The sequence below is a fragment of the Sander vitreus genome, chromosome 13 (genome assembly GCF_031162955.1).
Source record: "Sander vitreus isolate 19-12246 chromosome 13, sanVit1, whole genome shotgun sequence".
In the NCBI taxonomy this organism is placed as follows: Eukaryota; Metazoa; Chordata; class Actinopteri; order Perciformes; family Percidae; genus Sander; species Sander vitreus.
The window spans coordinates 3,441,707-3,504,117 of record NC_135867.1 but is presented as its reverse complement, the minus strand read 5'-3'; the positions used below and the strand labels follow the sequence as shown (position 1 = coordinate 3,504,117).

The following is a 62,411-nucleotide window of genomic DNA, read 5'->3' as shown; positions in this document are numbered from 1 at the left end:
GCACCTTTTCTCATTATAGACAGACAGACAGACAGGCAGGCAGACGGACTGTCTGTCTGTCTGTCTGTTAAATAAAACCTGGCGTACTGGGTGTGTTTTAATTTGGTGGAAACTGAAACAAATGAAAGGCTCTGAATCCAGTTTGTACCGTGCTGCGAGACTTGTATCCTGCGTGTAAGCAAAACGTGTTATGTAAATAAAAGGCCCTGCTTTGCCTAAATGCAATCTTACGTATGTCGAGGCAAGGGTTTTATTAATGAACTCCAAACCTGGTCAGTTTGTTAAGCTCTGGAAACTACATTTTGATGACACACACACACACACACTTTACACGCAAACACACATAAAGCCATAAACTATGATTGTTATACATGTGACTAAATACAGTATTTATGAGACAACTTTGTTATTTGTTTTGTCCCACAAGCAACTTAATTATTAAAGAAGAGCAAGAATGAGGATGGGGATCCATTCCCATCACTAAGACCCAGGAAGGTCTGTAAAGGGACAAAAAGCAACTCCATTAATATTAATCGGAACTAAAGACAACAGCCTTTCTATCAAACTTTGACATTTACAACATCTGAGACGTTTCACCGTGCTTCATAGCCTGATTTAATCCTTATTAGTACGTCTTTCTGGGTGAAATTATCCTCAGTATGCTTGACTAAAGGAATAATCCTTCTTAATCCTTTTTGACATCATTATTCCAGATTTCATTGTGTGGGTTTTACTAAGAAACCAGCCTTTTACGAATAGTAAAAGGTTTAAGGTTGAAATGAAATAAGATCACTAATTACAACAAAGTGTGAATTTCAACTGGTTGACATGAGATCACCAATCAGAATCTAATTACAAAAAGTGTGAATTCAACCAAAAGGGTTTTGCGAAGTTTTTCCTTTCCAAATATAGAAAACAAAAACTTATAGTGACGAATATATTTTAAAATAAAACGCCAGAATGGGTGGCAAACAGACTAAGACACACGTCCCAGGGGCACCAATAGTGGAACGTAAAAAGAGAGTAAAAGTAATCTCGTATTTTATCTGCTTTTATATGTTTAACTGTTTTTAACTACTCTTCAATGTTTAATTTCTTATACTGCACTGTCACTTTTATTCTCGTATTTTATTGTTGATTGTTTTTATTTATGTAAAGCACTTTAAATTGCCCTGTTGCTGAAATTTGCTATATAAATAAAGCTGCCTTGCCTTGACTTCCATCAGCGGTGAAGCCTCCGCCGCTACTGCAGCTCTCACTGACATGCAGAGGACAAAGTGTTGCTGCAGCCTGCGGGGGGGGGGCATTTTCTATGGGCCCCTCCCCGCATCCACAGCTATTCATTCTAGCATGGCCCTCCTCACATGCAGAAAAGGCACAAACTGTTGCAGAAAAATGTACCTGAATGCAGGAAATGAAGCGTGTGATGCTCACAATTTCCTTGGGGACGACAACCAGACACCCCAGTTATAATTTGTAATATTGTACTCTTTACTCCGCAACATTTCTCTGACAGCTTTAGTTACTTTTCATCCCCTTCCTGTCCAGTAAAAACCACGTATCTCCAGATGTGTTGATGTTGAATGTTTGTGATAAACTGAAGGATGAAGTGTTCCTTCATGTGTTGAGAAGATTCTCCTACTTCTTAAGATAAATCAAGTCTTTAAAAAGCCTCTCGGATCAGCTGGAAAATGCATCGTCACAAAACTGAAAACAGGGCTGTTATTCTGACACCATGAAAAGTAAAAACTTTTTAGAAATATCTCACAGGACAGCGACGCTACAAACAAATATGATGCATTGCAGTAGATTAACCTATCCAACAGTATATAAAGGAGTTAAAATGAGCACAACCTTCAACATTTACAGCAGTAAAATGCAACATACATATGAATGCAGCAGGAATATTAATCCAGAAACATCAGATAGAAGAGGAACACACTGACAGGGAACATTTTGAGTACTTTTAGCTGATAATATGTTAATTTATTTAGTAAATGCAGGACTTTTACTCATGGTATGTGGTATTGTTATAGCAGTAAACTCCACAAGGAAACTGGCAGCAGTGGAAAGTATTGTAAATGTAATCAAGTACTGTACTTATCAGTACAATATTGAGGTAAAGGCCTACTTTTACTTTACTTGAGTATTTATGTTTTATGTTTCTTTACATGTAAATGATCCGAGTACTTCTTCCACCACTAAAAATCCACCTGAAGCTTTAAAAATCTCATTGAGTTGAGTGTATATTTCGTAGACAGTGCGAGGGGGAAACATTCATGTATGAGCCTGAAATCAACTCTAACAACGGCTGACGTCACTCTTTTTGTTTCCCACGAGTCTCTGTTGATTTGTGACCTTGAGATTAGACAAAATCAAAACAAATTGAATCGTTGAGACAAAGTAGAGCAGAGAGAGAGAGACAACACGAGACTGGAAAAATTATAGCTCCTTGTCATCAGTACAAAGCCTGGTGTGAGTGTTTTAGCTGAGGCCTGTCACTACATGAATGCCGTGCTGCTGCTGCTGCTGCTGCAGCCTCATGGAGGGGGGGGGGTTATTTCAACAGACACGTGCGTCCTCCCCCTACTGGAGGCAACTGGTAACAGCGGTTTATATATTCTCACAACAGGATACATGAGTCCTGTGAGTGTGATCACGTTTCTCTATAAAATCAGCAGCCCAAGCTGCAGCTAAACAGGTTTCATCTCAGGTCTAGTATTTGCAGCATGAAGCCTTGGTTTAACAGCTTGTGTGTGTACACTGTATATATATATATATATATATATATATATATACACACACACACATATGTACACAGACTCAATGCCTTTATTGTACACCGACCAATCATGCTTACATTATATATATATAGACCTACATATATACACAGACTCATTGCCGATCATGCATAAACTATATATAGTTTATGCATGATCGGCAATGAGTCTGTGTATATATGTCATATATATATCTATATATATATATATATATATATATATATATATATATATGATTTTTATAAAGGCAAATTCGTGCTGCAAATATATATATATATATCCACAGTCATGTGAACAAATTAGGACACCCATGCTAAAGTTGACTAAAAAGAGGAATAAAAAAATCATCTTTAGGAAATTGATCTTAATGCCTTAATTAAAAAAATGAGGAAAAATCCAACCTTTAAGGAGTCCTGTGAGTGTGATCACGTTTCTCTATAAAATCAGCAGCCCAAGCTGCAGCTAAACAGGTTTCATCTGAGGTCCAGTATTTGCAGCACGAAGCCTTGGTTTAACAGCTTGTGTGTGTACACTGTGTGTGTGTATATATATATATATATATATATATATATATATATATATATATATATATATATATATATATATATACACACACACACACATACACATATAGTACACAGACTCATTGCCTTTATTGTACACCAACCAATCATGCTTACATTATATATATATATATATATATATATATATATATATATATATATATATATATACACACACACACACACACACACATATATATATATATACATACATACACACACACTAGACCTACATATATACACAGACTCATTGCCGATCATGCATAAACTATATATATATATATATATATATATATATATATATATATATATATATATATATACATATATATATATATATATATATATATATATACACACACACACACACACACACACACACACACACACACACACACATATATACACAGACTCATTGCCTTTATAAAAATCATATATATATATATATATAGAGACCTACATATATACACAGACTCATTGCCGATCATGCATAAACTATATGCATGACCGGCAATGAGTCTGTGTATATATGTAGGTCTATATATATATATGATTTTTATAAAGGCAAATTCGTGCTGCAAATATATATATATATATATCCACAGTCATGTGAACAAATTAGGACGCCCATGCTAAAGTTGACTAAAAAGAGGAATAAAAAAATCATCTTTAGGAAATTGATCTTAATGCCTTAATTAAAAAAATGAGGAAAAATCCAACCTTTAAGAACACCAATTATCTTTGTGAATGAATAATGTATCGTAAATAAATAAATAAATGTTTTTCCGTAAAACACAGGGGGCATAAGTAAGTACACCCCTATGTTAAATTCCCATACAGGCAGGCAGATGTTTATTTTTAAAGGCCAGTTATTTCATGGATCCAGGATACTATGATCCTGATAAAGTTCCCTTGGCCTTTGGAGTTAAAATAGCCGTGGCATGGTTTTATTTCAGTTAGCCTAATAGCTGGTTTGATTTGCATTGAGAGATGATTTTATGGAAAGTACCCCATGCCAATCTCTAGGTATGGTGAAGGCTATGTGATGATGTGGGGCTATTTTAATTCCAAAGGCCAAGGGAACTTTATCAGGATGCGTCTCCTGTATTTTAAGGAAAAACATTTATTTATTAACGATACATTATTCATTCACAAAGAAAATTGGTGTCCTTAAAGGTTGGATTTTTCCTCATTTTTGTTAATTAAGGCATTAAGATCAATTTCCAATAGATGATTTTTTTATTTGTCTTTTTAGTCAACTTTAGCATGGGTGTCATAATTTTTTCACATGACTGTATATATATATAATGCTGTTGTGTAGGGAGCTGCATCCTGACATTTTAACCCTTAAAGCAGGGTTTTTCCTGACTTTTCCTGACCGCAGTAAGCATGATCGGTCCGCCTACAGTAAAGACAAAGACTCTGTGTTTACCTGAATTGACAGAAATTTGTGCATTTGTCTGTTATTTCTGACCATTTGATAAACAAAAATGTCTATTGTGCTTGAGTAAATGAAACCCCAATTAACAAAACTGCTTAAAAAAAACATTTTATCACAACATTGGAAGTGGGGAGCGGAGTAAGTTTGAGGAAGCAGGGTGTGGGGCTGGCTAAAACCTCTTTTTGTCTCTATGCAGGAAAACCCCTGCCTTAAAGGAGTTTAAGTCTCAAAACAAGACAGCTTGCAGTGCAATGCAGGAAACCCATGGAGGAGACTGACAGGAAAATGCTAGTATGTTTACTCAAGTTCTGTACAATTTTGAGGTACTTTTACTTAGTATGTAGCATTTCAATGTTGTGCTCCTTTATACTTCTACTCCTCTACATTTCAGACAGAAATATTGTACTCTTTACTGTACTATATTTACCTGACAGCTGCTGCTCCTTTACAGGTTGAGATGTTAAGCTATCCAGCAGTATATAAAGTAGTTCAAATGAGCTCCACCTCCACCAGCTGGAACATTAAAATGCTGCTGACGGGGCAAAGCATCAGTCATAATATTCCAATAACATGATGTTAATATATGATGTTAATATAAACTCTTTGCTTTTTTCATACCGGGTGTTAGAAAAGAAGACCAATATCATTGCGTCCCGTATGGGGTGCTTATCTGTTTCTTACCTTAATATCCTCTTTATATGAAATGTTTACGTTTTTTGTGTTTTTTTTTCAGCTATTTTTTCTTAAATTTTCAATGTATGTTTCCCCTGGGTCAATACGTTGAAATCACCCACAGCCTTTATCACCTGCTATGTTACACGCCTCAATAAGCCTTCAAATTGTTGGGCGAGACAGTTTTCTTGACTATTTACATTTATATTTCAAGAGTGGCTGAACTGAACTCTAAAATTCCTAACTGCATTTGAAGCATCTGTCTCCTTAGTTTATATCAAGAGACACGCTTGCCCTGGAAACATAAGGTGAACCTCCAGGGGGAAAGGTTAGCTTAGCTTAGCTTAGCTTAGCACAAAGACTGGAAGCAGAGGGGAAATACTAGCCTCGCTGTGTTGCCTTCCAACAAAGCTGTTGCATTTACTACATGTTGTATGCTTAACTTGTGTTTAATGAGACTTTGTGTTTCAACATTTAGTTCAGGGATCTTCAACAGGGGGTCTGGGACCCCTAGGGGGTCCTCGGAGTCAATGCAGGGGGGGCCTCCAAATTATTTAAAATACGTTTTTTCAAAAATGAAAAAGTCCTGACATGAATCCAACATATTATTAGCAAATGGGTGGGGGGCGGTGCAGGGTCACGGAAGGCTTGTATCATGTGGATGCGCAGACAGTTTTGTTGTCATTACTTAGAATACCTCATGGGGGCGACAGAAACTACGCACTTATAGCTTTAATATGCAACTTCATTTTATACAAAATATGTATTAGAGGGGGTCTCTGCTCCGTCTCTCTTTCAGTTAAGGGGTCCTTGGCTTAAAAAACGTTGAAGACCCCTGATTTAGTTGAACAAGAAAGGTCTTGTCGTCAAGTGACTTTGCAAACTTTTCTCACAAAAAGCCAGCTAACGCTGATGGATTGGTGACTATAGCTTGTTAGCTAACAGGATGCAACATATTCCCGGTTTTGGCAGCCAACTCTTTCCCCCCTTGCTTCCCGTCTTTGTGCTAAGCTAGGCTAACTGCATCACATCATTTTGATTTGTTCCATTGTGCTTCTATTTCCTCTCCAAAAACACCCGACCAGTGATTCCCAGCCTTTGAGTTTGTCTTTTGATCCCTTAATACAAAGCCATGTCTGCTTCTCAACCCTCATAACAAGCTGTGTCGCCATAAATCATAAACACGTGTTCAATAGAACAGTGATTCATCATTTTCAGAGGCCTGGAAAGGTTAAACTTTATTTGATTTCACAAGAAAGAAGCAAAGAGAAGAAGACAAATTGAGTAAGCAGAATTTAGTTGTTTTTTTTTGTTTTATGATTATGTCACCTTTTTAATGACTGATTGATATATCTAGACAGCAGTGATGTTCCTAATCACTAATGCTGCTTTTAACAGAGCATGTAGGCTATAGTGGGATATTGATTGATTGATTGATTGATTTATTGATTGAGGCCGGTTTTACTTCCTTGCTTACAAAGATTACAGATGTAAACAAACCTTTAACAGCATCAGAGAGAAAAAAAACATAAAAATGTGTAGTTGCATTTGGATTGTACATAACTAAAAAATCATTAAAAATGTACCAAAAAGCAACAACAAGTAAGAATGAAAAGCACTCACTCTGAAGCTTGGCACCAGCACTTCAGAGGGAAATATTGATGTGCTGATGTGTACACAGTATTTTAATCCAGATGGTCTGAGCACTGCATATTATGAGTATGATGAGTATAAATTCTCCCACAATCAGAATACTTCAATACTACTAATTTCAGACCCCACCCATGTCCTCCACAATGACTACCAGCTTCTCCCTTCATGCAGACGCGTCAGAGTCCCTTGGTGCAGACTCAACCGCTTTAAGAAGTCATTTGTCACACACATGTACATTTTTACTTTTCTTTAATCAATATTTTATATTGATAAGGCTCACCCTTACTGCACATATTATGACGACTATTATAATCTGTTGTACAATGGGCAGTGTGCAGTCTTGTTGGCCAGTGGCAGTCTCTGCATGCAACATGAGCATGTCCATGCAGAGTGATGCAACAGTCTGTGTCTGTGTACTTTATGTATGTGTGTGTGTGTGTGTGTGTGTGTGTGTGTGTGTGTGTGTGTGTGTGTGTGTGTGTGTGTGTGTGTGTGTGTGTGTGTGATATTGTTTGTTTGTCCAAGACAAATTTCCTTTGGGATAATACAAATCTATATCTTATCTTATCTTACTAGAGCCAAAGAACTATTCCCTTATCAATAATATCAATATCAATCAATAATACCTGTACTGTATTTATAGTGCTTCACGCTTTTGTCACATCTGTCAATGCTGTAATAATGTCCATTTATACTATGATATTGTCCATAAAATCTATAATATTCCCATTTAATTGAATTTCTTATAGCCTGTGATATTTGTATTTTAGTTCTTTGGCACCAGCGATTTACACATATACATTATTGGCACTGCACATGAATTATTATGATTAATTTAACTATTTCTTTACATGAGGTAGCCTAGTTTTTGAAGTACTTTACTTGTGTACTTCCCTTTTCTGCTACTTCATAGTGTTACGTCACTCCAATTCAGAGGTAGATATACTTTTTACTCCACTAAATTTATATAACAAATTGACATTATACAAACAAAACATATGATCAGTTTATTAAATATGATCAAATGTAGCTCCACCGCTACTAGCTGCAACATAAATATGCTTTTTACATGTTCCATTGTGGAAAGTAGGGTAACTAAAGTGTAGTTCCTCATGTACTGTACTTAAGTACAATTTTGAGGTACTTGTAATTGAGTATTTATGCTTTCTGCTCCTTAAAGGACAATTCCGGCACAAAATGAACCTAGGGGTTAATAACATATGTGTACCGAGTCGACCGTTCTCTGGGATCTGTTTTCATGCTAATCGAATGCGTCTCTAGCTTTAAACTAGCTACCACAAAACCGGTGGTTAGCTGCTAACGCTAGCTTTCGGGGCACTTGGTAAATTGTCCTTTAACTTCTTGTCCATACATAAATAGTGAGGGGCATATTATACTTTTTAATCCACAACAGTTATCTCACAGCTTCTAGTTACTTTTCAAATTAAGAGGAAAAATAAGATACATGTAAACAAAATAATTGCAATGTCTCTGTGTCTCATGATTTCATTTAAAAATACAGTTTGAAGTCCAACGAGGTAAAATGATCCAGTATTTCACAAAAAAGCCGACGATAAGAGAAAAGTCTAGAAAAGAGAGACAGATTTGTGTATCAGAACTCCGTTTTTTTCTTCTTTTCTTCTCACACTAATCATCTCTCGACCCCTCAGATTGGTCTGGTGGCCCATTGCAGAGGCCCGACCCCCAGGTTGGGAACCAGTGAACTAAATATAAAGTAGTTAAAGTAGCTTCACCTCGAGCAGCTATAACAGTAACGTGCAGCTTACACAGTGCTGCATCAGGATATATAATCATTTAATATAAAAATATACTTTGAAAAGGGGCCTGAATGAGTTCTTTTGATACTTTAAGTACATTTAGCTGATAATACTTCTGTACTTTTACTTACAGCAAGTCTGATTTTGAATGCAGGGCTTTCACTTGTAATGGAGTATTTTAATACTGTTGTACTGGTACTTTCACTTGAGTAAATGATCTGAGTACTTCTTCTACCACTGTTCAAGTTAATGCTCCAGTAATGATAATCCAGTAATATGATATAATAGGCTTTCTTGCAGGGGTCATTCTGTATAATGTGTACTTCTTCTTTTCACAGTGCATTTAGCTGATCTACGTTTACTTTAGTAATATTGGCATTCAGTACTTTTACTTGTGATTGAGTTTTTATTGTGTGGTATTTGTACTTTCGATAGATAGCAGTGGTGGAAGAAGCATTCAGATCCTTTACTTAAGTAAAAGTACTAATACCACACTGTAAAATACTCTGTTAGAAGTAAAAGTCCTGCGTTAAAATGTTACTGAAGTAAAAGCATGTAAGTTTCATCAGGAAAATGTACTTAAAAGTAAAAGTACTAAATGCAGAAAAATCCTCCCATTTTAGAAAGTGTAAAGGATCCAAACAGTTGTGTGTTTAATGGTCTAATCATTTCAGCTGCACTTGTAGGCCGTTATATTGTTGGCTAGTTTCATTTAGAATAAAACATCCTGTTTTATAAACTACATGTAGTCACATCACCGGCCAAATGCTGGTGAAATATGCAAGTGGCTGGTTGATTTGCTTCACTCACCCGCCAAAAAAAACAAGTAAAAAGTACAATATTTCTCTCTGAAATGTAGCGGAGTAGAAGTAGAAAGTGGCATGAAAAGAAAAGACTCAAGTAAAGTACAAGTACCTTAAATTTGTACTTAAGTGCAGTACTTGAGTAAATGTACTTAGTTACATTCCACCACAGATACTTAGATAGATAGATAGATAGATAGATAGATTGACAGACAGACAGACAGACAGACAGACAGACAGACAGAGAGAGAGATAGAGCGATAGATAGATAGATAGACAGACAGACAGACAGACAGACAGACAGACAGACAGAGAGAGAGAGAGAGAGAGATATAGATAGATAGATAGATCGATAGATCGATAGACAGACAGACAGACAGACAGACAGACAGACAGACAGAGAGAGAGAGAGAGATAGATAGATAGATAGATAGATCGATAGATCGATAGATAGATAGACAGACAGACAGACAGACAGACAGACAGAGAGATAGATAGATCGATAGATCGATAGATCGATAGATAGATAGATAGATAGATAGACAGACAGACAGACAGAGAGAGAGAGAGAGAGAGAGATAGATAGATCGATAGATAGATAGATAGATAGATAGAGAGAGAGAGAGAGATAGATAGATAGATAGATAGATAGATAGATAGACAGACAGACAGACAGACAGACAGACAGACAGATAGACAGAGAGAGAGAGAGAGAGAGAGAGAGAGAGAGATAGATTGATAGATCGATAGATAGATAGTTAGATAGATAGATAGATAGATAGATAGACAGACAGACAGACAGACAGACAGAGAGAGAGAGAGAGAGATAGATAGATAGATAGATAGATAGATAGATAGAGAGAGAGAGAGAGATAGATAGATCGATAGATCGATAGATCGATAGATCGATAGATAGATAGACAGACAGACAGACAGACAGACAGACAGACAGACAGACAGACAGATAGACAGAGAGAGAGAGAGAGAGAGAGAGAGAGAGAGATTGATAGATCGATAGATAGATAGATAGATAGATAGATAGATAGATAGATAGACAGACAGACAGACAGACAGACAGAGAGAGAGAGAGAGAGATAGATAGATAGATCGATAGATAGATAGACAGACAGACAGACAGACAGACAGACAGACAGACAGAGAGAGAGAGATAGATAGATAGATCGATAGATCGATAGATCGATAGATAGACAGACAGACAGACAGACAGAGAGAGAGAGAGAGATAGATAGATAGATCGATAGATCGATAGATAGATAGATAGATAGATAGATAGATAGATAGATAGATAGACAGACAGACAGACAGACAGACAGACAGACAGACAGAGAGAGAGAGAGAGAGAGAGAGATAGATAGATAGATAGATAGATAGATAGATAGATAGATAGATAGATAGATAGATAGATAGATAGATAGATAGGTGGACTTTATTGATCTCACACTGGGACATTTCTTTGACTCAAGTGAGATGTGAATTATTCTCCCACCACTGCAAATTGAATACATTACAGCCTGATCTTTTGATGCATTTAAGCCTTTTGTTTCTATGGATATCGGGTTTGATTATTAATGTTAATTAAACTGTAAGCTTTATATTCCCACGGGTACGTCTACTATTTGGATATAATAATTCAAATCTTGATTCCAGAGATATACTTGGAGACATTGGCTATAACCTGTGTTATTAGTGTCTAAGTAACAATGAGTGTATGTGAATATGGCAGCTGTAGAAGAGACTGCATATTTTTAGACCCAGTGTTTGGATGCTGTCATTACAGCCTAATGCGTCTCTACAGTATTTTTAACCCACTCTGTGCTGACTGAATGTGTTCCCATTGGAGACACAAGCCTGTTCCTGAACAGTGAATAATAATAATAAATCAAATGTGATTTATGGTGACTAGCTAATACTGCCCATTAGCCTATATAAAAATCACACTTTACAATTAGCTAGCTTTGGGTTGGTAGCAGAGCAACAGATCAGTAAGAGGTGTTAGTTTGGAGGAATTATTTCGGGCGACCCTGATTCTAGGAAGGAAAAGTCCCATTTATTTTTTTCCATGGAAAACGTTACCTGACCCACACGGGTCGGATCGGCCTGAAACTCTCTGAATCATCAGTTCACAATAATAACAACTGTGTCAGAAAATAACTTGTGTGGGTTAAAATGACAGTGGAGAAGTTAATGACTCCAAAGGTGCAGTTGGGCAAGAAAAATTCAATCAGTGAGCTTAAAACACTGTCACGTGCGCAGCTAAAGGCCGGTGAAAGCTAAAGATTAGCCTGTTGAGAAAATGTATTTTAGGCTATAATCCGCACCATAAATCACTTCACTTTTTATTTTGGGGTCAACTTTGGTTTAACAGACTCTGACTGGCTTCTTCTCAACTTGGCAACCACCTTTTATTAGAGCTTGAAGGATTCATGGATTAGTAGATTGACAGGAAATAAATCAGCAGCAATTTTGACAATTAGTTAGTCATTTTTTAAGCAAAAACTCATATCTCAGTCTAAATTAAATATTGTTGAACGGTGGATAGTAGGCCGGCTGTTTGACCTCCTTTGTGAAAACCAAGAAGTCCGAATATTCCTGTAAATTTGCATTATTGAACATGAAATGTAGACAATAAACAGTGGTATATATTTTCTCAACCTCTGATCACTATGCACTTTATTAGAACTCTATGCACTTTAATAATGGACTAAACATGATCATACTGCATTCAGTGTTTTATGTCTTTTTTAAGTACTGCTATAAAGAAAAAGAAAAAAAACACTTTGATTGCACTACTGGTTAGATGTAACACTGCATTTCATTATACTGCTTGTCCTTACTTGTGCAATGACAATAAAGTTGAATCTAATCTAATCAAGTAGTTAAGTACATTTAAGGTAGGCTACTTGTCGGCCTACTTGAGTCTTTTTTTTCATGCCACTTTGTACTTCTACTCCACTACATTTCAGAAAGAATATCATTTTCATCAACGTGGCTGATGATTAAAATATAAAAATGATTCCACAGAACTCTCTCAAAAGGACAAACAGCGCCATAGCTCTCCACAGCTATACACGCGAAACTACGGTCACTTTTTTCGCAATTTAATAATATTTTTTTTGTACGATATGATTTAAAACCCCTATAGCATCTAAACTCCGCCCACGTGTGCCGCGTCACGCGGAAATACGTCACACCACTGAAGCTAAAGATGCTTCAACTGCCGTTTCACTGTGACTTCAACATTAAGTTGTACTCTGTGGCAAACTTTGGCCACACCTAGATCCTGTCCCATTTCCACACAAAAAAAAAACACACACACAAAAAAGCCTTTTTTTTCTCCTTTCTGGTGCGTTTGTTTGTGTGACGGCGAGTCCCGGCGGTGTAACCGGAGAGGGGCCTCAGAGAGGGAATGCAGGACTGCAATGGAGCACAATGCAATACAGGTAAAGCCGATATGATTTCTAAATAAATGTCGAATTATTTCACGTATACCCGGCGGGTTTTCTGACCTGTTGATGTGGGGAATATTTTAACCGTGTGTCGCTGTGAATTGAATCCCAATGTCGTGTTTTATTTCATTTAGTTTGAGCATGTCGTATTGATTGTTTCCCCATATCAACCAAACCCCAAAGCACCGAGAGTTGCTCTGACTGCAATTACAACTTTATTCAACCAGGCGCAACTTTTTTTTTTTTTCTCCCTCCAGAGGTGGAAAATAAAACGCTGATATTTGTATTTTTTACGGGGAAACATTCGGCTGTGACACCGAGCTGTCGCCTCGTTTGATATCGGATACTCAGCCGTTAAATTCCAGTTTAATATTTCTGATATTTTCGCCGTGTTAATGATTAATTTCTTTGTGTGTCGTGTCGACAGTCTTCAGCTTCTCCTCTGGCTAACGTTACCAACCCCCACCCACACTAACAACACATTAAATAACATTTAATTTTCTGGCCATTTCTGCCTAAAAAAAATTATCAGGAAACTTTTAATCCACCTTTTTCAACAAAAAGTACCAAACCGTCGCGTCGACATCGTTTCATTTTCGAACGCAAGACTCTCACATTTTAATTTCACCGACACCGACGTGATATTAAAGATTGAAATATTTTTTTTTCGGCAGGGACTAGGTGGAGCAGCAGTAGTGTTGGTGGTTATAATAGGAAGCATATTGATATTATTATCAAATCCCTCCCGACATTTTGTCTCCGGCGTAATTGCCAGAGTTTAAGGAGGAATGTTAATATTGTGTGTATGAAAAGAGGGGGGTTGGAAATGTGGAGTTTGTGTACTTGAAATAGCGAAGATTAGTCTGCCTAACAACCCAGGAAACATCCAGAGGACACACAGTTTGAGCAATGTGGGCTCTTTTTTTTAATTTTTTTTAGGCGAAATAATAAAAACGAACAAAGTCATTTATTTTGACAGGAATCCTTCATGTGTGGCGTGGCATATATTTATATCCCAGTGGTGGTTGTATATTTTTACAACATCTCTGTTTAAATATTAATTTATTGCAGTATTTAGAGGTTTTTTTTTCTTCTACCAGTGGTGAACTTGTGAGATTTTTGAATAACAGGATATACCCAAGGTCAATACTGTATAGACTGTGTGTTTGGATTTAATTAATTCATTGTTTGTCTGAAGCAGGGGACATTTTATTAATATTCGTCGGAGCCCCCCCCCCCCCCTTTTCTTCTTTTCTTCCCGTACTGAAAACTGTGTTTTAAAAAAAAAAAAAGAAAAAAAAAGAAAAGATATCTCACTGCATTATTCCCACAAATATCACGAGAACTGACGTAGGCAGGGTGCAGATTAAGGGTTTCCATCTTAAATTCTTGTGTGTGTGTTTATTCACATTTTTAGACAGAGGGCTGCTTTTTCAGTGCTCAGATTATATTATGTGGCTTTTATTTTCCTGCCTGCTCAGCCCTGCCTCGTTTCCACCGCTAGGCTGGAGCACTGCTTCAGCTGGCCCTCCCCCAGGGCCACAAAAAAAGAAAAAGACATTCATACAACACTCCTATAGCGCATAATAGTATGTTTATGATACACTATATTCACTTGATGGTAGTACTTATCATATGGTCTCTCTATAATTTAAGTCAAATATATGTGTAATAGCCATTCTGTGGCTATAACTGTCTGCAATGCTAAATAGTGACTTAAACTCACTTTGTTGTATTTTAGATATCAATCTATTAGGGCTGGGAATCACCAGAGGCCCCAACGATACCATAATGTCACAATGCGATACTATTGCTGTGTGTGTGTGTGTGTGTGTGTGTATATATATATATATATATATATATATATATATATATATATATATATATATATATATATATATATATTATTTTTTTTGCATTTTATTACCTTTTTTCCAACTTCAAAAATGTCCAGGAAAACTGTGTCAACATCTGTTTTTATCTAAAAAGACAAATTTCTCTTTGTTCATCTCAGTTCAATTTGATTGCTGCACAAAATCTAGTGACTGAAAAAGCAATTGATTAAAAATATTCCATTAGCCTACCAAAAAGTTAAACTATAATGTGCATTTCTTTAATAAAAGATTGATAGTTGGCGTCCGTAAATCGATACAGTATTGCCACGGAAAATATCGCAATACTAACATTTTTTTCCCCCCATATCGGTCTGTCTGTCTGTCTCATAACTAGTGCTCAAAGGATTAATAGATAAAATAAATGTGCAACAATTTTATAATCGATTCATCTTTCTTTTTCTTTAGTTCCAGCTTGTCTAATGTGAGCTTAATAGTACATGTATCTTATGTTGTTGTATTATTTTTCTTGTAGTTTTCCCTGGTCATATACCCAGACAAAACTAGAGCTCAAACTATTAATCCATCAGTTGAAACTCTGATAATTGATTAATCATTTCTTAAGCAAAAATGCTCAAAACTGTCTGTTTCCAGCTTGTCAAATGTGAGCTAAATAATGAATTTATCTTAGTTTGTTTTAGTCTCTTTTTCCTTGTTTGTCCTGCTCATATACCGACAAAAAACTAGACCTCCAAACTATTGATCGATCAGTTGATGGACCAAAAATAAGTTGTGACAATCAACTAATAATATTTTAAAGGAAAAATTCCCCAAACCATGTTGTTACAGCTTCTCAAATGTGAGATGTGAAATGTTATCTCAGTCGTCTGTGGTAGTAAATAGAATATTTATGTGGTTTGGACTGTCAGGACGGTCAGACGAAACAAGCAAATTTCGAAATGTCAACTTGACATTTGATAGCCTAAACCGAATGATTAGTCAAGAAGAATATTCTTAAAATATGTATCTCTTAATATAACTATAAAGACTAATATTGTGTTTGCAGAGCTAAATAGGGATTTTATCTTACTGAATTTATTCTTTGTCCTGTTTAGTATTCCTCTTAGGGGTGCACCCCCTAGGGGGGGCCCGCAGTTAAAACAGGGGACACATAAATAAATAAATAAATAAATAAATAATGAATGGTTCTGTTGCACTACAACCAAAGCATCGACATGGTTGTGAAAGGACTGCCAAGTAAACTTTAAGCGGACAATGACGCTACACCAAAGCACCAAAACTACCAAAACAAAGGCAAGAAAATATAGTGGTGACAATTCACAATTCAGTTTTGTATTAGGGCTGCCCGACATGAGGAAAATATGCAATAGCATTGTTGAATATCGCGATAATGATATTCCTTGCGATAAGTAAACAGATCTGTAAAGTGTACTCAGTTCTGCTGCTTTCAGTATTCTGCTAAACTACAACAAACTGCTTGAGTATGAAACAAATGAAAGGAAATCATTTCTAACTTTCTTTTATTGAACAATTTTGAAGATGAAAGGCACCATTAAATTAAGAATGACGACATAAGAAAAATGTCTGTGTGAACAGACATTTTTTACAAGTTTTAATCTTATCTCTTATCTGAGGAGCCAACTGCCAATCTCCCAGTCCATCTCATTGTGTCTCCATCCAGTATAATAATCCCATAATATGTCTCTGTGGGCTCACAACATACAGTAGAGACTTGTGGGGTATGATACTGTGTCGGGCTAGTGATTTTATCAAACTTAATGTTTATAATTTGTACTTTTTTAAAACCTATTTATAGGAGCTATTTGTAGGGCTGGGCGATGTGGAGAAAATCAAATATCACGATATTTTTGACCAAATACCTCGATACCGCAACGATATTGTAGTGTTGACTATTGGTGCTTTCACAAAATATTTATTTGACAAATAATCATCAGTAATGTGGATATAATGACTAAGTGGGTAAAGGCAAACCATAGAACAGTTACAACAGTCTGGTACGTTCATAAAATGACATCACTTTACTGTAATGCAGCCTTTAAAACCAGGAAAAGACAACACTTATGTCATATTACGATATCCAAAATCTAAGACGATGTCTAGTCTCATATCACGATATCCATATGATATCGATATATTGCCCAGCTCTAGCTATTTGTATCTCTGCGACTCAATATTGAATTTGAAGAGCGTTGTAACGTCTGTCACTCTTTTTAAAGCAAACTTAATCCCTAATGTATCACTAAAATACATCTGTATAGTATCTTCATATGGACTTGAAATGTACCCCAAGACAGAGTTGACAGTGAACATTTAATGATTATTTAATCCTATAGTGTCTTTATGATATTCCTATAGGGACTTGCAGTATGTTTAAGTACTTATAATGGGGTTTATATGTGGAAAATGCCCTGCAGTGATCTTAAATGTGGCTTATTGGCATTGTAGTATAATAATAATAGCCCACTCTTGTTTTATTTAATCCTCCCGTGGTTCTGTAATTTCAGTTCCTGTAGCTGGATATGGAGTGAGTTTGTCATTCAACAGTGACCTTGTCCTGTTCAGTCGTGGTTTCTCTTCAGTTGTATCACCGTAATATTTCTTCTTTTTTTGTAACACAAATATCAACTTCCTATCGGGACTCTTAAGGTCTCTAAGTGATAGCGGGCTTGATGTCGTTGTTCGCGAGGGTTTTTCCGTATCCTACAGTTTTCCCACAGGGCTTTTATTTAAAGTGTGTCTGTGATACTCCACAGTGACGTAATTAAACGTCACATCACTGCAGATATGTTGTGTGTTGGCTTTTATTATTTTTTTATTGCAGTGTGGTATTAATACCTGTGTGTGTGTGTGTGTGGCTGATATGTACATTATCTGCTGTGACATCTATTCAGTATCTTTCTAAAAATTGATCCTGGGCCTGCTGCAGCTGGTTTGCAGAGCTACAGCGCATGGGGGAGGGTGGGAGGAGGTTCGGCCTGTGGTGGGTTATGGGTATTGGGTGGGGGAGGGTGTGCTGGGTGGGGTGGGGGTTGTGGGTGATCAACACAGGAGTGAGAATTTGAGAATATTCAGCATTTAGGCAGCAGGCAGGAGAACTGGACGGCTGGCTGTTTTAGAAACGGGCTATTTCTGGGGCAGAAAGAGGAGGAAATAAGAGTATTTAGCATTTTCTTTTTCGTGAATCTTCACGTCCCATCTCTCACGGGTAAATGGATAGCAGCTGCACAGCCAGATACACCCTGAGAGTATACAGTACACTACTCATTTTATTTCATGTGGAGCTGGTGAATGTGACCTCGGGTCTGCTTCATTTTTAAATTTTTTTTTATTCACTTAATATGACAAATCTGTCGCACACGTAAAACTGTCCAGCCACGCTTCATTTAAACGTTAGAGCTGCAACCATTACTCATTTAATTCATTAGCGGGTTTGAAAGAAAATGAATCTGCAACTGTTTTGATAATTATATCATCATTTAAGCCAGGGCAATAGGGCAATTTATCAATATTATATATCGATATCGTGATATGAGACTAGATATCGTCTAGTAGGGGTGGGGGGAAAAAATCGATACAGCATAGTATCGCAATATTTTCCGTGGCAATACTGTATCGATACAGACGCCAAGAATTGATCTTTTATTACATATGTGTTGGTCAGTTTGTCTCCTTGACAATCCCATTTTGCAGCAATAAAACTGAAGTGAGATGAACAGACAGAGAAATGTATCTTTTTAGATAAAACAGAAAAGTTTCCTTTTGGGGACATCATTTGAAGTTGGGAAACATTTGAAGTCGGAAAAAAAGTAATAAATTGCAATATGTTTAAAATCGCAATAATAATCGTGACATAAGTATTGGGGGGGGTACGGTTCACAAAACCCACGGTTCGGTTCGTATCACGGTTTTAGGGTCACGGTTTTCGGTTCTGTACGGTTCTTGTTGTTTTTTCTTTTAATCTTTAACACTCCAGAAATATATTTCAGCATATGATATATAGCTAAAATTAGCATATTGAATGCATGTTGCACAATACATGCACACAGTGGCAGTTCTATCTATTGTTTTATTTCCGCTGTCGTCATAGGTAACATGGCAGCCTTCCTCATCTCTCCCACTTACCATTTCTGCATGTGACGTGACCTGCAGCACTCCACACTCCACCGGAGGAGTGGTCGGCTCGGCGCCTCTCAAAATCTGACGAAAATCTTTTAAACTGACCTCCGTCGATCAAAAAAACACAGATTCAGCAACTGTATGGCCTATTTCTCGCTTAAAATGTTTTCAGAAACACTTTTCTGGTGAACTGTTTTCGTAAAATACGAGATCGTATTCAGAACGAGACGCCATTAGAGTCTGTTTTGAAATTCGGGAGCAGCGAGACCCACGTGACGCGTTCCAATCAGCTGCCATGTGTTGCGTTCGTCACGCTCATCCCCCTCGTCGTTTCCAGTAAGTGTTTTAACATAGGTGTATAAAGTGGGCACTACGGCAGGAAGTGGTTAGTGCACATTAACGGTGTACTGACGAACCGTGCGACACACACACACTCCGAACCAAGACAAGCAAACCGAGCGGTTCGGATGTTTTTTTTCATGAACGGTACCACCCCTAATAAGTATCGTGATGATATCGTATCGTGAGGCCTCTGGTGATTCCCCACCCCTATCGTCTAGGGCAGCACGATATGACCTAAAATCCAAATCATGATTAATTGCACATTATACCTTGACAACGATAAATGATACGTTGAATCATAGTTCATTGGCAAGGTTTGTACTGTAGATTTTTTTCCCCTTTTTTATAAATAATTGAAGGAAACACACTAAGCGGGAACTATTATGGCTATTTGTTGGAAATAAAATAATGCACACATTGCTTGAAATGAAAATTGTCTTGTGCAAAAAGTCACATTTTAGTTTTATAAAAATTATTGTCATGGGAAAAATACGTCTGACGGCTTCAGAATTGTGGTGTGTGTGTGTGTGTGTGTGTAGTTGCAGCCCTAAACTTTGTTACTTGAAATGTAAATTCTATCGCTTTTAAATAAGACTAGAGCTTAACTGATTAGATCCTCCACCTTGGGCTCCAGGACATCATAATAGTCAAATGCATTAATTGGCACATCATTTAATAGTGACAATACGGTAATCATTGCAGCCCCAAATAAGACAAACGGTAAAAAGTAATAACGCCATTGTTTCAGCCTATCACTGAGAAATATTTGATAGTATTTCGGGTCATTTGCAGCTTTAATGTTGCAGCTGTGGGGCTGCATAGGCATATTATGTTTCATGTAAAGCTGTTGTAACTCAGTCTTTTCTTGCCTCTAACTCCAAACAAGGCATTCCGGAGAGGAGCAGAGGCTGCGCGATGGATTCAATATCAGAAAGAACTGCAGCGTTTTCATGGCAGCTGTGTTTTCCTTTAGGGCTGTAAAAACTGGTGCGTCATGTCTGCTGTGTTGTACATTAAACAGGAGGCATGATGAATCTTTAATATCTCACATCCATCGCATTTTAAGGATAAAGACCTGTGCACACCTAGTCTGTTTTTCCTCCGACAGTCACACGTTTAATAAATGAACATGATCTCGCGGTGTGAGTCAATCGTGTTTACACCCAGACTCTCACAGGAACTTTTGATTGGCTTGTTTTGATTTTCTGTGTTTGTCAAAAGCGTTTGGACCCACAGAGCCACCGTACGTGTAATAGTCATCCAAAATGGCATCCGATAAGCTGATTCACTCGAGTCCCATCACAAAGCACTTTAAGGCATCATCTTGAATATTTTTCACTTTTTCTAGACTGAAACAATCACTTGATTATTGACAAAGCAACTGCCACAGGTTATTTAATACTGAGTTTGATAGTTGTTTAACAAACAAAAATGCTATGTTTTTTTGCTAAATCTCACTCTAACCTTGCCCAATATAACTACCTATTTACTTACCTAAAACGCCAAAAAACTGAATTGAAACTTTTGTCCGATGTGCCCTTTGGTTCGGAGGGTGAAACGTTTTTCAATGAAACCTAATCTGCTGTAATTTATAAGCAAACATTATTCTAATTTGAAACTTTTTTTTTCTTTTTTTTTTTCTTATTTTATCTTTTAATAGCATTATTTTACAACAACTTGTAGAAAGTGCAGCTAATTAAATGCACTCAATTTGTGTTTAAAAAAACCCACAGTTTGATGTTCAGCGTGAGAACTGGTGCACGTCACCTCGGCCTGTGGGTTTTGTGGTATCTGTGAATTAAAACGCTGCTGACTGAAGCCTCGACTCAGGATCCAAAATGGCAGCTCTCTGTCCTCCTGACAGATCCAGAGATTATCATGTAGGTCACATACTTAAAGATTACAAGAAAGAACGTATTTTCTCCTTTTTTAAAATGGAATGGGACTGATAAGTGAAAGGCAACCAGTTTTACTGGCACGCCGTCAGACCCGTGAAGGCCTCTCACGGCTTTAAAACAAGCCTAGGAATCAAGACAAACTGCCTTCATTTCTTAGGCGTGTTTGGTTTTATGTTTTGTCTCTTCTACGCTGGGTGTCGCAGGCCCGGGGCTCCTCACACTTCCTTTTAGAAAACAAGTGAAATCAAAGCTGCAGGTTTTATTCACCCAGCAGAGGGAGGGAGGGATGGATGGATGGGTCACACACATATCTCACATACATAAAAATCACTCACAGAAAATTAAAGAGCTACAATGGTGGTAGTGCAAAAGAGAACCGTGTAGGGATTGATCACTAGCTTATTATTAAATATTAACTATGACTATGAAAAGACAAGAATGTGAACCTAATAGAATGTATAGATATAATGGTGGTAGGGGCTGAGAGAGACAGTATGAACCCACTCGAGGTGTGCGCCGTTGATTGTTCGAGCTGCGTAAACACCCACAAACGGTGAGCATCGGCTGCTTGTGAGTTAAGTAGGGCCAGGTACCGAATTCAATACTTTTTAAGGCACCGACCGAATTGCCTCTGAGCTATGGAGTATCGAAAAATGCCTCATCGTTCAATACCCAATTTCAATACCGAAGTAGGGTTGGGTATCGTTTGGATTTCTACGATTCCGATGCCAAACCGGTACTTTTAAAACGATTCCAATTCCTAAACCAATTCTTGAAAAACGACATCAAAGATGTAATATGTTCACTAGCGATCACGTGCAGTGAATGGTTAATATGCTTTTACGTCGTTTATGTTTTTGGTGAGCCCAGACGGAAAATATGGCATTTTAAAACTAGCCTACATTACATACACAGAGAGAGTGTGATATTTTTACGTCCGTTTCGGAGGGAAAATATTTCAGTCGACACATTAAGTGGAACTGAAATGAGGAACCGAAATTTGCGTTCTATTTATATCTATCTATAGGAGTAAGTAAAAAGTAAAGTAAAGTAAGTAAGGGTTTCAGTACCCAACCCTATACCTTAGGAGTAAAGCTCCCCAAGCGTCAGGGAGCCAATAAGCATGCCAATAAATGTTCTGTCGATAGACTAATCAGTAACTCGACTGATCGTTGCGGCTCATTTTTTTTGCTTTTAAAGAAAATAAGAAAGGAACAGAAAATATGTTGATTCTGTTAGAGCTGTTTCCAACATTTGTTTTCAGTATAGGCTGATCAATCTGAAAAATGTCTTTCCCAGAATCCTAGATGGCGTCTTTTAAATCTTTTTTTGTCCGGCCAACAGTTGAAGATTAAAGATGTTTAGTTTACAACGATAGAAAACCGAGAGAAGAAGCTGGTTTGGTGTTTTTGAACTTTGAAATGCGAGAAGCAAAAAGGCAATCGTTTATTTTTCATGTCAGAGAGCCAAACCACTTTGTGATTTGCGATTATTAATTTTTATTTTTTTCCTTCTTTTTTTATATATTACTGTTAACTGAATATCTTTTGGGTTTTGGGCTGTTGGTCAAACAAAACAAACTTGAAAACATCACTTTGGACTCTTGGAACGTGTGAGGGACATTTTTCAATATTTTCTGATGTTTTATTGATGTTTTATGATTTAAAAAAAAAAAAAAAGATCAACAGATCTACTAATACCGAAAATAATCGATACCTGCGGCCCTACCTTTGAACCTCATAGGTTATGCAGAAAAAAAACAACAATGTACAGCAGCTGCTTAAAGCATTTTTAACCTCCTAAATCTGAGCCCAAACCATCACCATGACACACGGAGCAGCAGTTCAGACTCAACACTTCCTGTTGCTGTTTCAAAGCAAAAGCCTTCCTCCAAAGAGGAGAGGTCATGACTTTTACTTTGAAGCATTTGCAGGAAGTGGTTAGTTTGTGTCACTGGGTGTGAATTAGCCACATACATTGATTACTGAAACCTTTCGTTTTCCGTTTTTATACAGGGTTTGCTCCCTGAACACTTGCTCTCATTTGCGGCTCTGTTATACATGCATAGATGATAAATAAATGGTAACAAATATATAAATGATAACAAGGACCAAGATGTCACATTCAGCTGGCGGTAATGGATGAATGATTTAGACAGTGTGAGAAAGAGAGGGTTATTTCATTTGTAAGCAAATGTACAATGTCACTACTATTATATTTGTATTTTTTGATTTATACTATATTGAGTGGTCTTACTCCTGTAAATTCCTAAAAGAAGACTTACAAAAAAGAGCAGGCAGTTTTGCTCACAAATACAGGATGAAGCTGTCCATTTTATGTTCTAATAGAGGGTAGGGCTGCACAATATATCGTTTGTTTTATCTCCATCGCAATATCAAATGGCACAACATACACATCGCAAAAGGCTGTAACATAATCACAATAGACACTCAGACATTTTTAGTTGAAAGCAAATGTCAGCAGAAAACTGCACTTTAAAATGTAACTGTCACTTTTTTTAAGTGCTGCCTTTTTATAGTCAATTCAATGTTCAATTTCTTCAACAGAAGAAAGTTGGAAATGATTTCCTTTCATTTGTTTTTGAGTTCAACATGCAGTTTGATGTATTTTGGCAGAATACTGAAAGCACCGGAAATGAGTACTCTGTTTTATTTATCGCATTCACATCGTTATCGCAATATTTATCAATGTTATTGCATATTTTCCTCGTATCGTGCAGCCCTTACAGAGGGCACATTGATGAGGAGCGTAGCTACTTCCAGCAATGAAGAATGGCATCGTGATAACGCCGGCTTTAGGAATGAAATTGAGGTGTGAAATGAAAGCCGTGATGAGAGCAGTTTAGCTGTAATGAGGTGAAAACGTGGCTGCAGGACCCTCTGATGAGATCTGACCCGAGAGGAAAGTTCCCCATTACTTTCTATCATAGTGTGCACATTACCCAGCCACTTCTGCAATTTAATATTTGACCTTTTGATTACAATATACCCAATATTTTGATCAAATTCAGACCTGTAAAAGCCAAAAGGCCTCAATCCTGTGAGACTTAGTTCTTGTCAAAGAACGGCGGGAAATCAGAATAACAACTTTACAAGTTGGCTCCTCTACAATTCATTACAGACATTAATGATAAACTGCAGCTGATGATTTTATGATTGCTTTCTGGGAATCATGTGACCTTCATACTGTGCAGCCGGGTGAAAATAAATGTTGCAGCTAAATAACTTCTACTAATTTACCAGTTTAGCAGGAAGTGTAACCCTGTGTTGTAGTGTAATGATAACAGGAAACTAAGCTGCTCTTTTGCGATGTCGGCTCTTTTATTTTACTAGTACAGTGCCCGTCCAAAACGTGCCAATGGCTTGGCCTACACCCTACGATATTGCTGCTCATATAGAGAGAGTCAGATAGTGTTGTGGGCGGGACATTAAGTCAGACTCAGTAGTGAGTGAAACCGGAGCAGAGGGACAGACACAGAGCTGGAGCCGAGACAAAGTAGAACACTTTTTTTTTAAGATTTATTTTTTGGGCATTTTCGGGCTTTATTTGACAGGACAGCTGGAGACATGAAAGCGAGAGTGAAAGGGGATAGAGAGGGGGGGGGAATGACATGCAGCAAAGGGCCGAAGGTCGGAGTCGAACCCTGGCCCGCTGCGTTGAGGAGTAAACCTCTATATATGGGAGCCTGCTAGGGCTGTGCAATTAATCAAAATTTTATCGTGATTATGATTTTGGCTCCCAATGATCACAAAAACTGAATCGAGAAAAACAATCATTTAGCTCATTACCTTTTGCAAGTAAACTCTTATTTCCTCTTTTGTTCTTAATGAGAAAATAAAGTTTAAATAGGAAAAGTATTAAGGCAAATTTCACAGTTGTATGTGTTTTTACTGTTAAACTTTTTCCACTGTTTTTTAATTTCAATAATTGCAACATCTTTCCAGAAGTCAACGAGTAATCGTGTTAAATTATCGTGATTTCAATATTGACCGAAACAATCGTGATTTATATTTTTTCCCATAATCGAGCAGCCCTAGTGCCTGCTCTACCAACTAAGCTACCCGGGCGCCCATTAGCACACTTTTTAATTCATTAACTTTATCAGTTATCAGGCAAACAAAACGCAGATGCAGATAATCTGCAAACTGCCAAAACACGGCCCGATAATCAGCCAGGGTTGATTAAGTTTTGTATAATTTGGGACCAGGCTATTTCTAGCAACAAAAGGGTTCATTCCGAATGTGACATCACAGAATTTTACTACAATGTAACCCCTCTGGTGTCTGCTGTACCCAGCACGCCATTCGGCGGTGTGACAGTTAATAGGCGTCTTCCCTCTTAATAGACTACACGGTGCGTACGTGCTAATAATGGAGACGTCCCGTAGATCTCAAGAGCTCGCCCTCGACACTGCACTTCCTTGGGGCCTCAGCAATACCCGCAGTGCGTGCGGGTGCATAACTGCCAAGTGTGATGTCGATCTGAACGGTTGTCGAGAAAATCAAAGGACTCCTTCCATTTTTAGTTAGATTTGATTTCATGTTCAGTTATAAAACAGAACAGTTATCTGGAAAATAATTGCGACACGTACAGATGACTAAGATCATACAGGTTTATACGTCTTTAGGACTGAAACGATTCCTCGAATAATTCAACTACAAAAAATCCTCGATGCAAAATAATTTGCCTCGAAGCTTCGTTAAATCAACGTTACCAACGTTGTATCGCTGACGGACGGTGTTTCCACACGGATCATTATTATTGTCGCACACCAGACGCTGCTCAGTCTGCTGGCGACACATGCCAGAGTGTAACTAGTGCGTGGCTAAGAGAAGAGACAGGCTGGAGGAAACGACAGAAAGTGTCCAAAGTTTGGAATCGGGTCAAACGTGATTAAAACGAGAACTCTGGACAGCGTGTCTACTGAAAAACCAAACTAGCTTAGCACAATAATAGCACGACGTCAGCGCTTCAGCATCTCAGCAGAAAACATTTCTCATCCATTCCACGAAGCGGACCCGACAAAAGTAAATCACGGAGTTGTATGGACGATGAAACTCCACCAAACGCAACAACTAGCAAAAACGAAGACAAAAAAATACGTAGCGGTGACCACAAATTGATCTAAAGAGCCGATTTGTCGACCATCCTTTCGGAGAAACGGCTGACTGTTGCGCAGTTTTCTCTCACTCTCTCTCTTCACGGAGAAACAGCTGATCAACGATCTACTAGCATAAGTGTAACAGAGCTGTGTAGCATTGTAATCAAATATATAAATTCAAATAGATTGAGTATAATTAATATTTACATATATTTACATATAGGCCCATATACAGATCAGTCTCAGGATGAAACTTGTAGTTCTGAAAGTTAAGTTGCACAACTTAAGGTCATGTTTAATGTATGTCTTAGTGTGAGGTCATTTCAGAAAATGTTTTCTTTAAAAATGTTACAATGTAATATGGCACTTAAATGCACTTCATGTGTTTTTTAGTTTTTTGAAAGAGACTGTAAGCAATGTAGGCAACAAAAATGTAGCTTTTTCCGAAAATTGAACCAAACTATTGTATTACTACTATTTATTATTGCTCTTCAATAAAACAAAAGTATTTCTTATCCGATTACTTGATTAATCGATGGACTAATCGGTAGAATACTCGATTACTAAAATAATCGATAGCTGCAGCCCTACATGTCTTAACTTTCAGGCTTTTGCCTCTCATAGTGTTTTGGATCATTGGCAGTAAAACACTGGTAGGCATTTTGTGAGAGCAGGCAGGCTGACTAAAATGCTGCATCACTTTCTTCAGCTACGTTGATATCTAAACCTGTGTTTAAGTTTTTTTTTGAGTCAGTATCAGGGGCTGCTGATAGGCCTCTGCCATGCTAAACAGTCTGTGCAGTTAATTTTTAACATTTCCTCTCTGAGCTGTTAAATATATTGCAATATCCTGAGCTGAGTTTCTGTTTATACACCTTCATATACCGCCTCGCTGCAAGATGGTGCATCTTTATCATCAAGAGGTGTTGATGCCAGAGGTTGTTTCTGCAGAATTTATGGCTCAAATACACCCAAGATGCATTAGAAAGTTTTCCCTATCTAATGCATGAAAAATGTCAAATTGTAGAAAGGCAGAATGTTTTAAAACGTTAAGAATGAACATTAAAGGTTGGTCGTGCCTCGCAGTATAAACATTTTATTACTGGTGTTAGATTTCTGTCAGTCTGGCACTTTGATCATAACGTGATTGATTACCATGGAATCTTGTACAGATGTTTATCGTTCTCAGCAGGAATCTTAAATACTTTGGTGATTTTCTGACTAGTCATCTAGCACCACAAACGTGTCCAAAAGCTCACTTGTCCAGCATTTTCATTATGAAAGGATACGTCTAAAATTAGTGACCAAATGTCCTGTCCTGGCTCAGCGGAACTTGGAGATTAATGCTAACATAGCATGCTGACAAACTAAATGTTAAAGTGCTCATATTATGCTCTTTTTCATAATTGTATTTAGAGGTTATATCAGAATATGTTTACTTGGTTTAATTTTCAAAAAACATATTTGTTGTACTGCACATTGCTGCAGCTCCTCTTTTCACCCTGTGTGTTGAGCTCTCTGTTTTAGCTACAGAGTGAGACATCTCACTTCTGTTCCATCTTTGTTGGGAGTCGCACATGTGCAGTAGCTAGGTAAGGACTACTAGCCAGTCAGAAGCAGAGTACGAGGACGTGCACGCTAGCAGCTAGGCGAGCATTATAATGTGTGTTACAAAGTGACCACGTTTGTCTCTGAAGTAAAGGCTGGACTACAATAGAGCTGTTTGGAGCAGTTTGTGAACAGTGTTTTCTGTTGGAGATGAAACCGGGGGGAGGGTGGACTTGGGCTTTAACTACAGTGCACAGCTGTGTTGGGCTTTTTCACTTTGTAAACCTATAATGTGCACAAAAAAGGATATATAACACAATAAAGGAAAGGGGGGAAAAAGCATAAAATGAGCACTTTAAGTGTGTAGACTGTTACACTAACATCCTTGTTGTGTGACATGCTAACCTTTTTAGTGCTTTGTAACTGCAATAAAGTGGAATGATGGATTTGTTAGCATGCAGACAACTACAGCTCCGGTGAGGTTTTACCAGTGTGGCAGCAGTGTGACAAATCCATCCACCAACACTAACGTTTAAAGTAGGGCGGGGCAATAATCCAACAATACATTGTCTTTCAATGGAATCATATATCGTGATGTACATTTACGTTGTCTAAATTGCTAATAACAAGCACATACTAACTCAATTCTCTCAGAACATCTGTTGTCAAACATTTTGAGGGAATATCATTCGAAGAATTGCAGATTTGTTTTAACATCGCACTACTGTTGTGATGATTGTTCTGCAGAGCTTATTAAATGCCAAACTCTAACCGTCAAAATGCCATGGGTGCCTATTGAGCCACACAGGGGCCGTTTACTCTTCCTCATCAGCGCTTCTCTTGTCTTTCTGTCAGTGGTTGGGTGCCCCCTCCTGCCAGCGAGGCAGCTACGCCTTCTATAAGTCGGTGAGCAGCAGAGCTCAACCCGACGGGCCCATCCAGGTGTGGAAGCTCGGGGAGTTTTACTTCATCCGCTGTGGGCCGCAGGATCCCGTGTGCATCGCAGAGGTAAGTGTTAGATTACAAGGCAATGCGAGTTCTTGCCTTCCTTTTTAGTTACTGTGTGGAAGCGTGAGGGAACACATACGCAACTAACGTAGAGCCATTGTTAAGTTTACAGAAAAGAGCAATACGAATTCTACATTTTTGTTTTAGAGAAGACACCAACGGACTGTATATCAAATTTTGTTTATCTGTTTATCAAATCAGGATTAATGAAACTGAAAGACCTTGTTGAATTACAGACTTTGTTGGAGATGTTCAGGACAAAAAGCAAAGTCGTACCTGAAAATATACAACAAATGATTTTTAGTTCAGAAAATAAACATCATAGAAGGAAATTCTATAAACTTCAGTATGCAGGAACAACAAAGCTAGAAAATCATTTTCTATGGATGTGTTTCTGTTCCCAGGCCTCACGTGATCTGTCAAATACAGCTCTCTCATTCTGCTTGACTAATGTGTATTTTGAGCTGATCAGATGTTTGTATCAGCCTGAAGGTTGCAGGATGTTCTCTGTTCACAGAATCACTTTTTAAAGTAACTCCAAAGTTATTTTCTAAACACTAACTAAATGTTAAACTTACAAAACCTGCTGTTTGGAAGACTGCAGACATTGTTATCAGCAATCAAATGTTTCCAGACATCTGTGTTTTAAATGCCCTTGTGTTCTTCTTCTTCTTCATGTGCAGGTGACCTTACTGTGGGAGGACAAAACGCAGCGCCACCTGCTGGCCAGCGCCAGGCTCTACTTCCTTCCCGAGGACACGCCGAAGGGCCGGACCCGGGAGCACGGAGAGGTGGGTTCAATTCTTAGGCTCAAGATTAGATTCAAAAACGATTCTTGATTCAAAAACTATTCACAGTATGTAAATGTAGTTACTTTTCCCATGTGATTGCAGTAGACATACAATTAAAAAGTAAATAAATAATAATTATCGGTTATATAATCTGCTCTGGTTTCACTCACCACTGAGTCTGACTTAATTGCCCCCCCCCCCTTCACAACACTATCTGACTATCTTTTACTGGGTATTATGTTAAACAGTCTCTAATTTATTAAATAATTGTTTAAAGCGTTTAAACAAAGTTTTGTGTTTTTGAGTTTAACATTCCAAAATGTAAACTTTGACTTGAAGATTTTCATTTTCACACAAATGCATATCGGTTCCAAATATCGTTTATGGGTTTCATTAACTACTAATAATCGTTATTGGTATCAGCCTTGAAAAACCAGTATCGGTCGATCCCTACTTTGTATACTGTATACAATACGACGCATTAAAAACAGTGGTGTCCCTCTGTTATTCCTGTGGACTCGTAATGGCAGTGAATATAATCTGGGGAATGCTTTAAGGAACTAAGGTCGTCTTAACCTAATCTTTCTCCCTTTCCCTTATTCCAATATGCTCATTAATGAGCACTGACGAACCGCCAAAAACCATCAGTTTAAATCTCAGCTCTCGAAATTATTCAATAATCTGCTTAATTAAAAAAATCTGTTGAATTACTTTAAATACAAGAAAAATACATGTTTAGTTTTGAAAATGAACCGAGTAAGAAGTCTCAGATGTGGATGTGTTTTTGATTAACACAGTTCACATGCAGGCTGCAGCTCAGCCCTCCCCTTGGGAATGAGACCAATGCATTACCCAAATGTAAATCCTTGATAATGATGTGTCTGAAACCAAATTTTCCACATTTTGAACATAGATATTTCCACTGTTGAAGTTTCCTGGTGGAACAATGAGCCTTCTGAAAGTTTTTTTTATTTTTTTTTTTACAGGGATCATTGCCCAGTTTCTTTTATATGAGGAGGTTTGGTTGTCCAATTTATGTTATAGTATTTATTTTTTTATCTTGTAGGGTCAATCCGTTTCAAAATACTCACAACATGCATGCATTCCTCTTGTGATTTATTTTTTTTTTTTTTTTAGGAAAAAAACCTATGGTCTAAAATATAATGCACTATGTATATCTGATACACTTTGATATTTGTACAGATTAACAAACGAGATAATCGAGTATCGTATCGTGTTAATCAGTGAGCTTCAGAGCTGCTGGTTGGTGGATTTTGTTTCATCTGCACAGCGCCAGGCTAGTTGTTTCCCCCTGCTTCCAGTCTTTATGTCAAGCTACGCTAACTGGCTGCTGAATAAGGACTTCTACATATGATTCCAGACCGTAATCTTACCAGATCGGACCTGTAACACTTCAGCATGGCTCAAGTCTCAACTGAAGGACGTCTGGTGTATGTAAAGGTGACCACTGCCAGTTAAATACACAGACAGACATTGAATGCATCTCTTGTTTGCCTCATTGAGTGCTCTAATACATGTATCACTTATCGCCTATGCTCAAAGTAACTAAAATATGTTTGATCAACTATGTCTCCACTTCTAATTTGTTGAGATTTTTTTCATGTCACATCTATAAAAAAAAATGGACAGTATAAAACAGGCAGCCATAATCGCTGTCTAATGTTAATTAGGTCACTAATTAAGACTTCAACAGCACACAAGTTTTAAAATCAAGTCCTAATGCAGCCTGTGAGAGAACTGGGAATACTTTTTACCTCCCGTTCACACACACATGCTAAATATCACGCAGACATTGTGTCTTTTTCTGTAAACGTGCTGTCTTGTCGGAACTGTTTAAGCTTGTTCTTATTTTCTTTTGTCTTGGTTCCTTAATGACTGTTTAAAAATTATTTTTTATCAATGTCCTTTTTAATTTTTCATGTAAAGCACTTTGAATTGCCTTGTTGCTGAAATGTGCTATATAAATAAACTTGCCTTGAATGAAGCCAAAAGATAAGATAAAACTTTATTTATATCGAGGGAAATTGCTGAAAGGAACATGATTATGAAAGACATCTCTGTCTCAATGTCAATGCCATCGTTTTAACAGATAGATGAAGCCAGCAATGTTACGTATTCCATAGTCTCGCTTTGCCGTACCCTCCTCCAAAGCCGCTGGAGGAGGGTCTGCCTACTCCACACAGCATTCGGGATGGGAGGAAAACATACTCTGGTTTATTGGCATTTCTTTAAACCAATCGCAATCGTCTTGGGCGGTGCTAAGCACCGGAGAAAAGCTGCGTAGCCGCTGCAAAATAGCCTCAGGAAGGAACTTGTTTTGGTGGAGCATGTGCACGTTCAAAGGTTTTTTTTTAGTCGTGCAACAGAAAACTCAGATTGGACAGATAGTCTAGCTAGCTGTCTGGATTTACCCTGCAGAGATCTGAGGAGCAGTTAACCATAGTCCTCAGAAATCAACCAGAGTTTAAAATGCCAACACAAAGAAAGCCCAAGGCAACGGGTATCCGGCCTAAATGAGTGAAATCCGGCAGATTTACGGGAGGTAACGGAGCAATCCCGGAAGTGGAACATCATGGATATAGACTTTTACGTAAAAGTAATTTTAGGCCAATTTTAAATGTTTGTTTTATGTCTGAATAACATATACGTAATGAGGCGCATGTGTGAAAGGGGTTAAGTCAGCGATATCGAGAGTTTAAGGCCGCGTTCAGACAGCCTGCGTCGGCCATCAGATGGTCCGGCAAAAACGCAGGTCTTTCCGTTCATTATGAATGTGGGTAGTGCGTTTATGCTGCGGCGGGGGTTTCCGCAGTGGGGGCACACACAAAAAGCAGCGGTCCTGAGGCGAAAAGTTGAGGCCGACTAAGTTATGAAAAATCACCGGTAACCATTTTAACTCCTTAGACCAGATTTTTTCCGTAAACGGATAAATAACACAGCAGGGCTGCAGTGGTGGACGAAGTACTTACATATTTTACTAAAGTAAAAGTAGTAATACCACAGTGTAGAAATACTCTTACAAGTACAAGTCCTGCATTCAAAATGTTACAAGAACAGAAGTATTGGCATCAAAAGTCAAAAGAATATCATTATGCAGAATGGCCATTTCAAAATGTTTATTATATAATTAGACCATGATTAATAATCCATTGTGTACATTTGTTTAATATTGAAGCAAGTACAAGTGTGGCTAATTCGAACTACTTTATATTCTTTATCTGTTGGGTAATTTGCAAATCCCCCCCCCCCCTTTATCTTAATCTATAATATTGCATTATAATTTATTTCTTCATTATTTTTTTGTATTATTAACCTTAATCTGCAAAGTAATTAATCTTATCAAACACACGTGGAAAAGTATATTTCCCTCTCAAATGTAATGGAGTAGCTCAGTGTTAAAGTAAAATAGAAGTACCTCAACATTGTACTTATGTGCAATACTTAAGTAAATGTACTTAGTTACTTTCCACATCTGCAGGCCTGCCTGACAAGTTTTGAAATGGCGGCTTCACTCATGTTCTCTGCTATGGTCCGAAATATTCCAGAGCGAAACAGAAAGGTGTCATGGCTGTTTACTCTCTGTCTTGTGTTGTGAAATGACTTAAAATACATATTACATGAAACCAAAACATGCCGTTTTCAGCTCGGCCACTCTTCATTCATTTTAGCGCAGCAAACCCTCGGTGTGGTTCTTTACCAAATTAGGACAAATACAGTTTGACTGTTTAGCCTCCCCTGCTGTCTTGTTTTGGTTAATACTTGAGCTCAGATTGCATCTTAAACAGAAGGACTAAATGCAAATGGGAAGGAAAGGTGGACCCATGAGAAGAGAGAACCTTTGTTACAACTGCAAATGATTTACAGATGCATGACGTACTCAGAATGACCCCTCAGTGTTAATATTGGATCATTATTATTATTGGCGTATTAATAAATAATCAGTACGTGAATGTTGTAGTTAGTTGAGGTGGAGATAAATTGACCTGATATACAGCTGGCTCGTTTTTAATAACTAATATATACTGTGTGTATATATTGGCTTTAATAACAGACACTGACTCTATATGTCTAAATCACGTCTTAAAGCACAGATGAGGCATGATGAGAAATAATACAAATAATAATGAAGAAAAAAAACATTGCATCTTGCAAGGTGGCTTTACACCTCCAAAAGTTGTATAGTCAAGTTAATTTGTGAAATATTATGTAATCCTACTGGGAGGCAACGTTTAATAAGAGATAAGATAAGCCTTTGTCTTCTATAGGAGGAGTTCATCTTGGGCAATCGAGAGAAACGAAATGGCGACACACCGCGCATGAACATCCAATAAACGTACAGTTAACCTACATGGATACATAATGCATAATACATGCATCATCTCATCCAATGCTTCAATGAACATTTAATAAACATCACACAATACCCCCCTACCTTTCCTCACAATCACAGAAGAACTGAAGAGAATCCAACACCCAAAGGCTAAATTCACCATCTGGCCTTTTAAAAAGTGCTTTAATTTTTTCGAGTTTATTTATTTTTTGCCGTCAGCTGTGAAAAATCTAAACATAAAAGCACTTTTTAAAGAATTACTCCGAGATTTACTTAAAGCTCGTTTATTTTTTTTTGTTTTTTTTTGGTCAGTTTTCAGCCACACGGCTATTTTCTTTTTGTAATAAAAAGCTTATTTGAGCAGGCACAGCCTTATCTCTCTCACTCCGCAGGTTCTTTTAGTGTTCTCACGTAAATGTCAAAACGACACCAGCAAACCAATCAAGACATTGGCACATATTCAGCCACATTCACATTCATTTGTTCACCTTTGCATCCTTGAATATGAACAAGCAGGTGATAGTTCAACAGGAGAAGCAGAGTGGTGCTGTACAGTTTATTTATTAGGGCTGTCAATCGATTAAAAAATGTAATCTAATTACATACTCTGTGACTAATTAATCGAAATTAATCGCATACATATTTAACGGTGCCTGAACCGATATTTTTTTAAGAAAGTAAAAAATGAGAAAAAAAAAAAAGAGTACTAAACAACAGTCGGTGACATTAAAGAACGGTTTGTTTATTGCTAAGGCCATATGGTCAAAATTAAATGATTTAATAATAATGTATAACAATAACTTATTTCACTAGTATATTGCTGTTGAATGACAAAAACAACCACCAGATAGGAAATGGACATTTACAATAACTTCAAATGCATCACGAGGCTGTAGTTTACCAGTTTCATTGAACGCACCGTCTGTGTTTTTCCGACGTTGGCAGCTGCAGATTGTTACATACCGGTGTTGAATCCTCTACAGTAAAACACAGTCAAACTTTACACCGTTTAGCGTTAGCTGTCAGCATTTTAACCGTGTTTAATCCAGCTACTAGCTAGCGGTATGCTAACGTTAGCTGCTGTTGAGTATAGTGTTAACTAGCGTCACGTGCAGCGGTATTTGTGTTTCCTGTAACGTCTGTTTCAGACCATCAGAGAGAAGCGCAGACATATCAGTGGTACCAGATTTTCGTCTGTATGCAAACGTCAATATGGAATGGATTAATCTGTGTTAATTTTAACGCGTTTTTAACGCATTTTTTTTCTCTCAGATTAATTAATCGAAATTAACGCGTTATTTTGACAGCCCTATTATTTATTTAAAGTTAACAACGTGCTTCCTAGCACAAAAACTGTAACACTTCAACAACAACAAAAATCAGATTTTAATTGGAATGATACATGGCCGGGTTGGTTGGTTCGAATCCGACCTGTGACGATTTCCTGCATGTCTTTCCCCTCTCTCTCCTCTTTCTCACCTAGCTGTCCTGTCAAATAAAGGTGGAAAAGCCCAAAAAATCTTTAAAGAAAGCTTCTGATACTGCCTGAAATGCTGGTATCAGAAAGTACTGAGTTTATGCACCGATCCGATACCACGTAATTTAGCCCTGGAGAACATTTATTTATCTATTAGTTTATTTATGTTCTTTTTCTGTTATGACTGATTGTCAAACTGGATAATAAAAGAAAGTGGCGTTGATTGTTTGTATTTGTTCATGTTCCACAAATACTTTTAACTACAATGATAGCAATCATAACCCATGCATACAGGGATAGTAGTATTCAGCTGTTAAAACATAAAATATATGACACACTGGTATCGGAGTGGTACTCGGTATCGGCCGATACGCAAGTTCAGGTATCGGAATCGGTATCAGGAAGCAAATAGTGGTGTCGGGCCATCTCTAGTTTAAATAACTGGTCACAGATTCCAAAGTTACATTAAACTTGAAATGTAACTGTAAAACACTTCTGCCCAACATATAACCACTTCACATGTGTGTGTGAATCGGTTTTTCTTCTATTTGCTCAAAAGCCAGAATCGGGGGCCGTCCGCACTTTTTTGAAACCTGGTCCCAGGGTGAAAAAAAATCAAACGGCTCCCTTTTGGCTTCGTTTGGGCAGCGAAAGCTGCATACTTATCGTATCGATGATGTCATCGCCACACCCCTCGACCTCTTACCCGCGGCCACTGACCCACACGACTGCGGTGAAGCTATAAGCGAGCATATCCCATCTCCGTGGTCAAACAGCTCACTTCATCTAAATACTAAATACTGACACTTCCCTCTGCTCTGCCGGTCCTGGATTCAAGATATATTGCTAACGTTATGTAGCTAACGTTAAACATCGCTAAAGCAGCTACGTTACGTTAACGTTAGCTGCTATTGTCATCTGTTTATAAAGTGGAAGTAGACAACTTATCAACTAGCTAGCTAATCTGTCTGCTTATCAACTCCTTGAACGGATTATAGTAACTTTTAGCACGGCTTATTGTAGGAAGGCTACTGCAAGAAAAACGTGTAGATTATCAAAAAGACATTGGATCATTGATGTTTGTTTGACTGCCGATGTTAGCTAGTTAGCAGAGCTTTTAGCCTTTGGGTCTGCCAGCTAGCACACTGCAATCATGTCCGATGGCAGACAGAATTGCAAAATAAAAAGCAATCCAACAGCACATTATACAATGTAAACAAAGACACGTTTTCTTGCAGAGGCCTTTATAAAATGAGCAGTGGTGAAAGTCATTATAGTCCATGGATGTATTAAGAGAATGTTAGTCTAGCTAGTCATGTTATGATGGGAAGTGGAAGTGACGATGCTCTTCTTCTCCGTTTTTTGGTGAATTTCTGTAGCAGAAACAGCGCGGCCTATAGGCCTGGAATATGAAGTAGCGCGTTGAGTCATTTACAAGTGGATCCGTTTGGACGCAACTATTCTTGAAACGAATCCAGGGAAGACGGATTAAAAAAAAGAGATTGTTTTGGTACGTGTGGACGTGGCCTCAGATTTGCGTTGTCTATTGTTGTCAATCCTCATTGTTTGCTTTCTGCCCTGTTCTGTTCTCCTTCCTCATGCTTTGTCAAGAGTTGTGATAACGATCCATTTTGACAAGATGTGGTGACGAATATCCAAATATTAATTCAAGATAGACCTCGTGGCGAGTTAAGCCTTCAGTACCTTTTTTAGCCTTCAATTCAGAAGAGAAAAATCTATAATAATGGCCCTATAAATAAACAATGAGCACATCAAAAAAAATAGAAATACTATGTAATCCTCTATTGTTGATGCACTTACCACTTAAATGAGTTTCACTGAGAGAAATCTGTGTCTGTATTCAGCTGTCAGTGTAAACCTGCATCTCTGTGGTTTGGAGTTTAGTTTGACTCCTGTTTTCCTGTTTGTACTTTGACATATCGGCCTCATTTTGAGGTGCAGTGGAACAAAACGGCAACGTTGCCTTAAGCTTCTATGCTGCTCAAATGTGGAACAAATTGCCAGAAGAGCTCAGATTGGCTTTATGTATGAAATGTGCTACGTAAATTAATTTGCCTCGTCTTGAGATATTGACGCATACATTTTTCATTTTTTATCTACCTTTTAACATACTTTATGTAAAACCTACTATAGTTTAGAGATACATTTTCTAAAACCATCTTTTTTTCTTTTTTTATCCAGTGAATCATAAAAAAAAATTTTTCAATGGAAAGTTTGCCGTGCTGGTTTGGAGGTTTTTTTGGGAATTCCCAAACCACAGCAATTACACAACAGAAGTCTAAAATTACGGAACCCAACCTCTTTGTGTGTTTTAGGATGAAGTTTTGGCGGTGTCCAGGAAGATGGTGTTGCGGGTGGAGGACCTGGTGCGATGGGCGTGTGTGGAGCCGGCAGCGTGGAACAGCAGCCTGAAGCCGCTGCCCGGCAACACCAACGGCCTCCACAAACCTCTACAGAGCAGCGAGCCGCTCAAAGACAAAACTGACAGTAAGAAACACTCGAACCCACTGATCAAACGCAGTGATTGGCTAATTGGAAACTACAAATATGTATGGTACCAGTTTGGCAATATGCTCCTCCAACAGGGTCAACAGTTGGTGAATGTAGTGCAGAAATATTGTTCTTTGTCCATTATTATTTCTAACAGATGATTGGAATAAGAAAAACTATCTGGTGTTAGGCTAACATAAAAGTAATCTAACACTTCCTGTAGATGTTTCACAATAAAAGCCTACCACAAGAGGGTTTATGTCCTTTGAGCCTCTGAATGGCTTTTTTTTTAATGTGAAACCCCTTTGCATGAAGTCTGTGAAGGTTCTCAGTCATCCAGGTCATAGTTATCCAGGGAAGGGTTAAACTCAACTGGACTTGGTTAAAGCTTTAGTGCGTAACTTTTTGATATTAATGAACGTCCGTTACATTCAAGCCATTGCCAAATGAGTTGCTTCAAAGCTGATTAAGACTATCGGCTCCACACAACTCTCTCTGTATTTCTCAGTATGACTATGTTCAGAAGATTGTGGCGTCTGGCGACTTTCACGCGCAGAAACTCGAGTGAAGATTATGACCGCTTCTGAAGAGTCCGTCATGTTTTTTTTAATCCTCTGTGTCCTCCTTGGCTACTAGCAACTGCGCGATCACGGAAGGCTTGTATCATGTGGACGATTACTTAGAATTCCTCGTGGGGGAGACATAAACTACGCACTATAGCTTTAACAGAAGAAGTTTGCTCTCTCGTCCGAAAGACTTGTTCCGTTCTGACTCGAGGCCAGGTCTGAACGATGACGATTCTCACAAGGCCAAATGTGTGAATACCATTCAGACTTGGCCTCCAGTGTCATCCAACGGCCATAACGACTTTCGTTACAACAGCCAGGAACGCTAACGAACAAAACGGTATCCATTATCCTGACAACGAGCCCACGGTGGTTAATAAACCAGAATTTCCTAACTCTTCAGTCAGAACTGAAGAAGCCTCTCTCGGATAAGAGATGAAACTTCTTCGGAGCACCTTTTAACCAAGTCCAGTTGCGCTTGAGTTTGACCCTTCCCTGGATGTTTGCAGGAAGTGTCCAGTAACTTAACAGCCATTGAAAGAACCGAAACATTCCAAAGTCCAGAGATTAAAACTATTTGGTGAATACAAAAAGTATTTGTGTAAAAACTGAAACTGTGAGCAGCGTCGTGTGACATAACTCTGTTGTCGTACATGTGGAATTAGTGCAGTGGAGACCGACGTTATGCTGAATATGACCGCAACAACAGCAGGGGTTTGGTTCACGCGTCTCATGTCTTTTCCTCTCAGACGACCTGGTGGAGCGGCAGGGCATCAAAATTCTCAGCTATCCGCAGTACTGCCGCTTTCGCTCCCTGCAGAGACGCCTCCAGGACGGAGCGAGGGGCCCGGGGCTGCAGGACCCCCACCTGCTGGCCCTGGGAGGCGTCAAGGCGCTGCCCAACACCCGGCTGATGTACTGCAGGGACACGTTCAACCACCCGACGCTGGAGAACAGCACCAACTTCTCCTGGCAGTTCAGTGAGTGTTTCGGGGGGATACCAGAGCATGAACCATACTGGATTATTGAGGCAGATACTTTAAAACCCATTATTAACATAGTCAGTAGAAGTTAGTAGATGCACAAGCAAAAACAGGAAGGCAGTTTTATAGTATTATTTCCCGCATGATACTGGATTAACCTGCTTCCAGGTTGTCTGTGTGTCATTGGTTTGTATTCAAATGCTAACAAGTTCAGTAAGCACTGAGTTGGTGCTTGGCAGATGAAAAGACATGAAGACATTTGTTTCAAAAGTCCGAAAAGTTTTCACAAATATAACTGTTTAATTTGCCATTTCTCCATTTTTTTTATTTTTTTATTCATTGTTTCAACGCGCTGGATTTTTTATGTATTCCACAGCTTGGATAATAAGCTACATATCACACAGTTTATAATGTATATACATGTGGTTAATGTGAACATCAGGAACGTTTCACCGTCCGTCATATTATTACCTTTTTGACAGATTGTGTAAGTGTAGCTGCTGCCTCAGCTGGCCCTCCTAACTGACTTATTAGACATCTGTAGCTCTCTGTAACAAATTGGGGAGCTGAGACCAAGTGTTAACACTTACTTTACTTGTCATTCATAATCATTCCTTAAAATAAAATTGCATTCTTTTTTTTTCTGACATTCTTTGAGTCTTCATGTATGTTTGTGGGGTTTTTTTTCTGCAGGATGTCCATCTCTTAGTCTTCGAGGGCGACCTCGCAAGAGGAAAGGCCGAGACGGTAAAGACTCCCCAAACTCCAGCCAATCAGAGTCCTGGATCGAGCGGATGAAGGTTTGTTCTTTATATGTATTATTGACGACTGTGTGGTTTGAGTTTTTTTTTGAATCACTGGTTGTTTTTACAGGATTTAGAGGTGTTCTTTCCTTCTTTTAATAAACACCGAAGACACAGCAATTTGTCTTATTTACATAAACCGTTGTCTGACTAACATTATGAGCTTCATTTGTACTTGCTCCCATCATGTGTCTCTGTCTGTTAACTGGTGCTGTGTGTCGTAACCCTGGATGTGTCCCTCTCAGGAGAACGTGATGGGCAGTGTGGAGGTCGGCTGTGAGGGCAGCTGGCTCCCCCACCCTGAAGAGCAGCTGTTCCTGGATCAGCTCTTTGCCTACATGGAGCGCCTCGGCTCGCCCATCCACAAAGTCCCCAACCTCGGCTTCAAGAAGAGTGAGTCTCTCTTTTCCTCTCAGTACTTACGGTGGAGGATATACGCAGGGCCTTGGCGACAAACACTTTCCTGGCAAAGGTTGACTCAGATGTGGGTGGGGGTTTTGTGACATACCTGAGACTGTTATACATGTTTGTTCAATATTACTGTGCTGCACCTTCGCTTAATGTGTTAAAGGTCCCATGGCATGAAAATTTTACTTTATGAGGTTTTTTAACATTAATATGCGTTCCCCCAGCCTGCCAGTGGCTAGAAATGGCGATAGGTGTAAACCGAGCCCTGGGTATCCTGCTCTGCCTTTGAGAAAATGAAAGCTCAGATGGGCCGATCTGGAATCTTGCTCCTTATGAGCTCATAAGGGGAAAGGTTACCTCCCCTTTCTCTGCTTTGCCCGCCCAGAGAATTTGGCCCACCCATGAGAAAGAGAGAGACATCATGACTTGCAAACAAGCAAAGTGGCAGTTGGTCAAGGCCACACCCCCACCCTCGACCTTGCCCCCCCTCTCTCCTCCTCAATATCATTTAAAGCTACAGACACAGAAATGGCACATGCTAAGTAAAGCTCATTGTGGGACTGTCTCTAGTGGCTGTAATTCCTCACCAAAGCTGAATTTTGGGAAAGAGACTTCAGATACAGTATTAGGGGACCACTAAGGCCTATATAAAAGAGACTTCAGATACAGTATTAGGGGACCACTAAGGCCTATATAAAAGAGACTTCAGATACAGTATTAGGGGACCACTAAGGCATATATATATATATAATAAGCATCCAAAAAAGCAGCATGTCATAGGACCTTTTAAAGCTGGACGCTTATGGAAAAAAGCCTAATCACAATTATTTGGGCCATTATGGAAATCACCATTATTTAACACTATTACTCATCTTTTGGAAAGATGTTGCAAGTAATGAACTTAAAAAAAAACAGTGAAAGTTAAACAAATCAACAGTGATTTAAAAACAAAAAAAAACCTTGAACTGTGAAATTTCCCCGTTTTAATTTTTTTTCCCCATTCAGAACACAAGATAGAATAAGTGTTTACTTGCAAAACGTTACGTGAAAAATAATCTCTTTTCTCGATTACTCTGTTTTTGTGATCAATAGGAGCCATAAATTGCGATTAAAGTATACGTTTATTTGATATAGCACTTTTTACAGACAAAGTCACAGTGTTTTACATGATACAGTTGTTAAAATAAGACCCAAGCAGTGAAACGAGCAAGCAAAAAAGAAATAAAAATACTAGAGCCCGACCGATAAAGGATTTTTAAGGCTGATATCGCTACAAATATTTGGTGATTTTAAAAATCTGATATTCCGATATCGGCCGATATATATTTAAAAAAAAATCCAGAAACACGTAACAAAACAAACAGATTTCCCTAACATTAGTTATTTGTAGTTGTTTATAAGTCCTCACTAAAATAAAATGATAATGCAGTTTAAAAATAAACTTGTTTTTATTGTCACAATAGAACAGAGGAACATCAAAATATATTAAAGTTCTGATAAATAAAGTCATTTGAACAAAAACACTAACAACAACAACAAAAAAATCAGTGTTGCCAGCAGAGACGTTGTAGAGCGTCCTCTGGTGGACAAACTATGCAACGCCAACACTCAGAACATGGTTTTAAGACCATGTTTCCTCTGTATTAATTTTATTTTTTAAATATTCATTTATCGGCCATTATAAAAGCCGATACCGATAGTTTGGAAAATGCCTAACATCGGCCGATAACATCGGCCCGCCGATATATCCGTCGTGCTCTAAAAAATACCAATGGATATGAAAACGTTGAGGTGATTGCACAGCCCTAGTATTGAATGTGCTCCGTGTGTCAGGAAACAGGCGGCCGCGTCTTAAAACTCCTGCTCGACTGGTTCCTCGTATCTGTGTGCTGTTCCGGCTTTAGATCTTCTCTCTGCTGCCACATGCTCGTTCCCAGTTCCCTAACTGCAGAGAATCGTTTTAAAACTGCGATAACGTCTTCTTCTTTTTTTAAGCCACCTGAAGGCGGCGTCAACAAATTGTGAACACGTTACTTGAGATCATTAACATGTAAAACATTTGACATCACAATCTGATCACTGCAATTCACTTCCACTATGAGTTCATAAATGATAATGAATAAATAATCTAAATGGTATTATATTCATGTAATTATTAATTAATTGTATTATTATTTAATGGTATTTTTTTTGTTGAAGTTTCGTTTTTTTTTGTAGTCATTTGAACTTTAATATTACTATTCCTTAATATTTTTAATTTAGTTAATATACACTATATATACTATACAATAAAATTTGACAACGTTGCGTTAATATTCTCATGTCTTATCTCCTTTTGTGTTCTATGTATTTAAATCAGTTTAGCATGTATTTTATGGCTTCACCATCAATTATTAGTTAGCTTATTGACTTAAAATATAACAATTCCAACATATATTATGTATAATCATACCACAACTATATAAAAATTTTTCCATTAGAAATATGAATGTAATGTTTTTATTATACGTATATTATACTATTATACTTATAGTATTTTATCGGAATGAATAGTTAATTGAACTCGATATATTTTATATCTCAGGAAACTGCCAGAAGCTTTTTCGTGTTTGAAGACGTGAATATGTGGCAGCTGAAATCACGACGTGATCATTAAAATATCATTGGCTCTCATCTGGTTCATCATAATTAACCCTTGCGTTGTCCTCGGGTCAAGTTTGACTAGGGCTGGGCTATGTGAAGAAAATCAAATATCGCGATATATTTTTGACCAAACGCCGTTGCAAATGTCGATATTGCGACGATATTGTAAGGTTGACAATTGGTGCTTTCACAAAATATCTTCCACATTTAGATTTTAGATAAATAACCATCATAATGTGGATATAATGACTAAGTGGTTAAAGGCAAATAACAGAACAGCTAGAACAGTCTGGTAAATTCAGAAAATGACACCACTTTACTGTAATGCAGCCTTTGAAACCAGGAAAAGTCTAAACTTACCATATAACGATATTACAATTCTTCAAAATCTAAGACGATATCTAGTCTCATAGCACGATATCGATATAATATTGAAATATTGCCCAGCCCTACGTTTGACCCGTTTCCAAAGTTTTTTTTATTTTTTATATCAGAAATATAGGTTTCTTTTAACCAGATTGCCCAACAGTAATATTGATGCATGGATGGTCTCTGCAGGTGAAATAAATGATTAGTTTCATTGAAATTTGGGTGTTTTATCCAATTTTATAGCATTTGAAAAAAAAACTTTGACATGTCTGTGATCCACTCAACACCCTCTGATCTTAACTATTAGTCCAAATCATTTCTAATTTCTGTTTGTTTTGAACTAAAAAAATTAGGTATAATGTCATATAAATTAGCTCCATTGACCATGGTTTTAAAAAAAAAAAAAGTGTTAATTACGTGATCAGGAAAAGCGACAAAAAATGTTGGGGGAAGCACCAAAAAAGTTTTTTATTTAAAATTTTGAACCCGAAGGACAACACCGACGTTTATGGCCGATGAGAAGACAACACAAGGCTTAAAGCAGCAGTCGAACCCTGAAAATATGAAAACGCGGGAGGCTCTGTGTCATCTGGATCGTTTGTAAGCCGCAGGGGGGGGAAGCATGCACATTAAAAGTACTTTGCAGGTTTTATCAGAACACATTTGTTTAGTCAAATTGAGCGTTATCATTTCAGAATGACAACTTTTGCCTGCCCTGTGTTTCATGTTTGCATGTCTTGTCTGCCCTCTCTCTGTCTTCAGTTGACCTCTTCCTCATGTACTCTGTGGTCAAGCGGCTCGGAGGCTACAAAAAGGTGAGTCACTTCATGTTGCTTTATGGCGCTTACCCACTGCTAGTATCGGCTCGGCCGCGGTGCCCCGTCCTGCTTTTTCCATTGCAGATTTAGTACCGCCTCATGCGTGAGGTGAGCGTGGCTGGTCGTCATAGCGACGCCACAGGAAACTGCCGTGACCTAACGCGACACACACACAGAACGTGGAAGGTGTGTTGTTTTAGACTCTCGGCATGTGGCTGTTTGCCAGAAGACACCTTTAGTTTCAAAAGAAGCTGGAGGCAGCAAAAAAAAAAAAACACCGCTGGCTAAACTATTTAAAAATGGCGGGTTTGTTCTGGACACCCCCGTCTGTCGCTATAGCAATGATGAGGCAGTGATTAGTGACGATTCTCTCCGACCAATCGGTGGTCTGCAGGTTTTCACGTCCCCTTTTTGGTATCGCCTGAGCTCTCTTGGAACCTCGAATAAAATCTTTTTTTTTTCATAATGGAAAACCAAAAAAGGAGAGTCGAGCAGGTACCATGTAGTGGAAAAACGCCATTAGTTTATGTAGCTCATCTAACCTTTACTGAGAGGAATAGTTTGATATTTTGGGAAATTCTCATTTGTTTAGTGGGGAGAGTTGCATGAGAAGATTGTGAAGATTGTGCGTCAGGTGCTTGTAGGTGGGTTGTGTTCCCTTTGGACAGAGCCAGGCTGGCTGTTTCCCCCTGTTTCCAGTCACTACGCTAAGCTAAGCTAACTGGCTGCTGGCTGTAGCCTTTTACATTTACTCTCATACATCTAGCCATCTGCCTGAACTAAATTAACTATAGAATTATATAACTATTCCTTTAACTACAATGGAAGCATTCCAGATTTATCTAAAGGAGTCGCAAGATGATATTTATGACGTATAAAATAACATTTGTCTCTTCCGAAGCTACGGCGACAACCGTTAAGTTTAGGGACCAAAACGACTAGTTAAAGCTTTAGTCCGTAACTTTTTTATATTAATGAACGTCCGTTACATTCAAGCCATTGCCAAAAGAGTTGCTACAAAGCTACTTAAGACTATCAGCACCACAACAACTCTCTCTGGATTTCTGTATGTCATTACTTAGAATTCCTCATGGGGGGGCGACAGAAACTACACACTATAGCTTTAAGTTTAGGAAAAAGATCGTGGTTTGGATTAAAACACTCCCGAAGAACAAATACAAAGTCTTAAAATGATGATGATATTATTATTATTATTATTATTATTATTATTATTATTATATCAGATTTTGCCTAACTTCCGGCCATAGCTGTATCCCTTCTAGCCACAACCCTGTTTGCCCTGTTTCCAGGCTTTATGCTAAGCTAAGAGAAGCTAAGTGGCTTCTGGAGCCTTACATTTACTCTACATCCAACGCAAGGAAAAAATAAGCATATTCTTTTCAAACTGTAGAATTATTTCTTTACCTGCAATGGTGAATCTAATATGCAGCTGTTTAGCAACTATTAACGATTCAAAACATTCATGACTTTGAGTATTTTCAGTACAGACAAATCAGTAGTACCTTTTTCATTAACTGTTACACTCAGCTGTGTAAAATAACATTTGTCTCTTCAGAATGAAACCGTGGAGTTCTGCCTGAAACATTTCTAAGCGGTTTACAGTAAATAAACGCAACAAAAGCAGCTTTAGAGCGAATTTAAACAGGCAGACGGGACAGAAACGGGAGGTATAGTTTCAGCTCAGTGCTGCTCTGTTTCACAACAAAAGGCCCGTTCACTCGTCCATTTCACCCTCTGTGCTGAACTGAGCCTTGTACTGGACAATACTGTATTATACAACATAGTGTTACACCCCTAATGACTCACTGTATAAGGTATGTAATTGTTTCAACTCCACTCAGCACTTAAAAGTGTGTGTGTGTGTGTGTGTGTGTGTGTGTGTGTGTGTCACAGGTGACATTGGACCGTCTCTGGAAAATAGTTTATAATGAGCTGGGAGGATGCCCCGGCAGCACCAGTGCTGCTACCTGCACCAGGAGACACTACGAGAGGTCAGACAGAAACTCTAAACCCACCCGACCACCCCCACCCCCAAACCCCCCCTGAAATTATAAAATCTCGTTGGCTAAAACAAAGGCTCCTAATATAAAAGCAAATGCACTAAGCGTCCTGTGTGTGTGTGTGTGTGTGTGTCAGGCTCATGCTTCCTTATGAAGAGCACCTCAGAGCAGGAGGAGCCGAATTCAAAATCCCAGAATCCCCCATGCCTCCGAAACCCAGAGGGATAAGAGGAAGGAAACCACTTCAGAGAGGCAGAAAACCAGGACCCAAAGCCAAGGACAAGAAGTTGACAGCCCCTGCTGCTCCTCCTCGTGCTGTAAGTGACAGAACAACTCTAAACAATATTTCATTTGATTTGTTTATCATTCAGTGACGAGCTACTCTTTGCTGCACATTCACACTTAAGCGGGATTTATGCTTCTGCGGGGGCTCTACGCAGAGCTTTCGCCGTAGCCTACGTAAGTGGCCAGAGGTTTATACTTGTGCGCTGGTGTCTGTGTTGTTCTAGCGTAATAGCAGGGCCGGCATGTGGGGGCGGCGTGGTAGAGCGGGGGAGTGTCGGGGATTAGCTTCGGAGAGTACCAACTCTAGAGGCACAGTGGGAATACTGAGAAGGAGAACTCTGAAATGAGAAGGGGGAAATGCGACGCTACCAAGCCCCCGGTTAAGCGGACCGATGACAGTTGCTGCAGTCTGCGTCGCAGTGACGCGTAGTTACAGTTTTTGAGAGGTGCACGTCAGGCTTGGGCTAGGGTCCGTATCTACATGTACCCACCGCGTCAATTTAACGCAGAGCCATGAAGTAGGCTTCATTTTACCTCCTGTTGTCTCTTTTCCTTTGCTGCCAATTTGCATCTTTCTATATTTTTTTCCTTCAGAAATCATCGTGTCCCTGGCAGCTTTGGCTTTTTAGTTCGGTCTTTAAAGAAATGCTATGAAATTATACTTTTGACATTATGACTCTGGATAAGTTTTTTTTTAGAAACAATCATATTGACTAAAATATCTGAATGTACCTTTTTAAAAAATTGCTTCAGATTGAAATTGTACCTTGATAAATCCGCAGACATCCTGCATGTTAACAGGTCAACAGTCACATTCACACAATATCCTAAGGCTAAAAGAAGCTCCAAACTTTAGGACATTTTAGACGTTTTTTGCTCTGTTTTTAGAATGTAACAACTTTTAAAAGCGTATTTTGGCGGTGAGTTAATAAAGATTAAATCGGCTCAGCCACAAGTCAAAACAGCCCAGTAACACTGGAGATGATAGGCACAGCACAACACGGCATCACCGTGACTCCGGAAAAAATCAGTTTGCATCACTGAATAACAAACTAACCAAAATTTTGCTCTTTAGTATTTCTACTAGAGATGTCACGAGAACTGGTCCTTCGGCACCAACTCGGTACCAAAATTCTGAAAACTTGCCGGTACTAATTTTTTCACAGTACCATAGGTACCGGGGGATGCAATCCTTCCAGACCTGACAGGGGCAGTATATATGCCTAACGTTAAAACGTAACTAAACATTCTTGCTGTCTGGGAGTTCAGGGTGAACTCATGAAAGACGTACGCTGGCTGTGTGAAAGACGGTACCGTACGCTGGCTGTGTGAAAGACGGGACCGTACGCTGGCTGTGTGGTGATGCCAGGCTTCAATGCAACGGGCTGTGGGGTCCAGAAGACTGACGTTTTTGTTTTTGTAAATCACGCTCTCCTTGCCCCTTCCACTCCACACCATAACAGAAAGTTGAAACTAAAAGAAAACACTGAATAAAGAGTGACATGACGCTGCCCCCCTGTGTATAAAAATACACTTGAACAGCTAGTATAGGCTTGCAGACACCACATATGACCGCTGGTCTTCATCTCTCTGAGCAGATCGTGAACCCGAACGGCACCGTGGTGGTGAAGAGAGGCCGAGGCCGGCCGCCGGGCACGCGCAACAAGGCCACGCTGATCGCTCAGGCCAAGCTGATGGCCCAGCAGCAGGCTAAAGCCAGAGCAGCGGGCGAGTCGCAGCTGCAGAGTCCTCTGCTTCCAGTCCGAGTCGGAGGTGGACCACTCCCCAGCAGCACACCCAGGGTAACACTCAAACTCTACTCGCCTGCAGGGGAAACTAGATTCACAGACATGTTTTTTCATCATTTATTGATTTTTCATCATCGTTTTCTTCCAGTCATTTCCTGAAATGTCCTCTTTTAGAATCAAGTCTGGTTACCAATGTTTCTTTAGAACCAGGTGTAAGCCAGTTATATATTGATGAAATCAAACCCCTCTTAGAGCCCGACCGATTAAGGATTTTTAAGGCCGATATCGATACAAATATTTGGGGAATACAAATATTTGGTGATTTATCAGCCGATATATCAGTAAAGCTCTAACCCCTCTCCTTGCATATATTTATTATATATTTATTTGTTATAATTTCTTGTAAGGATGAGAGTGCAGGAATCCCGGCTGATTGGTTTTGCATTCACAGACATATTTTATAGTAATTAAAGTCATACTTCATCCATGCTTCATCCTACCAGTATGTGATGCTCACCACACTGTATGTAATAGCACAATATTTTTTGCACGTATCATGTATACTGTGAATTTTTGGACATCCCCTGATCAAGATTTTTGCACACATTGCACCCAACCGTACATACTTTCTTTCCCTTTCTTACACAGTTATATTGTTAGTATTTGTTATAGTACGTAACATACTTACATTGAAATATATAGCAGTCCCTTATTTTATTGGTTATTTCCTTTTTAATATGTTTATTGTATGCACCAAATACACCAAGGCAAATTCCTTGCAAGTAAAAACTTTACATGGGTAATAAATCTGATTCTGATTATAAGGTATTTTTACCTTTTTTATATAGACTATGCAGAAGTACAATATAAACATGATTACGTTGTGTTTTTTATGATAATAAGAACCTCGTTCTTTTTCTCTCCTCCCTTCATGCAGCCCATCCAGCCGGCTATCCTTCCTGTCAACATGCCCCTCACCCCCGACCTCTCACCCATGTCCGCCCCCTTCCTCCCCTTCCAGCCCAAACCGAAGGAGCTGAAGCCGGACAGAGGGGAGTCTGTGGCTCACACTCCGGGCGTGCTCCTCTCCACTCTGCCTCGCCACTTCGTCGGAGGATCTCTGGGCGGCTTCAGCCCCATCAAAGGCGTCTGTCCTCTGGATGTCTTCAGGAACCGCATCAGCCTCCAGAGAGGGCCGGAGAGTCCGGCCCTGACGCCCCAGGACCCGGCCCAGCACCATCCGACCATCTACACCCTCCAGCCCAAAATTGGAAGCCCGGATACGTCTCACCCCAGCGGGGACCAGCCTCAGCTCCACCCGCTCCACCAGCAGCACAACCACTGCTCCGGGTGTAACGTGGACGAGGCGGCCCAGAGAGGAGGCAGTCGGGACGCCAGGAACCGGCCTCCATTGCCCCCTCTCCGGGTCCTGCCTTTGAACCTGGACTGCAGCGTTCAGGTGTGCCAGCTGATGAGGACTCGTCTGGGCTCGTCCCAGTTCCAGACCTTCACTCGCCGACTGTCTGAAGCTCTGTCCCAGGACCTGAGCCCCAAGCCCCCCTGCTCTCCCATCACCCCTCCCCCGGAGCAGGCGCTGCCTCTCAACCTCAGCAAGCGTTTCGCGGCCAAGAGACCCAGCACAGAGGGGCCAGAGGCGGGCCTGGCAGCGATCAACGGGAACATGGATCAACCGCCATCCAAGAGACCCAGGCCCGGCTGCACGGAGCAGGCCGAGGACTTGGGCCCGAGCGGCCGGTCCAGCTCCGCAGGAAGCGAAGGAGGAGAAGAGCAGGATGTGGAGATGAAGAACCAGGAGGAACCCGCAGACCTGAGCTCCCCCAGCCGGATCAGGGCCTTCCTGCTCGGGCTGCCACCCTTCCAGGTGAAATTCGAGGAGGATCTGAACGGGACGAGGTTTGGGAAATTTCTTCCTCCAGAATCTATGGCTGAAACCCAGAGGACCGAGACAGAGACAGGAGAGGGAGGAGTGGCTGTAAAGAAAGAAGCGAAGGAGGAGGAGGAGGAGGAGGAGGAGGAGGTGGTGGAAATAGAGCGACGTGAAACTGAGAGAAGCAAGAAACTACAGAAGTCGGATCAGCAGGAGAACGATCTCGCCCGCCTCTCTGGTCCCGGTCCTGCAGAGCTGAAGAGAGCCGGATCCTCAAACACTGAGTCGCACTGTTTTTAGCATTATTCCCTCTGTCGATGTTAGCATTTTGTGATCAGAAAACTGTCGGATAAATCGGGGATTTGTCGCTTTTGGAATGTGGAAAGTCGTATCCACCGCGGGGCTTTGGTGTTGGTTTTTGGACGCCGGATGCTTCAGCGGTTGATCGGGCTCTGGTTAATGCCTAAATACGCCGAGCAGGGATGTTTCTTTGCTTCCTATTTGAGCAACATTTGAACTCACGACTTCTCTTTTGTTTCCTATTTTTGTCTCCTTGTTATTGCCTGTTTTTCGATCATGTCGTCGATTGAACTTTGCAACAGAATGACGGCGCTGAGACTCATGACAATCACAAATCAGTTTCTCTTCCTTTCTGTCGATTTCTGTCTCTTTTAAGGTAAAAAGAAAAGAAAAGACACAGAGGAGTGAGACTGTGACTATTTAACAAACACTGCCATAACCCTCCATAACACTATTAACTCCACTATTCAATATTACAGTGAAATATTGAATAAGATCCATATTACTTCAAATAAAAAAAATCAATTCTATCTATGGGTGATGCTATGCATCAATACTTCATAATTTAGCATCTGCGGTGTACTGTAGTTTGGTAGTTTTCATTTTTAAATTGTACTCCACTTCTGTGGAGAGATAGTTATTTTCTGATAAAGTGTCTGGATGTTATCTGGAGCTCCTCAGTCTTCACAGTATAGCTCGTTAAGTGAAGCCTTTCTATAGTCCTGCTCGTTAGCTAAAATTGTATAAACTTTTCTTACACAAATGTGCCTTAAGTGGCCTGCGATCTGTTTCATCGCCGGCTTCAAATACATTCGGTTAAAGAGATACCTTGATGTTGGACCGGTCTAGTTTCCCTTCACTCCTAACTTGGGCAGGGTGTCTTTTGAAATATTGGTATGGATACGATATCTGAGATGTTGTTACCTTGAGAAATATGAACATGCGTTTCCTACAAAACTTTTAACAAAAGAAGCCAAAGTCCTTAAATTGTAATTAAAAGGTGTAGGTTTTAAATCAAGAAGTGTTCAAATCTGACCAGACATTCAATGCCAGCTGACTCATTTCATACAGCACTAGTAAAAAAAAAAAAAAGTGTTACGGTTGGATACCCAGCCCTGCTGTTTGCGTTGTAAAGGCCGCTGTGGCCACACGTTGGCGCCGTCGCCTCGCCTTCATCGCTGCCACTGTTGTGGTTGTTCAACGGATAAGAAATCAGCACAGGAGGGAGAATTGTGTGTAGAGCTCCAACGTGAACATGTAGCCCAAACATTCAGACTACCTCAGGTTTTTCTTTGAACATTTCCACCTGCTTCATCTGTTTCGGGGGGTGTGGGGAGTGGATCTTATCCCATCATGCATTTGGATAGACGGCAGGGTTGGATGCTGGTCCATGAACACAGACGGACTTAGATTCGCAATTGGTGTTTGTAAAAGTTTGGGTCATTTCATGGAATTTGTTGACAATAATATAATAAAGTATCACCGGAATGATTTAATAACTTTAATCTGCAATCTGTATCTGGATACGTAACACGGTGGGGGGGGAGGGTTAAATGCCAGACTATTTGTTGGCTGGGAGCAGTGACTTCCTGGAGTCCCATAGTCCGACACATAACCCCCGGCAAAACCTCAAATTGATGTTTTTACACTTTCGGTTCTGTGTGTATTAAAAGAAGATTGTAACATTTTAATCGGTGAGCTTTAGAGTGGCTGGTAGTTGTATTTTGTATAACTGTTTCTCACTGCTTCCAGTCTTGGTGCTAAGCTACGCTAATTTCATATTTGGCGTACAGAAACAAGAGTGGTCTCGATCTTATCTAAATCTCGACAAGAAAGCAAATATGTTAATCAGTGTTGAACTATTGCTTGAAAGCTTCAGTGTGTAACTTTTTTAATTAATAAAACGTCCGTTACATTCAAGCCATTGCCAAATGAGTTGCTACAAAGCTAATTAAGACTTTCAGCTCCACACAACGCTCTCTGTATTTCTCAGTATGGCTATGTTCAGAAAATGGTGTCTTCCGGCGACTTTTGCCCGCAGAAAAATGCGCCGAAAGTTTGTTGTCATCACTTAAAATTTCTCATGGGGGACACAGAAACTACGCACTATAGCTTTAAGAATGCGGCCAAACGGTACATATGTCATTTACACCTGGCGGAGATCTGATAATATTCTGACTGTTATATATTCTGCTGCGTTTATATGAATTATTCCTGAAGATATCCAGATACAGATCGTATATTAATACCAGATGAAAATGAGAAAATCGAACCTGCAGCATTCACCAAAGAACGCGTTTCCGTTTTCCACTTTAAACCGATCCACTGCTTCCCCCGGCTTCTTCCTCTTCTTCATCTAAAGTGGCGACACAAAACACGACTCCATCTCGTGACAAAAAAACTTGTGTAGCTGGAAAAAAAACAAAAACATAAAAATGTCAAGGTATCCCTTTAATCGCAGCCTTTTCCTTCGACTCGTCTCAGTTTGTTTCGGATTTGCACACCTACTGTACCCACGTGCTTCATTTGTTTTTCCATATTTATATTTGCCAGGTTTTATTTTTTTCCTTCGGCCAACGTTTTTTTTGTTATTTTATTAGTAGTGGAATCAACTCCGACACCGAAAATAACTGGTGCTGTTTATTCTTAGTTATGTAGCCATATTGTTGTTGTTGTTGTTGTTTTTTAATTGATAAAGCTGCAAATTCTTTTCATCTCAGCAAGTCATTAAGTCTTGACTTCAGTCTCAAACTGCTTTTTTTTCTGCTTTTTGAAACAAGTTTTAACGTTTCTCACAGCACATGTATTTGTCCAGAGAGAGAGTTTTAAGAAAATATTTTAAAGAACTAAATTAAAAGATAACATGACTTGTTATGAAAATATTTGCAGTTTTTTTTTTGGGGGGGGGGATTTCTTTGACTGTTGGCTTTGCGTGACACGGATATGAATTGTTTGTGAATGAATGCATGAGTAGAGAAATGTATACTCAGTAGATATAGCTGGGCAGATGCACCAAAGCACACATAACTCCGCCAGAAATCAGCAGACCTCCATAACCTCTCTGTAACATTTGGCATCGTGTTGGATTCCGAGTTGTCGGGAGTATTTCAGGATATTATAAGTGATTATTTTACTACTCTAACATGAGGACGATGATGAAATGCTTTTTGTGATTACGTCTTGAAAACAAATCAATGCAGCAGATTTTAATATATCTCACAAAATGTCTGATAATCTTACGACAGGATTAATGTATATTCTGTGTCTCGCTCTTAGGGTTGGGCATCGTTTTTGATTTTAGCAATTCTGATTCTTCCTTTGGATTCCGGTTAGCCTGGGCAAACCCTGACGAACGTCCGGCAAATTTGAGATTTGCTCTGCAAGTCAGTCTGGCCAAGAGCCCATTTAAGCCCATTTCCAATTTTTTCCAAATCGAGGCACCAATCGCAACCGTTGAGGCGGGCTTTTACACGATGACGATAGCGCAGCGACGGCGAGCAGCTTTTTGTTTACGTTCAACAAGCCGGCCACCGAAGCGCAGCAACCCGTTGATGCCGCGGTCGCTGCTACGTCACCCGGATCGTTGGTCGGTTGAAGGACTATCCAATTGCGCCCAGAGGCATTTGAGTGGCGTCCGTTGTTGACGCCCCTTTGGAAATGAGCTGTGAATGAAGCTTGCCCAGACCCGCTCTCGGTTACAACTGAGAAGGGTCTGGTGTCAACCAGGTTAGATTCCGGTTATTATCGATTCCAATTCTTTGAGGGGTGGAGTTGAAACGGGCCACATGCTTATTTCACCGATAAGAGGAGCATTTCATTTTGATTCAATTAAGTTATTTACATATTACCGGGCTTTTTCAATATAAAATAAAGCCACACTTTAGAGCGCCGCTTACTGTGCTCTGTGGCTGCAACACAACAAGCGCCTTGAAGTACGCCGGCCGCTACGGAAACCAAAACTTGGACGTGTTAAATTTGGAAACCGATGATCGGATTCAAAACCAAATGTTCCAAACGATTCCATTGGAATCGTAATTTTTGAACCGGTTCCGAGTTGGAACCGGTTCTCGATGCCCAATCCTTTTCGCTCTGCTTCATCCTGTCTGTAAACCTTTTTCTTATTTATTACGGCGAGATGTTTCAGAGTGTGCTCGGTCTGTTGTGCAGTAAAAGGCCTCAGTGTGCTTCAAAGGAAAGAGTTTGTATGACTGCGGCTGAAGGTAAAAGTGTTGGTAGCTGCTCTGAGCGCCCGCACTCGACGGTGGAGCGTGGCGGTAAAGACGCCATTTAGTAACGCACCACCAGCGAAGAATAATGACAGCACATTTATTACCTTTTTTAGAACTGCATGAACTGCATGCAGTTTTGTGTCTTAACGTCAAGACGGCGCACACTTTCAGACATTAGTAAAAGTTCTTTTAAGTTTTGGAAGAGTCATGGAATTTTTGTTTAGTGTTTAATGAAATTGAATGTTAAAGTTAATCTTCCGTAAATAACCTTCCCCCGTATTATTTTCTGCCGCCGTTGACGTAAAGTAGCTCTAACATGCGTCGATGCGTGCCGTTTTGTTTACGATCCCGTACGTTTCTTCTTTTCCGCCCCGCGTTCCGTCTCTCTCTTCCTCTTGCCCGTGTTTGCAGTTGGAAGTGTTTTGTCAAAAGTTCAACAGACATCTCTTTTTTAAAAAGGAGGTTTATGGGGAAAATGGTTTTTTTTTGGCAGCAGGGGATATTTATTTTCTCCCATTGCAGTACCTTGAGTTAGCCTGGTCCTACCAGACTCTGGTACATGTCATTTGTCCAGAGAGTCTGGCCTCTCTCCATTGACAAGACTGTTAACTTCCTTGAAGGCGGGTACTGTGTTGAAATTTAAAACTATTGGATCTGCCATAACCAATCGCTAACGTTTGGTCGTGACGTCGGCTTAGAATCGCTAGCGTTCGCCGAATGGCTTCTCCGCCGCCATTATGGAACTACAACTCAAACTAACGCACGACCTCAACATCATTGTTCTCATCCACTCCCTCTGTTCGCTGATTGGACCGCCAAAGATTTGACCGGAGAAAACCCAAGAATATACCGCAAACCCAGACGTAATACTGAAGGAAAATTAAAATTGAGCTCAAGTACGTAGGAGGGCGGAGCCAGGCTAACCTTGAGTGTCCACTGTGATACATTGTCAGCATTGTCCATCTCTTAGTAATAAGTCCACGGGGCTGCCTCTGACAATTTCTGTAACTTTCCGAAACGGCTGGGAATGTATCTTTCAAGCTCTCTTTTTAAAATTATTCTCTACATAATTTCTTTTGTCACTTTATGCATGAACTACAGAGTGCAACACCTTGAATGTCGTAGAGAGAAACGGTCTGAAAGTGTGCTCCGTTATCCCCGTTCCAACGATTCATTGCGTCTCAACCTTCCCTGTACAGCAGCAGGCGTTTCACCCTTCGAGTGAGGCGTCGGCTAGGGCTGCAGCATATGAGGAAGATATGCGATAATGTCGAATATCACTGTGGCGATATTACTTGCGATAAATAGATATTAAAGTGTACTAATTCTGCATTTCTGCTGCTTTCAGTATTCTGCTAAAATACAACAAACTGCTTGTTGAGTATGAAACAAATGAAAGGAAAGCATTTCCAACTTTCTTTTATTGAACAAATTGAACATTGGATTGAATATAAAAGGCACCATTAAATTAAGAACGATGACGTGCAGTTTTCTACTGATATATGTACGGAGTGTCTTTCGCGACGCGTCGCAGCCTTTCGCGGTGCGTTTATTGTAGGGATCGACCGATACTGGTTTTTCAAGGCCGATACCGATTATTGGTAGTTAATAAAACCGATATTTGGAACCGATATGGATTTTACAAAGAAAATGAAACTCTTTAAGTCAAAATTAAGATTTTGGAACGTTACAAACTCCAACACAAAACTTTGTTTAAATGCTTTCAGCAGTTATTTAATAAATTAAAAACTTTTGCGATGACGTTAAAACGATACACTGTGCAGCCTTAGCATTAACACCTTTGCCTTCAGACAACACTTTGTACAAACTAGTTCATTTCAAGTATAACTCAAACACGGGGGTTGGTGGGGGGGGGGCTCCCAGTCCAACCACAGCTCCACTAGAACGGTTTATCTCACAGTCTGACTCCTGAACATTGTGTTGCCTTTTAGTTGGTTTTATTTTTTTCCTGCATGTAAATTTTTTGTATGTTAATGACGAGGTGATGCCAATGCCTGGTGTCATTCAAAGTGGAGCTCTTCTAGTTTATTAAACCGGTATGAGAGTCGAAATAGTTTTTGGTTATTTAAGCTTTAGTTTGTAAAGGTTTCATTAGGTTTATATATATTTCTTTTTTTTTTCCTTTCCACTGTTTGATAAAGTTAAAGATGTAAGTGTTTACATTTTGTTATGCATGTTCGAACAGATTTGTTATATCCAGTGTTTTGCACACTACTTCAGCATCGGTCTTGAAACGGCACTGCTCATCTATGGAAAGTACTTAAAAATGAAGTGCCTGATACTTAAAAAGTGAAAAAAAATTGAGTTGATATTTGTAAGCAAATGAAAGTTACATTTGCTCATTAAGCCTTCATGCCATTGACTTGAACAACGGCTCCTGTTGCAGAAGCGGCAGCAGGGCGCTGTCGGAGCAAACTGGACCTACAGGACTCCACACCCAGTGGCCATCGGAGCGCTCAGTGATATGAGCAACATTCATAAGAATAAATGATCAAATTAAAGGTGCAACGTGACATTTTAACAGGAAGAGGGCGCCGTTTGTTTCTACAGCAAACAGGCAGACGGAAGAAGAGTAACTCTGTGGCGCTTTGTCATAAAACGGAACTGTGGAATATCTTAACGCTGGGTTTCCACAGGCAGCTGAAATAACTGCAAAGTGGAGCGATTCAATTCATTCCCTACGAAACAGCGGTATGAGCGAAATCCGCTAACGGCGGCGGAAGTGCCCCGGATGTTCACCGCTCTCCCCAAGTTGACTGAGTCAACTTCTGCAGAGCGGTAGCCAATGAGTAGCAAATGTGCCTCCAATATATTCTCCCACATACACACACGCTATGCGTGCAATTTAAAATATTGTGGTTTTCCTACAGCTTACTTTATGATACATCTTTGTATGACTACAGGGATGTTAGCAGCTAGCTTGGCAAAAGGTTGTTCAGGCAGTTGGTACTCCTGGTGGGGTTTTTATATATATTTGTTTCAGTAGTAGTAGCATTGTAGTAACGTTAGCATTGTAGCAATGACGACTAGCTTGTTGCTAGCAATGTAACGTTAGTCAAACTAAACTTAACACAACTTCTTAAGCGGCAAAGTGTGTGACTGGAGTAGAAAACTTACGAAACCGTTTGTGTTAGGCCAGATATAAACTCATAGAAAACGTATATCGACACCAACAATAAGACCATAAGATCTGAGGAGCAGTTAACCATAGTCCTCATGATTCCACCGGAGTTTAGAATTACAACACAAAGAAAGAGGAAGGTGACGGACATCCGGCCAAAAAGGACATCTGGCGGAATTTCCGTCAGCAACCGAGCAATCCCAGAAGTGAAACGTCGTGGATATAGACTACTACAATGCTAACGTTACTAAAATGCTACTGCTACTAAAACAAATGCATATAAAAACTCACCAGGAATACCAACTGCCAGGGTAACCTTCTGCTAAGCTAGCTGTTAACATCCCTGTAGTCACACAGAGACGTACAAAGTAAACTGTAGGAAAATCACACAACTTTTAACTCGGAGTGAACTTTGGGAGAGCGGTGAACATCCGGGGCCCTTTCGCTGCCGTCAACGGAAGTCGCTCCTACGGCTGTTCTCATAGGGAATGAATTGAATCACTCTGCTCTTCCGTTATTTCAGCTGCCTGTGGAAACCCAACTTATTTTCATTATTGATGTATCTGCAGATTATTTTCTCGATTTGACGAATTAATTGTTTAGTCTATAAAATGTCCATCACGTCTTCAAAATGTTTTTTTTCCTGACTAGCTTTGTAAAGTTTTTGTTTTTTAAGTATCATAAAGACAAAGAATTCCACACGAATCAGTTAATTTGACATTTTTGTGTAAAAAGAAGAAAAAAAAAAGACTTCAACTTTGATCTTCAATCGATTGTTTAGTCTATTCAACGTAATAAAATGGTGTCCAAAGTCAAAGAAATCCAGCAAATTTCCACATTTGAGAAGCTGACACCAGCAATTATTTTTCAATCGATTATTAATCGATTATTTAATCTGTCACCCGGTGAAATTTAACGTCTGTAGTCTCAAATTTACGACTTTGAGGGTGGGAGGGAGAAGTAGCAGAATGGTTTATGGGAAATGTAGTCTGAAAGATTTTTTTGTTTTTGTTTATTTGTATAGGGACAAGTATGTAGCATAGACCTATGCCACACACGACAGCATTTATAGCCTAAGCTAATTTGCAATGCATGTCCCTAATGGACCCTTTTTTTTTTTTTTAAACGATATTTAAAAAACGATTTTTAAAACAATAACTCAAGACTTACATAAAAGGCAGTAGAGCACACAAACTCATCAATAGATACATACCTTTAAATGTAAAAACTCAAGGAAATGCAGACAAAACACTACAAAACACAGGCTGATATAATACATCACAACACAACGGGAGCATCAGATTATTCATGACCGCATGACCTCTTCAAAAACAGTTTCAGAAGTTTAATATGATCCCAGTCAGGATCAGTTTTAAAGAAAAGAAAAGGCTGTTTGATTTACGTAAAGGCATATTACAGTTACAATTTTGGGGAACAACCAGCAGTAAACGTGACCTATGGATGTTAAACATGCTGCATGTGGCACCTTTTTATAAACTGTTGGATGTTAAGTACCAATGAATGTCAGTCACATCTTCCTGTGATCTCATTTTTAATCACTCGACACCATTTCTTCTCACATTTGTTACTTTCTTACCTCCTCGAAAACAAAAGATGAAACTTTAAAAGCAGAAGTTTGGTCACAGGTTCTTCTTTCACAAACCGTGTTGAACTTTTTGAAGAGAACCGCCGCTGTCTGGTCTAATCGCAGTCTACCTGCCACTTGACTTGACCTTTTGAATGACACGCTGGGGCACGTTCAGTCTCAAAACAGTGTGCACCGTTTTGTTGCTACGGTTTCCTGGTTGAACGACATGTTTCTTCGGAATGGTGTGAAACGGTGTGCAACCGTTTGGTAGGTGTGCCTCTGGTTTATTGGCTGCGTCACAGGTGATACCAAATGAGCAGAGACGTGTCTGTAAACACGTGGTAATAAAAAGGCAGAGCGCTTGCGCACACAACCCGGTGTTAAACGCACCCGTTTCAGTTTAAAGGTACACTGTGTAAGAATTTCTCCCATCCAGCGGTGAAATTGTATTTTGCGTTCAAACGAATAGTGCTCTCTAGCGCCTCGCTTTTCCAAATGCGTGTAGCAACTACGGTAGCCGTTATGTACCAAGAAGCTATGACAACATGTCTTCCAATTTTCGCTTTTTGGGCGACGAGGATTCCTTCTCCTGTGGCTCGGCATCAGTATGATCCTCCGTTATGAACTAAAGGGCAGTGCTGGCTTCCAAATTTGCCGGCGCGGTGACAAGCGGCTCTCACTGATCTCCTCCTCCGTTTCAGCTGGTTTCAGTCACGTGACGCTGGCTCTGAACGAAAACACGTTGTGGATTAGCTAGACGGGTAGGCTAGTGCTTTATGTCCCTCTCAGCCGTTTTTCAAAATGGCGGAACGACGTGGAAGCCTCCTTGGACTTGCCCGTCCAATGTAAATACAGTAAGTCAGATCATTGGCAGAGGACATATTTATGAATGAAGACATTTTAGCTAATAAAATACTTAAAACCCTACACAGTGTACCTTTTAAAAAAAACGTGTTGCTACGTTTTGTTGGCTGTTTTGGGACTGTTCTTGTATATGTGTGACTTTTGACGATTGTAGATGTGCAGCACAAACTCCAGTTCCATTTTGTTTTTGTTTCTATAAGCGTAAGTAAAACGGCTGGCAGTGTCAGGTACCATTCCATTTTAACACTGTATATTTATAATAAAAGTAATCTCTAAATAAAAACAGGACTGGGTTTTTTGTTTTGTTTCTAGCTTTCTGAAAACAGATGGGTTCATTACATAATGGTTGAACAAATGTAGGCTACTGTCAGTTTCATGATGGCAGATTTAATCATTTTAAATTTAAATTGTGTTTAAAAGGTCAGGAAGTTATGAGAAATGAGTAGTTTTTTTTAAAGAGATAAAGTTGCAATTTTAAAACGGAACACGTTATTTTACGACAAAAGTTGTAACATGAAGGGAATAAAGGCTAAATTTGAAAATAAAAGTTGTGCCTTTAATTTCTAGTTTAACTTGAATGTTATGGGAGAAGTCATAATATGAGATTTTCTTTAATCTCATTTTAAAAGAGAAAAGTTGTAATTCTATGAGAACAGTTATTTTTAAAAGAAGACGTAACATTGGAATGAAGTAAAACGTATCAGAATAAAGTTAAAAAAAGTTATAATTTTATAAGATTTGAGTTGTAATATGCTGTGAATAAAGCCGCTATGTCTTGAAAACCCCAGATCTTTTAAAAAAGAACCAATGAACCATATATTAAAGGGTAACTATTGTTTTTTTTTACCTATTTCCCTTTGTTTTTGTGTCTCAGTGACTGATGGGAACAACAATCTTTGACATTGGTCCAGTGTTAAGCGAGATCGCTGCAGTCGGCAGCAGAGAAACAAGCTCCAATGTAAGTTAACAGGACAATTGTCCAGCTTGTATTAACCTTCACAAAAGTGCTCGTTTTGCCACTGACAGGCTCAGATTATTATTCTAAGTGTCTGACAACATTATGGAAAGGATTTCTACAGGGGCACAAAATTCTGGGCCCTGTAGAAAGGCATTTTCTATGGGCCCCTCCCCGCATCCACAGCTATTCATTCTAGCATATTTTTGGGCCCTCCTCACATGAGGGCCCTGGGTAATCCGACGCCCCTGGATTTCCAATCAGGTCGACATTTCTGTTAAAGAGTAAGATCCTTTTTTTTTAAACATAAAAACATCCGCGAAATTGCATTTGCTAAACCCACCAGACTCCATGTAAATAAACAGTAATTTTAGCATCGTAAAATGCACTTCATTCAAATTCGACAGAAACAAAATAAAACTGTCTTTCCACTTTTCCAACCATCACAACTCTAGTTTTGGTTGAAATAAACACATAGTTTACTGATTTACATGTGAAAATATGTTGGCTCTATACACGCTAAAAGTATTGCTTTTTTAAATGGAGTCTGGTGGGTTTAGCACTAGCGACTTCAGAGCTGTTTCTGGTTAAACAGAAAGGACTCAA

The 62,411-nt window shown here is 39.3% G+C and overlaps 1 protein-coding gene across 1 annotated transcript; it reads left to right on the top strand.

Annotated features, from left to right (window-relative positions):
• The first annotated feature begins 12,916 nt into the window (after positions 1-12,916).
• LOC144528238 (uncharacterized) lies at positions 12,917-53,455 on the top strand. The gene is made up of 12 exons (XM_078266726.1): positions 12,917-13,151; positions 28,913-29,065; positions 29,749-29,856; positions 38,021-38,192; positions 39,511-39,741; positions 40,438-40,544; positions 40,793-40,940; positions 44,730-44,782; positions 46,700-46,797; positions 46,943-47,123; positions 48,690-48,893; positions 49,777-53,455. Exons 1-12 carry the CDS (start codon positions 13,131-13,133, stop codon positions 51,025-51,027), a joined length of 2,727 nt encoding a protein of 908 aa, XP_078122852.1. The 5' UTR covers positions 12,917-13,130; the 3' UTR covers positions 51,028-53,455.
• Positions 53,456-62,411: the final 8,956 nt, after the last annotated feature.

Bases quoted from the DNA above. Each gene is read 5' to 3' on its own strand.
- LOC144528238 (XM_078266726.1), top strand. From the start codon at position 13,131: ATGGAGCACAATGCAATACAG. The intron at 39,742-40,437 runs GTGAGTGTTTCG...TTTTTTCTGCAG, and splicing joins CAACTTCTCCTGGCAGTTCA to GATGTCCATCTCTTAGTCTT. The intron at 46,798-46,942 runs GTCAGACAGAAA...TGTGTGTGTCAG, and splicing joins ACCAGGAGACACTACGAGAG to GCTCATGCTTCCTTATGAAG.